General features: G+C 37.2%; 2 protein-coding genes across 2 annotated transcripts; both read left to right on the forward strand.

Moving 5' to 3' along the window:
• The first annotated feature begins 309 nt into the window (after positions 1 to 309).
• On the forward strand, positions 310 to 12,661 carry LOC135799253 (homeobox protein orthopedia B-like). The gene is given in 6 exon segments (XM_065312279.1): positions 310 to 590; positions 1,228 to 1,520; positions 8,709 to 8,895; positions 9,187 to 9,342; positions 10,982 to 11,040; positions 11,043 to 12,661. Coding segments are annotated over 6 exon segments (1,182 nt in total). The 5' UTR covers positions 310 to 334; the 3' UTR covers positions 11,274 to 12,661.
• Positions 12,662 to 37,033: 24,372 nt separating this feature from the next.
• On the forward strand, positions 37,034 to 43,679 carry LOC135799079 (glucose dehydrogenase [FAD, quinone]-like). Its single transcript, XM_065312095.1, has 2 exons — positions 37,034 to 37,486; positions 41,720 to 43,679. The coding sequence occupies exons 1-2, from the start codon at positions 37,208 to 37,210 to the stop codon at positions 43,367 to 43,369; spliced, it is 1,929 nt and encodes a 642-aa protein (XP_065168167.1). The 5' UTR covers positions 37,034 to 37,207; the 3' UTR covers positions 43,370 to 43,679.
• The last annotated feature ends 27,485 nt before the right edge of the window (positions 43,680 to 71,164 follow it).

A 71,164-nucleotide genomic window follows, 5' to 3' on the forward strand; every position in this document is an offset into this window, starting at 1 on the left:
AGACGTTTAGCGTTGAATTGGCGAATCAATAAAAGATTGCCCTTTTCTCGGTACCGGTACCATCGGTCTGCGTATAAATTGGTAATATTTGTTTGTTATAAAATGCTTTAGAAAATTACACCACCGTGTGTGTCCATATGACTATACCCGTATGCGTGACGAGTTGTTGGCGCAGGAGGAAAAGCAAAACGCGGTAAAGTTTTTTGCCGTCACCACGCCGCTGCACATTCGAGCGTGGGCTCCCGTACGTTGCGTTCACTTCGCCGCGAAGGGGGCATCGTAGGATTTGCTCGGCGGGCTGGCCGCGTGGGACGCGTGCGCGTGTCTCTTCGGCATGCAGGAGTGCGGCGCGCGCTCGCCGCCGCGAACCGAAACGCCTTCCAACGCGTGGAACCACTCCCAATTATCGGATCATCCTCCTTTCGCGTCCCCACCCACGCAGCATCCCGGGCATGAGAAACATATTCACAATTCAGTATCAAATCAGTACTCATTAAATAAACAGTGCAGTGCGTCAGTCTGGGAGAGGAATCGGCACGGACGATTTTCACCAACGCTCAACATGCTCAACAATCTCGGCGCCGTTGTCGGTAAGTTAGTGGGGGCCACTAATTGCCCGGTAAAGTCTTTAGTGATTCAGGCGCGTACTAACGATAGGCTAGTTAAATGGGCTAAATTGACGCTGCCTCGCCCTCATTAGGCCAATACTCCTGGCTCGCTCCGGTAGGCTATGCAATTAAGGACCACGCATCCCAGACTCCGACACCGCACTCTTAATACTTTCAGTTGACTACCAAGCGACGTGTGCACCACGAGCTCGCGGCCGCGACGACCACCCGCTCAAATTTATCGGTTTAAACTGAGAATTAATTTTCTTATTAGCGCGCACGCATGATTGATATTAATTGTGATTAATTTCAAATGGATTGCAATAACTAGTTACAAACTTTTAATAATTTAGTGTAGTGATAAATGTATTATCTTAATTATTATGATGATGGTAGGTAGGTATCTTAATTTGTTCATTTGGTTTCATTTCTCGCAACACGCTCCTGTATGTGTATAGAAAACGTTGATCTGGTAGCGTTTGATCTTTGCGGCATCTTTTCGGTTTGCCGTCGGGCGGGCTGCGGGTTTTACTACATGCTTTTTGAGGTGCGCGGCGCCGAAAGTGTTATACGACACGCCAACTTTAAAACGGGCACGTCTCGTGTGCTTTTATTGCAGGCATAAAAGAGATGTGCGGAGAAGACATCAAACGGCATCCAGGTGAATTGAAAGTACTGGATCAGCCGCGATTGAGCGGCCTCTGCGACTCTGCCGGCCTGCCGCCGCTCGGATCGCTCGGCGGCAGCTCCAGTGATGGCGATAAGCCTACCAAACAGAAGCGGCATCGCACCCGCTTCACGCCCGCACAACTCAACGAATTAGAACGGTGCTTCTCGAAAACGCATTATCCCGACATTTTTATGCGAGAGGAGATTGCCATGCGGATTGGTCTTACAGAATCGCGAGTTCAAGTAAGTAAAATCTGCTTTTTATTTGCTACTAAACTCTTTTATTCAACATAAACATTCAGCTATGTGGTCATTTGCAGTTTATGATAAAGAATCAATTGTAAAATTTGAAATGCCTAAGCCCAGAAAGAGAAAAAAATGTTAAAAACGCCTAGCTTATCATATTTATCTTCAAAAAATGCGTAAAGTTTCATAATACCTACGTTAAGCAAGAACAAAAGTTTATTAATATTGTATACCACAATAGAAGTTGTCTCCTACGTGGAATAATACCCTTAGTATTTGGCAAGGAGCGAAAGCTTCATGTCACCAGAAGCTTCACGTACGATGAACTTTTGATCTAGCGACATCATCGCACACTCCAGAACACGACTGGAATCACAAATATCAATTATTCGATGTTCGTACTGTGATATTTATTCCAAATTCCAATAAAATCTTTTATTTTACAAATGTATAACATAATGTAGGTACAATACGTAGATGTGGTCATCCGTAAACACTTTGTTGTTCCAATAGGTATGACCATGGGGAAAAATGATCAGGCGCACAATGTGCCCAGTTCAGTAATAATTAATAAAGCATAGAGCAATATTAATAAATAGCAAATATACGCGGCGTGGAATGTTCCACATGAATTACGAAATTCCATACTGTTCAATTGCCAATGCTCACGAGTCTCGCTTGGAAATTTCAAAATATTATGTAATATGCGCGCGCATTTTTGTCGCTAATTTTTGCGCATCTGTCGTGTAACTGATATTGCAATATGCAATATCAATCAATAACAACGGATATATTGCATTTTTATTTGCAGATGCATTTTTATTTTGCCAGCGACAATAAATTCGTGACACAATATTCGCGCACAATGAATTTAATAAATTGAAATTGATGAAACTGCAAGCTATACTAAAATATATTTTTATGCTTTGAAATAGATAAACGTAAGTTTAATAAACTCGCGATAGATATAATATTTCACTTTAGTTGTGCGCATGCCAACTTTTAGTGCCAAGTAGGTATATTAGAAATTCCATGCAGTGGTATATTCAATTCATATTAATTACAATGCGAGTTGTTTGCAAGTTCCGAATCCCGTTGGGGTGTTCCTGGAGATTACTGCAAAGGTTTTAGACAACATCAGACTGCGTTATTATATTCGCGGTTGCCGCCAAACAATACACCTATCTAGTTAAAGCCGTAGATTGTCAGACGGGGGTGCAAATTGCGACAACGCACATTTTGCGTATACAAATTGAGTTTCGCTGCTGTGGTGTGTGGTATTCGGATTGCATAATGCAACAATATTAATTAAATATAAATTCAAATTAATAATTTAGATACTGCTAGATACTGCTAGATAGGGGAGAGTAACCGAAGTTGGACCTTTGCTTTGATTAGATCATCATCACATCTTGAAAACTATAAAGTACCTAATATAATTTTTGTTTGCTTCTAAGCGGAACAAAGCCAAAAATTGGAATTTAGTGTTTACAAACTTGTACAAATTTACGTGACATCCATAGGGTGTTAACAGAGTAAAAAAGTTAGTAATCAATCTAATTATTATACCATTGGATAGAGAATTTATTTTTTATACCTGGTTGTGTCTCAATCAGATAAACGTTGTAATTTCTAGCGTCACAAGTAGCAAAACTTAAGGGAAATTATTATTTCATTCATGCCTTGCCCTTTGTCAATGATAAGCAAGTGCAAACAAAGTAAAACTGAAAATACAAACATAAGGTCAATGCCAAAAGGTGCAATAAACACTGGTAATTCAACTTTTTTTTTACCTAACTTGCTTAATACGCATGAACCCTTTTCCGGACTTATCGTTTGTCGGTTGTAAAATTTTATTTCTATTACAGGGGCAATGAGAAATTTCCGTTTTTTCATAGGTTGTGGTTGAAAGTCAGATCGATACACTGATAAAACAAAAATTGAACAACAAGAAATGTAAATTCAAACAAAAATCGATTTTTTAAAATATTTATTATGAAAGCTTTCATAAAACAATTTTTACATGCTTTTTCCATATCGGTCTAGACGTTCATTTTTGGGCAAACTTTTTTGATATTCAATGTGACATCACATTGCAACAAAAACTGTCCGTCGTTTGCATATCAAACACCACATCTGAATTATTTAACTGTTAATGATGGGGCAAGTGCTTGGCAAAATAAAAACGTTTCGCCTATATAGCTAGGATATAAAATCCTGAAAACCGTCACACTTCGTCAAAAAAATCGGGATCGTTGAATGCGCTCCTATTTTCTCATTAAGAGCAAAAATTCGCACCTATTGCAGCACGTAGATACGTTTCGAAACAAATACGAGCACGATGACACATTGGATAATGAAAAATGGCATGCGCGGACTCGTCCCCGCACGATGAGTTGAAAATTTCGATATATGCAATGTCCGGATGTATGTTGGATGACATCGAAACAAAGAGCAGTTGCACAAGTACACGTTAGAAGGCAAAGAGCGAAACTATGTTCTCCGCGGCGTCCTGGGGCGCGCTAAAGTCCGGCACAACAATCAAAAACTAACGAAGGGCATAGATAAATGGACACGATGGTAGAAATCACGCTGCACTCGGACGAAGAATTGAAATTGATGTGGACTTTCCAAACGCGTTACTGGAAGGCTGCAACTGGAAGAAATTAACGCCGCAAATGGATATTTGAAGTTGTGGAAAGAAAGGATTTATGTGTTTTGTATCAATTCACAGACACAGTATTCCAGTGGAATATTATCAGACTGTGGCTGGGAATGTGTGGGTGAGAGAGTGCAACAAATGCAACGCGATGCATGTCGGGATATATTACAAATGGATTAGTGTAAATGCGCCATTTCGCACCCTATGCTGGAGGGACGCCGTCGAAACCGAAAGCAATAAGTATATCATCGGACTATACCGGACGACCCGCTGGGGAATGAATCACAATCACGTGGCAAATTAATCGTGCAGATGAAAATGCAAACGTCCAGGTGTTTAAATATCATCTGCCTTCTATATTCATTGCGTTATAAATACACAAACATTCTAATTATAATGATTGACAACTAAGAACAAAAAATACCTGATGCAGCGTTTTTTTTGGCGGCGCATGACATTTTAGATGGTCCTGTGCTGCGCCGTATGCAAATGCGCAGGCGCTCGCGTCGTTCTGTGAATAACACCCGTGAGTAAAGTACTTTTCTCGGTCTTAGCCATCCGTATTTAAAATCTCACTTTTTGTGTCTAAAAACCATGGAGAAACTGGCGCTTTAAAAATGGAAATAGAAAATTATGTTAATACCATAAATTATATTCGAGACCCAACACAACAATACTTATATTTGTACAAAACTCTATCAAATTTCTTTGTTGTGCATTAAACTGCTACCTTAAAAACAACAAATAAAATGCGCTGTTTTTGGTTTGACGCATCCAAACAATCACAGTAGGTACAGAAGTTGTTGGAATAAATTTCGGTTTTAATATGTATACAAGTGAGCGCAGCGTGTGTTGGAGGCGGCGTTCGTCGTGTTATTAGACGTCTTTTACGTTTCTTTTTTATAGCACCCCCAGGGGTGGCGCCCCCACGTCGCAGCACAGACGCACCCCATCCAATAAAAAAGAAGGCGCACGCTTCATTATGCAGTCAAATGTTTGTATAAATGCTTAATGAAGAGTGATGATTTGATTTGTATTTTTCGTTTTAATGCACTTTTTATTTGCCATCACTACGCGACATAAAAAAGTCCATACCTATATACAAAAACATAAAATTAAAAACAAAAATACCTACTTGGTAGCTGTTGGAATACCGTAATAAAATCTTGAGGTTGCAACATAATAAACTAAAAACAGGTAATTCATTGTGTGTCATCAGCTGGTTCGTCATTCGTGAGTGCGAACTACACTTCATCATGAAGACAACAATGAAAAACGCTCATTACACAAGGAAATTCACAGATTCACAGTAAACATTCACAAAAAAGCTGCTGTACAATCACGTCAAACAAATTTTTATTTATTGTTTATTGTTTTGTCTGGCATATGAATTTATTCGGTTGTTGTTGCACTGGTGGTGCGTAATGCTGGTGGTTATGAGGCGACTTGTAATTGACTTTTGATTTACCTTCACCTCTATTCATAAAGCCGCGCCGAAAAGCACGCCGATGTTTATGTTACGGGCATACAGGCAGACGATTTGCGACCGCAATGCATGTATAATAATATTTGTGTATTCGCAGCAAGGCAAACCTTGCGCCCTTAATGCTGGGGTTGTCTGGACGGTCGGCGTCGCAGAGCAAATTACACCGAGGACCGAGGGAAGTGAACCACTGATCATACATCAACCGCGCCCCATTAGGGATTAATGATGCCAACACCGCCGAAATTAACTCCCCGCAGGCTTACGCCGGGCAATAACGTTAACATATTAACCATTTGTTAGAATAGCAATATCTCGACCCGACAGATCTTATAGGTACTGTTTATTATATTTTTCGCATAGTAGGTAAATCAAAAGTCAATTAAAATTACTAAAAATTGCTTTAATACACGAGTAAAAATTACGATTGTTTTAAAAATGTCGTTGTTGACTCAGTAAATTTAATTTTACATTAAATTTGAATGTTTGGTAAATGCTTGTTTAACACATTACGTGTGCAAGTGGTAAATGTTAAAGTTAAATGTTATCATCCTTGGTACAATCTCGAATTGCTGTGCACATTCGGCAGGAATTTCTATAGCAGATTACCACTTTACGACTTTCGATTACCTTTACGACACATTTCTAACCCCAGATCACGCAGCGCGTTATGCCCGTAAAATATTACGATAGTTTTAACCTTCCTCTCTCTCGCAGCCTCTTTCTCTCTCTATGCGTTTTTATATTTCAAGGGGGAGCTTCGGTTTAATGGTGAATTATTAGATTTCGCCGATTTTTTACCACCAGCTCCAACCGCGATATGAAATTTGGGCATCGTGCAAGCCGGATGTGCACAATGCACCATTTAGTATTAACCGTGACAACGTAATCTTCATTATTCTTCTTGAATAGCATACGCCACAGTGTCTCGGATAGGCACAAAGAAACTGAAAACATTGTAGAGATAATGGCATTTTAAATCAGTTTCGGATCTAGAATATTCCTAAACTTTGGGATATCAGATATTTTGGAAACGAATTGAATTTATTTTCCAATAAACAATTTAAATCCAATTGAGCAATTTACAAGTTGGTGCAGATTGATCTCTAAGAATATTGCCGTCGCTGAAATAGAAATTGAAATGGCTGGTATAGTGGTGGAAAGCCTCGTCATGAACGGGGGTGGCATTCAATATTAAAACGCTGGAACGCATGCGTCTTCATGCCCCCGGAGTTGGATTCGTGCGCGACCGGAACCGTAGAAACTCGGATTATATAACATGGCTTCCTTTAAAAGCAACATTGGCTGCAACTATATTTTGTTAAAATTAAAAACAAAAGCATTGCATCATGTACCAAAATCTCAAAAAAAAACAGCGCTTATATTTTAAGTAAATTTGTGTGCTATTTGTTTTAAGTATTGTTCTTTGTGTCTATAGAAACATAATAAACTTTTTTTTGTTTCGAGACGTGATCACCAAGTCTGCTTGGAAATTTCTGTGCGAGCATTTAACATTTTTTCACATACATCTGTGGAATGTCAGCCCGTCTACAAAATTGCCCTTCCGTTTGTTTGGTTCTGACTGGTTTTTATCGTACCACAAGTTCAGTCCCATTGTATTTGGTTTCCATGCGTGGACCAGTGTCCGTCGCCATTACTTTTTCACGTATGAGTGAACCTCGCCGTAAACAAAATCCTCTTTTACTGTCCTTATGGTGATTTTATGATCTTCAAATATTGTCCGGTGGTCAGCGAGAGTGCGTGCGTGCAAAACTCGTATTAGGTTAACTAAATCGGCTTGCTTCTAATAATGCGCTGCATAAAGGAGCCTAATGGCTAACAAAATATGAGCACAGTGGGTGATAACACTAATAGGTAATATAAAGTTGCTACGCTTATAATGGTACACTATCAACTAAATAGAAGTCGTGTGGAAATTGCCGCCAATTGGTGACCTCTGACGTGCGATGGCAGACGTAACAGACATTCGCACTTTGCGTTTTAACATTTCAAATATTTCCTTTTGTTCTTTGATACCCCTAGAGTTACTTTTCCTCTCGGATTCTTGTTCCCTGCACAGTTGTTTTAGAGATCGGTGGCGGGTTATATGGTTGGTGCACAGGGAGCGCATATCCCGGGGGATAGCTTGACAGTGGTTATCCATCGCCGCGCCGAGAGATCTATGGCTGTTAAATAATCCAACACCATTAGCACCCCCTAGCAGTCGGACTTCTCCGGGATGCAACGCACTGTCCGCTGAGATTTACACCGTTCAAACTGACGGATGTGTTATAGTGGCAAAATAAGTTCAGCTCGACCCAAAGCATTCACTCACTATACATCTAAGAACTTTCGATATTATATTCTTTTTTAGGTAAAGGCATTTCAGTTCATATTACTTTACTCAGTCAACTGGGTATATTTTGGCAGCGTTTAACCGATGAATGTTTTTTTGATGCGTTGCCCAAATCAGCGAGTCGACATCAAGAGTGCGTATGATAGTCGAATCAATTGAGTGCTCATAAAGTGAATCGTTGAGGTAGATGGCGGAGGTGGGGACGGCGGGAGTCTCGCTTACCGTTGGGTTGTCTGGGGGACGCACGGGCGGGCGCTCCGCGCGGTGGCAGTCGAGGGCGAGGTCGCTCAATAATGCGGCCTTTGTATTGTGGGTGCACCACGCAATCCTACCTTCGCCTTCCGCGTACCAACCGCCCCCATTGGTTCGTAGCGCTTCGTGAACAAGTGCGGCAGAATCGGAATGTCCATAATTATTTATAATTATGCTTGTTCGCCGGCTCGAAGCTTCGAGAACATTAATTAATGAAAATTGTATTAATGGTAGAAAGGGGTCGGATTGCTTTTCGAATCTCTCAGCTCACGGCACTTATAACATTGAATTGGCATCTCATTGTAAACAGGTCATTTTCCAACAGATACGCATTTTGGCTACCTATGTAATACTTGATATATGGCGTACTTAAATTCTAATAAAAAAAATTTTTATGCTGTTAGAACTTCATGGTCTGTGTTGTGTGTACAGGTATGGTTTCAAAATAGACGTGCCAAGTGGAAGAAACGAAAGAAGACCACAAACGTATTCCGCACGCCAGGCGCTCTGCTTCCATCACACGGTCTTCCGCCTTTTGGTGCCATGGGCGATGGCCTCTGCGGCTCCAGTATGTTCAGCACGTCAGAGTCGAGATGGGGTGTTGCGGGCATGGCCACAGGTTAGTACCGTTCCAACACTTTCAATCGGCATAGATGTTTACATAATCATTTAGATCATGTGGCCTTACATGATGTTACCACCCACACACAGAGCCACATACTATACACCCACTCGTAAAGACAAATCTTCCAAAAGAGTGAAATGTGCGTTCAGCCTTGAAAACACTTTACCACACGTTTGACGCGTTTATGGTTAACCATGGGAATGCGGCGGCACGTGATCGGGGTGCAGTGCCACCGCGACGTAGGTTCATAAATTATTCATAACCACGAAAGTGTTACCTTTGCAGGGTTAGGACAGCTGAGCCAGAGCGGAGTATCGATGGGTGGCTTCGGGCAGTCGCTGGGACAACTAAATCAAACCTCGGGATTAAGTCCTGCCCTACCAATAAGCACGACAGCCGCAAGTACGGTTTATCAGGCGCACTACGGATTAAACTCTTTAGGTGAGTACCAGTTGTATCTATTAATATACATTCCTACAATGTATACAACTAGTTATTACTGGAAATATGCATATGATTTTAAGTCGCTTATTTTTATTTTACTTTATAAATTCGTACATGGCGTTGGTTGAGTAATGAGTACTCACCAACTAAAACGGGGCATGTGAAACAGTGAGATTTACTTTTGACACCTCTCGTCGAAAGTAACAAGTCATGCGTGTGTAAAGAAACAAGTTTACATATGCATATATGGCAAGCGAGTTTGCGCGACATCGCGCGGAGGGCTGGTCTACATGTAATTAGCAGTAATTAGAAACATCCTTGTTATCCGCTACCGAAATACGCCTCAATGGTTCTAATTGCATGGGCATACACAATCCTAGTAGACACTGAGGCAAAATTTGCCATTAACATCATGGTTGTATGCCATTCGCCATAAAAACATTATCAATTAGCAAAAATCGGAACAGACAACGTTTTGGTCTCGGAATTTTCCGTAATTCAAGGTACACGTGGTTGCTAGGAGTAGCAGAATAAGCAGCGAGAAAAATTACACTTTACAAAAAAGTTGTAGGTATAACAGTTGCTGTCGTGTAGCGTTAACAAATATTACAAACCTGTGAAATGCTCATTCGTTTTCCAGCAGATACACACTTTTATTGCGTGTTTAATTTTTGATTCACACTTGAGCGAAACTGATATCATTGTGAATTGTAACAGTCAATAGTGAATATTGCAAGTAGCAGCAGAGCAAACAATCCGTGCATGTAGGTAGATATTCATCACAACAAAAAAAGATGATTCATAACGACGAAAAACGGAAAATTTCACAAAATGTAAAAACAGTTCAACAAAAATTATGCTTAACCCCGAATAGTTCTCTAAAACAAAGATATTAGCTGATTCCATGAAGCAAACTACCCAATCGATGAATAATAAAAACTATGCAGTACTGGTCATTGTTAAATCATAGTCGGCAATGTCAATATTAAAAATTTAAGCAAATAATTAAAATATAATAGCTACAAATTATACTAATGCTTTGCTAAATATTAATAACCAATTTGATGCCTCTGTAAACATGCAGTGCGCAATTTCAACAAAGGTTATTAATTTCCATTATTAAATATACACCGTTCGCGGAGTTATTACCAGTGATAAACACACAGTTTCGATTGTACATCAATGATCAAACAATGACTATACCATTCGCTTCTGATGGCAGGTTGACGACAGCGTCGGAAACGTTCCGAACGCTAAATGTGTGCGACCTTTACGTTGGCCAAACATTGCGTGACTTGGAATTAAAAAGTCCCGAAGCGCAAGTGACGATTGAATGGAAGCAAATTACACGCCTATTTTTTCAGGTCAATATCGCATTTTAGGCGCACAACGGTTCTGTGTACACTTCATATAATTACATACCCTAGTGTGTGTAATATGTCTTGTTGCCTCTAACGTTGTCGCGTTCGTTCAATATCTTTTTGTTTGCAAACGGGCAAACAACGAATAATTTAGCACTTTTTATTACTATTGTAGTTGCGATCGTCAGACCATAAAACATGTTGGTTTTGGAAATGTGTTTTTGTTCGTTTATAAATATTGCAGAGTTAAAATCTTATGTTTGTTATATTTTTAGGTGATACGATGATGACGTACTGCAATAACAATAATACAGGTGGCGGGGGCGGTGGAGGTGTAACGGGAGGGGCGGTGGCGGTACGGGTAGTTCGCCGCCGCCGCAGATACCTTGTTCGAGCGCTGCTAGTCCACCAGGGACGGCGGGCGGCTCGCCTAACGATCAGGAGGACGACGTCTGGCGCGGCCACAGCATAGCCGCCCTGCGGCGGCGAGCGTCTGAACTGAACGCCGCCATACCATCCTATCTGCAGATCAACTACGACACACACAATAACGCATCAGTGTATTAATTTTCTTTGAGCGCGTGATCTCCGTGTTGGATTTTACAAGGTAAAATAAATGAAGGACTTTACTTAAATTGTCAATCAAATAATTTATAATTCAACATTTCATTTCGCGGATACATCTGCTGTATGATATACATATTATTATATGAATTTATTACTTATAGATAGGTATTTAGATGAGACTCACTTGACTCATGCGGTTTTACGATAAATTTTTAAATTGTATAATAAAAATTTGATGTTATAATTTATAAAAGACCCGCATTGACACAATTAAAAACACATAAGACATTATTTATTTACAACTAAAAGTATGACCTTATTCTTGAAATATTTCTGATGAGAATAAGACCAATTTAACGAAAAACTTTCTAATCATAATTAATTTCAAACATTGCATAGTACCATCTAGTCGTCCAAAAGGTAAAGATTATTTTAACGAGAAGAAATGCAGCCGTTTTGGTTAATGATTTTTATTAGCAAGTACTTATACAAAATTTACTACATTATTATAAATAAAAAAGAAATATTAGTCTTAATACAATTTCAATTTTATCTGTGGCGTCTGTATACGATGATAACGATAACAATATGTAATGTAAACTGTAAAATAATTTATTGTACAAAGTATTTTATCAATAATTATGATAGTACTAAAATATAGTTAAGTTATAAGAATGAATGAATACCAAACATATACGCTGTGTACAATGCGTTCACACTTCTACTTTTAATAATATAAATACATATATTAAATGAAAAGAATACTTTAATAAACGTATGTTTAGTGTGATGTGTTAATTATAATACTACATAGTTGTAAACGATTAAACTATAAATCTTTACTATTAACATATAGTATAACGATACAAAAATAAGATGAACATAAAATGCCATTTAATCACTCAATGAATATGTAATTTTAAAAAACATGCTATGATTTTGATGATTTTAAATTGGCATATTGGCATTTTTCAGTGATTCAAAATACTCAGAGACGACGCAGCTGTATACGTTTATAATTATTGGTATTTATCAAATACCAATATTATTTATAAAAACATACAAATTGATGGAACAAATCATAGCAACAGTATACGAAAAACACACAAATTTATAGCATAAACAATGATGATTAAAAACAGCATTAAAGAATATCTAGATTAATTTTTATTTTTCTAACAATGCATTTAAAATATATCATGTTCCTATGATTTATTTAATTTCAAACTGCATTAAAAATGTAAAAGAGGTTATTCGCCAAAGTAAATTAAGTGGCATTAGTTGAGTTTTAGTTGTCGTTTTATCAGTTCTCTGTGGACATGCATTTTTGTTGTATACTGTAATATTATGTGTAATAAAGGAGCGATCAATGTATTACAAACTTTAAACCGATACTTTACTATATTAGGATGCATTCATCATTAAATTATTTATTTAGACACACTACAAGTACTAAAAAGAAAGACTAGTTATAGGGGAAAGTAGCCATATTTGGACCATTTTTATATTTTTTGATTTATAGAGCCACATATAAACTGTCAATAAAAATTAAGTAGCGGAAAAGTAACTCACAAGGCTTACCAACAAAATGATATTTTTGGTTTAAGTAAAAATTATATTTACACCCCTCAAATTTCAATTTAAAAAAATTGTGTTTTTGGTCCAAATTAAGAAACCGGTTTCCTAAATTGGACCGCGCGGTTTCCTAAATTGGACCATGCTTTTTTAACGGCAATTGACACAATAGTAAATTTTAGTTTTAGCCCTAACACAAGCACATTTTGTATAAACCAAAGTGCGGCATTTCATACAGTGGATCATTTCGAAGATTTGTGCTCGTCCACAAGCTTTTCTAGGATGTCGAAAAAATGATATACGTTTTCCCTGTTAAAACCCCGGTGCCTGTCTTCGGTCCAACTTGGGCAACTTGAAGAATTTATATTTAATGATCAACGACAATCTTAATATAACATAACCTCTCAAAATTAATACTATAAATTATAGATATATAAAGAAGCTTTCTGATGATAAAATAATAATCAGTAAAACTAACGTTTAATCGGCTTGACAGCTCTTGCACTTACGTCGTTATAATAGATTTGATAATCAATGATACACGAAGTTGTTGCCACGACGAAAGCACGCGGCAAGTTTTAACCCAAATAGTTGCATTAATTGTTTATAAATACGAGTAAAACGAGGGGCCAGTCTATTTTTGCACAAACTTCCACAGTCCGCGGATATCGTGGTGGTCCAACTTAGGCGCTGGTCCAAATTAGGCTACCTTCCCCTATTAGTCATAACATAATAATATAACTAGGATACTGCTAAAAAGTTATAAATTGAATGATTATTGATAATATTTAATACTGATTATTGTGTTATTCACACGGAATGCATTTTCAAAATGAGAATGATAGAAATACTGTAAATACGTACGAAACAATAACATTAAGTATCACGTGGTAAACGAGGGTTTTACTCACGAGATTGATTGAGGGCGAGGGTTTAATCAATCGAGTGTTTATCAACGATTTTCGTCCTAATGGCGCAACCACCTAGGTCGGACTTGAACTCTCAATTTTTTCCAAGGTTCGCGCCGTGATTGAAATGAGCAGGGTCGGCTTTATTTTGTAGTGTCAGTTATCAAGGTCGTATTTTTATATGGGATAATTTTTTTTAAATTTGATTAATATCAGCAAATATAATTATATATTTTTTAGAGCCCAACCGAAATTTCAGTTTCGGTTTCGGCCAAAAATTGTTCAAAAAGTTCAAATTTCAGTATTCGTGAATTTTATTATAGTTTTATTTTGAAGTGACACATAATTGAGGTTTGAGGAAATCCTCTACCAAACATATGTTCTAAAAATTACAAAACCAAAACTTTCCAATCTGTCTTCAATTACTTCACTTTATTGCTTAATACTGTTGAAAATAATTTTATTGCACCATTCCTTAAATCGTTAAATTTTGAAACTTAAATTAAACATATTTTTATGTAAGTTACAGTTTCCGTTTTAGTTTCGGCCAAAACTGAGTCCAGGGCCAAAATTTCGGTTTCGGCTGAAAAGTCAGTTTCGGTCGGACTCGACTTCTAATATTTGTTGAGATTGCTGTTCATTTCCTGATATCACACGTGTTTATTGATTAATTAACAATTAATAACAACGCTTCGGACTTTTGAAAACGTTAGAAGATATGAATGTGTATTTGGGCGTGAGTTTCCACTATTTAGTTGTTGGCGTATGTTGGAATCGACTTTACTCGTCTAGTAAGTTTTTACGTAATTTATTTCCATTACTTAATATAATTCCCTCAAAAACTCTACCGTATATTTATCATTATGTATTGTGTAAAGTGTAGTATTCGTCGTGAATACTGCTAAGTATATTTGTTTATACTTTTTATTGCATTGAAAACTAGATCACGGTATTAGGCATTATCCAGTCTATACCTGCACGACCATACTGGCCGTGGGGAGCCGGAGAGAGGATAGTTTAGCGGACCGATTGCCAGCTGATACGGTGGCTGATCCGCGTTCTTCACTCGCGTGTCTGCAGATACATTTGTTTTTATTTCGATAGTTGTATAGGTATGTCATAATTTTTAATATCAATTAAAGAGTAGCCGTTTCAAGACGCGTTATAAAAACATGGTGTGGATGACGCCCAGTATCTCGTAAATTGTCTCACTTTTTATCGTTTTTTTACCGTCATGTTAAAGCGGGAGAGTTCCTCTACAAGATGCATACCCCTTCTACCTACCAGCCTTTTTTGGAAGTGCCCCAAAATGCCCTTCAAAAATTAACAATTTTAGTAAAATTTGAAAACATGGTGTGGAAAACATTCCGTATCTAGTGAACTAATTGACTTGCTTAAAGTTTCTCCGCGTTAGAATATAGTTAGAAAGTTCCTCTACAAGATGTGTACCTATTAACCTCTCAACCCTTCTGAAAGTGCCTTAAAATGATCTTTAAAAATGAGCAATTTTAGGAAAATTTGAGAACATGGTGTGGAAAACACTCTCCATCTAGTGGCCTAATTGAATTTCTTAGAGTTTCTCCACGCCAAAATAGAGCTAGAGAGTTCCTCTACACGATGAATACACTTTCAACCTTCCAGCCCTTCGGGAAGTGCCTTAAAATGCCATTTGAAAAATCTGAATTTTTAGGAAAATTTTAAAACATGGTGTGAAAAACACTCTGTATCTAGTGTACTAATTGACTTTCTTAGAGTTTCTCTACGCCAAAATAGAGTCGGGAAGTTTGTCTGCACGATGCATACCTTTTCAACCATTCAGCTCTTTCAAAATTGCCCTAAAATGCCCTTCAAAACTTAGCAATTTTAGAAAAATTTAAAAACATAGTGTGGAAAACACTCTGTATCTCGTAAAAAAATTGACTATTTTCTAGTTTCTCCATGCCAAAAGGGAGTCAGGGAGTCTATCTTCACGATGCATATTCTTTGTACCTTCCAGCCCTTTTGGAAGTGCCCTAAAATGCTCGATGAAAATGAGCAATTTTAGCAAAATTTGCAAACATGGTGTGCAAAACACCTTGTATCATGTGAACTAATTGATTTAATTGATGTTTCTTAACGTCATGTTAAAGTTCGGGAGCCCCTTTACACTATGCATATATTTTTGATGCTATAAACCTTTTGGAAGTGTCTTAAAATTTCATTCGAATATTGCTCTTTTTATCCAATAAATTTCATTTTTGGTCGAATAACAGGGTCGAACTTTGTTTAATAAATATTTTTCGGTCAAAGAACAGGGTTGAATTTTTTTACTTAAAATTTTTTCGGTCGAATATTTTTGTTAAAATATTTTCGGTTGAAAAACAGGATCGAATTTTTTTTCATAAAATTTTTTCGGTCGAATTTTTTTGTTCAAATTTTTTCGGTCGAATTTTTTTTGTTAAAAATTTTTCGGTCGAATTTTTTTAATAAAATTTTTTCTGTAGAATTTTTTTCTTAATACTTGTTCGCTCAAAAAAAAGAGTCAAACTTTTTACTTAAAATTTTTCGGTCGAATCTTTTTTTTTTAATTTTTTGGTCGAACAACAGGGTCAAACTTTTTTAGTTAAAACTTTTTCGGTCTAGTTTTTTTGTTAAAATATTTTTGGTCGAAAAACAGGATCGAACTTTATTTAAATTTTTTGGTCCATGAACAGGGTCGAACTATTGTGTTAAAATATTTTTCGGTCGAAGAACAGGGTCGAATTTTTTGGCGATTATGTTAAGAACAAAAAGGTCGCGAAAAACGAATGTATTTTTCTCGAAATTTGGAAATAGGGTCTAAACGGTTAATGTTAGTTACTAAAATAAACGATGTAGAATTAAATTATCTATCAGAATCCGATTAAGAATTTAATAAAAATTAATAGTTCCATGCATAGTACGAGTACAAATCTTCTCATATTCTGCACTACCAGTACTACCACACTGAAAGTATCAGTGTTTACAAACAAACAAGTTTCTTTATCTCCTACAGTGTGCGGTCGCCACGCGGTTGGCGTGCGTACCACGTTAGTCACATTTTTGTCGTCAGGTAATCTGGACGCACAATTTCTTTACAATATTTTGAGTTCCTTAATCTTTTGTCCCGTTATTGCGTACAGTTTCAAAATGCTCTTTCGATTGTGCGCGAGTGATGGTGGCGTTCGTTAAGCGCGGATTGTTTATACGCAGAGGTAAAATGTGAGTGATGTTCCGTCGGCCGTCGGATACTCTTTTGTATCATACGCGTATTTCATATTTATTTCGTATTTTCTTTGAATAAGCCAAACGGTCAAAAATTTATTTTGCATCAAGGTATTATTATTGACTTAACTTGTTTTTACTTCCACCGCGTGGTCTTTAACCACTCAAATAATTTTTGGCTCCGTTTCAATACACACCGATCATTTGCAATACATATTCGATACATTGTTTTGTTTTCGTTTAAGGTACAAATTAAAAAGATTAAGATTGTCATGTGCCGTCGGTTGCGTTCTTAATTCTTTGGCGGCTTTTTCCGGCTAAACCCATTACCCACCACGATTAGATACAATATAAGATAATAAGAAAAAGAATATTTTTGCATTTTTTATGATGAAATCTTTTTTCAGCTAGTGCAGCTTTTGAAACAATTGGAATTTTTAAATTCTGTTTTTGGATTTTGAAAGATAATTTAATTTTTAATTGATTAATTAAGTACTTATTATGACGTGTTTGTCAGTTCCCTTCGATGTCATTATAAACGGACTCTACTGTAATTATTTTTCTATCATTGACGGTTTAGACCCAATATGCAATTTTAATAAAAAAAAAGGTTATTTTTACTTGCCAAAATGGCTTTAATCTACAATTGTGTTACATGTTCGGATTTAGAATTTAATATACCTTCTCTCAAAAACCAAAATCAGAACTCAAAAATTCTAATTATTACAGAATCTGTATTTGTTAAAATAAAATATAAAAAAGGCAAAAGATTTCTCTTTTTAATGGCGAATACAGACTAAAATTATAAATAGAGCCTAAACGGTTAATGTTAGCAAAGTTTTTAAATCCTATTTTCAGGTTTTGAAAGATATTTTAAATCTTAATTGACTATTTGCAATTTTAATAAAAAATTGTTTATACATGCCAATAAGGCCTTAATCTGCAATTGTGTTACTGGTTTCCGATTCAGAATTTAATCGGAGTTAAAAGGTCCACGCATAGTACGAGTACAATTCTTTTCATGTTCTGCTTTACCACACTGGAAGTATCAGTATTTACAAACAAACAAGTTTTCTTATCATGTGCAATTTTTGTGCGGTTGCCACGCGGTTGGCTTAGTCTCATTTTTGTCGTCGGGTGATCTGCACGTACATTTTCTTTAGAATCATTTGAGTTCCTTTATTGCTCTTCGCGTAATTACGTAATATTTCTAACAATTCTTTTTGTTCCACTGTGCGCGAGTGATGTGTGGTATATGTTAAACGCGGATTGAACATACGGAGAGGTAAATCATTTGATTTTTCGTTGACCGTCGGATACTCTTTTAGAATTGTACGCATATTTCATCGTTGCTACAATGTGCATAATTAAGGTCCTTATTGGGTAATTTATTGGATATCACGAAAGCCTAAAAGTAATTTTGCAGGTATGTTCTCGCATTACTTCACCCATATAAAATAGTAAATCCGTTGTGGACTCTACTTGTGTTTACTTCAACCGCGTGCTCTTTACGCATGCCATTACTTATTGAATCATCAGTGGCGGATTATGCTTCAGTGGGGCCCTAGGCGCAAATCAAGTTTGGGGCCCCTAAATCCGAAAATTTTCAAAAACGGTTATTAGCCCAGTAAAATTAATAGTTTTAGCGTACGGGCGCCGCAAAGTCTACTTCAACATTCGTTTGTGTCAAAAACTCATTTCCACACCACCATGAGGTAGAGTACGTGGCGCGTTTTTTTATCGTGGTATCCCCAGTAGGCCTAATCCACACGCACTATTCCAAAATTTAATGGATTATCTTCCGATTCGCTCTTCGCGATGGACCAGGTGTTGTGCGTTAATTGTTTTCAGGACCGATCGAAATATCACAGGTAAAATTTTCTGCCATACTATCCGCGATGGGATTATCGTTTTCAATGCTATCTTGGTTCTCGAGTTCATCGTACGTGTGCTCAAAAACGGTAATCGTATTTAAATACAAATTACAAATTTACTTTTCTTGCCTTCTCTTGGGCAAAGATTTCAATAATTTTGTCGTACTCTAGTTTTTTTAAAAATATCATTTTCTATGAACATTAATGCGAAGTCATTTAAGTGTTCTTGTGAAAGACTATTGCGCAGATAGTTTTTGACTCGTTTTAAAACTGAAAATGTCCTTTCTCCACTTGCATTAGAAACGGGCAAGGTCAAAAAAATTTGCAGTATTGTGTGTATATTTGGAAAAGTTGATTTTAGACCATTACTTAATGTTGCATACATTTCATGTGGATCTCTAATATTTTCTTCTTGTATGTATTTTAGAAAATGAGTTAACTCATCAGTGAAATATTCTGACTCAATATCTTTTTCATACTTAGACAATAATCGCTCTACACAATTATTAGTCTCAACACGGCTTAATTTTAAATCACAGAAAATTTTAAAATCGTTAAGAACATTGATATAGACATCGCCCCTTCGAGTAATTTCTGATGTTAATACATCACATACAATATAAAAAATGTTGACAATAAAAAAATTTCTTGACGAAAATGCTGTATCATTTTTGTTCGTTTCATCATATGGATATTTGCGTTTTCTTTGTCTCATCTCTTTATAAGAATGATGAGCTGTTAGGGCTTTAGCCTCCTCTTCAACAGTTTCGAAATTATTTCTGACCTCTGTTATAAATTCGTTTAATGATTTTAATAAACTAACACTATTAAGAATATTTGTCTTTGGTTCCTGTAAGTATTTGCTGGTAATTTCGATTCTCTGTAGGAGTTTGTTCCAGAAAATTGTTAACAGTGCCGTCTCAAATTGATCGAACTCTTTTGATAATTTTTTTGCTTCTAATTTTGAAATTGGTTTTTCATTGGGATCTGTGGTTACCTTTATCAAGGATTGGTAAATGTCATGATAATTGAGTCTTAGGGCTAAAACAGCGTCAGCTCTTGCGGACCATCGTGTATCAATTATTCTCTTGATACTTTTAGAATTCTTATCTTTCATGCATTCAGTTAAAATATTCCACCGTCTTGTTGATGCAGCAAAGAAAATATATATATTTTGCATAAACATAAAATACTGTAATGCTCCAGAACAAGATTCCGCTGCAGTATTCCCAGCCAAATTTAAAGAAAGACTTCCACATGGTATGAATTCAGCTGATTTGGAATGTTGTTTTATGCGTGCCTGTAATCCTCTGTACTTGCCAGACATGTTAGCAGCGTTATCATAAGATTGGCCCCTACAGTTTGTGATATCTAAGCCATAATCATGTAACTTTCTAAGGACAATTTCTTGTAACGACTCACTGACCACTCTCTGTTTTTTTTAATCCAACTACCACCCCAAAAATCTATATAAAAATTGTAGGAGACTAAACGTTGGTACAACGTGTTCCGCAGATGTGAAAAAATTATAGAAAGACGAAATAATTAATATTCCAAAAAAGAGAGTTACCCGCTATTTTACAACCTCAATGGAATATTCCTCAACTCATCTCCTCCACAGATGTTCGAAATTTAAAAAAATTGGCAATATACTACTCGCATTATAGCTACAACTTTCTAATGCAATATTCAAGAAAAGGTCACAAAAATTCGTGGCAGAAAACATCCAAATTTTATTTTAAACAGTTTGCCATAAAGAAATAAAATCGGAGATAAAAAGTTTTAAGTCAGCTATATATCCGTGACGGTTGCTTTGCGGACACGTGTGAAATGCCGTTTTGGGCGCCAAGTGAAAACCAATACGCTATTCATAAAGGCTGAGGTCAAAACCAACTGATGAAGTATTTGTGGAATTACTATGTCTATATGGGACATATAAGTGCCAGGGGCCCCTCAGGCAGCCGGGGCCCCCCAGGCAGCCGGGGCCCTAGGCGCGCGCCTAGTGCGCCTAGGCCGTAATCCGCCACTGTAGATTATATGCTAGTGTTCTGTGTTATCTTTTATGATTTTTATTTCTATTTATTTTAGTGTATATTTATATGTTAGTGTTTTGTTTTATCCTTTGTGACTTTCTTTTTCTTTAGTATTTGTCGTATTTGCAGTATTTGTAGTATTTGCAGGTCGTAAGTCCTGTTTCAATATGGTGGCCTGTATTTTTTTGACTTGTAAAATCTATACTTGTATTATATTACACTAGCTTTAACCCGCGGCTTCGCTCGCGTTGAATCCATCAAATAAATATTAGAAATCATTATACATAGTTGAAACGGATTGATAGAAAGAATGTACCTATATTTCATTGCTTGGCTAGGATTCCAGATGCAGAGGTATTGGCTAAACAATTTCTTTATTTTATTTTAAAAATATTTTTTTTATTAAATAAAAAGTAGCGAATAACCATTCGGGGACCACTAAGAATATGTGTACAAATTTTCATGATGATCGGTTAAGTAGTTTTTGCGTGAAAGTGTAACAAACATCCGGACTTTCGCATTTATAATATTAGTAGGGATTGAGTTTATTAATAAAGAAATGTTGAGAAATATTATGCCTTATACTTTGAATGTACCCCTTCTATAATTTCAAGAAGAGTTCCCTCTCTCAGGGGATGATCCCCTCTATAAAAATTGTTAATGTAACCTGTATGATTTGTGTACTCCATCTTTCATTTCAGGATACAGGTCAGAACTTGTAAGAATATTTCTTAGTGTCACTTCTCCTGAGACGACTTAAAACTTAGAAATATTTGAACAAGACCTTATAAGGATTGTCCTTATAAGGAGTTCCCTCTCTCTGGGGTGATCCCCCACCATAAAAATTGTTAATATGCCTGAGAATCCTGGGGATGAAGCGAAGAGACATCGTAGCTGTAGGATGGGCCGGGAGCAATGGACGCATCGAAGCAGTGTGACTGTCTAACGATACGCGCCAAAAAATTTAAAAAGCTGATGATCCTCCCCTGCTCTCTTTCTTCTATCTCCTCCTCCTCTTCTCCCTCTACTCTCTGTTCTCTTCCTTCTATCTTCTCCTATTCTTTACTACTCTTTTCTATTCTTCTATTTCCCTGTTCTCGTTTCTCCACTTACTTTCTTAATTCTCTTATTGCCTTCACTTGTATTTCAATTTCTCTTATATTTCGTTGCAATTCATATATGCAACCCAAATTACACCTGATATTTTTATATTTGAGAAAAATGCCTTCTATAACTGAGATTCGATCCGTGTCTGCTAGCATGCCAGCAGGTGCACGTCTCCACTCGACCACCGAGTGTTTTTATCATTAATATTTGATTCATCTATTTATGTTTCTACTTTATTCAACTTTTTAAAAACAACAACACATGCCTTAACTATGTTGCACTCACATAAGCTTCATATGAAATATGATGTTTTGAGAATTCAAAAATAAATAAAAATTGAAAAAGTTCAAAATTTTAAATTCCAGCAGGTGATGAAGTGGGAGGTTCCAAAAAATTGGCACGTGACCGTACCCATGATTTTAGCCCTCCAAGTGATCTGAATTAATCTAGAATAATTAATTATTAATCTAGAATAATGTCGCAATCATATGAACTACGGACAAGTGAAAAAAAAAGTTTTTCACAAAATGGCGACTGTTTGAAAAAATAGTGATTTTTTTACCCTTATTTTTTGATATTCTAGATTTTTTTTGGAATATTTAAAATCGGAATTTGGGGATAAGCGTAGTTCATTTTAAAGAAAAGTCTATAAAGAAGACTCTGTAAAAATTTCAAGTAAATCGGTTCAGTAGAAGTTGAGAAATCGTGGGTACCGTCTCGAAAAATACAGTTTCGAGAAAAACACGTTTAAAGTTTCGCGTCAATGCGAACCAGTATGGATGCCGCGTCACCAAAACGGCTATATCTTGGAAAATAATTTAAATTTTGAAAAATCCTCTTGTACACGTATTCTTGAATAGTTAAACTTTGAAAATATCAAAAAAATCGATTTTTGAAACCTCTAGAGTAGAATACCTTAAGACGCATATCCTGAAAACGACAAAGAGGATATTACAAAGAAGTAGGAATAAGATTTTAATTTTAAAGTTTTATTAATTGTATTTACCAATTCTTCTTTCTTTTTTAATAAAACGAACGTACGTACGATCCAAGGCATATCCTAAGTACCATCGAGCCACAACGCTCTGTTATCAAACGTTACACACAACGTAGAATTGTTAGTAGAACTGATGTTACTACTCACTGTAGTAACATTTTGGTAGCATTAGAAAGATACGGAAAATGCCTCATGGATCAAACATGTTTAGTTTACAGAAAATAGTTTCACCACACATTATAACAAACCAAATTAATATAAAATTTAATGAATACGTTCAAAATTGCATCATAAAATCCTTCAACCTCAGTTCGGAACACCACAAATGAGAAGCACAAGCCAACAACCGGGCGGTATTCGACAGTAGACACAAATGTTCGGATAAAGTCACTCAATAGCAGATATCACGAGCAATAATTCTTAACGTTCAGCCGCGCTCGCTGAAATCGTCGTTCATGCCACTACTAAATGAAAATCACCAGAAACGCGATTAATAGCTACGAAAACAGACTGACGAACAAAACACATGCTCACGACACCACCGCGCACGACCGACTAAGCAGGAAAGAGAATTGTCAGCTAGACGTTGTCTAGTTGGGGACACCAGGGAGATAATTGTAGTATTGCATACTTTTATTATTTAAGTATTGGTATATCATTTTACATTTTTAATACAAAAATTGGTTTTTACATGTCAATAGGGCCTTAATCTATAATTGTTTTACTGCATTCAGAATTTAATTTACTTTCGGAATCCAACAAAAACAAAACCAAATTTAAAAATTAAATCACAAATCAGAATTTTATTTTGAATCATGTAAAACAATTGGAAAAGCGGAAACAAGTAAAGTCAATAATGAATTTGATTTTCAAATGGCTGAAGAAATGCGAGAACATACCTTGATGCAAAATAAATTTTTGTTTTGGTATATCCAATAAGTTGTATGGACCTTAATTATGCACATTGATGAAATACGCGTATAATACAAAAAAATACGACGGCCGACGGAACATCACTCACGTTTTACCTCTGAGTATGTACAAACCGCGTGGTACGAACCCCGCACATCAATCGCGCACAATCGAAGAAACATTACGCACATCACCTGACGACAAAAATGAGACTAACGTGGTACACAAGCCAACCGCGTGGCGATCGCACAAAAATTGCACGACATAAGAAAACATGTTTGTTTGTTAACACTGACACTTTCAATGTGGTAGTGCAGAACATGAATAGAACTGTACTCGCACTATCCATGGAACTATTAATTTCGATTATATTTTAAATCGGAAACCTGATAGATAATTTAATCCTAAATCGATTATTTTAGTAACTTTTTTTGATAATATTAACCGTTTAAACCATATTTACAATTTTAGAGAAAAATGCATTCGATTTACGAAGACCTTTTTGTTCTTGACATAATCGCCAAAAAATTCGACTCTGTTCTTCGACCTCAAAAACATTTTAACAAAATAGTTCGACCCTGTTCTTTGACCGAAAAATGTTCATGTAAAAAAAAATCGATCCTGCTTTTCGACCGAAATAATTTTTACAAAAAAATTCGACCGAAAAACTTTAAAGAAAAAAATTTCACCGCAAAAATTAAAAAAAAAACTACCGAAAAAATTTTAACAAAAAAATTCGACCCAAAAAATTTTAACAAAAACATTCGACCAAACATTTTTTTCCAAAAAAATTCGATCGAAAATTATTTACAAAAAATAATCGTTGAAGAAATTATAACAAAAAAATTCGACCAAAAAAAATTTAACAAAAAAATTCGGCCGACAAATTTTACTTACAAAAGTTTGCCCGTTTTACGACCGAAAAAATTTTAACAAAAAATTTCGAATAATGAAGAATTTTAATACTTACAATTTGGCGAAAGAATCGCTGTCCTAGGATATTTCGTTCGCCCGCTAGACACCTAAATCAACCAAAAATTAGCACATCGAAACACAAAAATGACATTTTTGCAGGTTTCCCGTGTGCTAATCACACAAACTAATTATGAAAATGATAAACAAATTTAATACTTACAACCTTCTGAAAGAATCGTTGTCCTAGGATATTTCGTTCGCCTGCTAGACACCTAAAACAAACAAATATTAGCGCATCGAAGCACAAAAATAACATTTTTGCATGTTTCTCGTTTGCTAATCACACAAACTAATAATGAAATGATAAACAAATTCCATACTTACAATCTAATGAAAGAATCGCTCCCCTAGGACATTTCATTCGCCCGCTAGACACCTAAAACAGCAAAAAATTAGCACATCGAAGCACAAAAATGACATTTTTGCAGGTTTCCCGGGTGCTAATCACACAAACTAATTATGAAAATAATAAACAAATTTAATACTTACAATCTTCTGAAAGAATCGCTGCCCTAGGATATTTCGTTCGCCCGCTAGACAACAAAAACAACCAAATATTAGCGCATCGAAGAACAAAAATAACATGTATGCATGTTTCCCCTGTGTTAATCACACAAACTAATAATGAAAATGATAAACAAATTCAATACTTACAATCTGATGAAAGAATCGCTGTCCTAGGACATTTCATTCGCCTGCTAGACACCTAAAACCGCCAAAAATTAGCACACCGAAGCACAAAAATAACATTTTTGCAGGTTTCCCGTGTGCTTATCACACAAACTAATTATGAAAATGATAAACAAATTCAATATTTACAATCTGATGAAATAATCGCTGTCCTAGGATATTTCGTTCGCCCGCTAGACACCTAAATCAACCAAAAATTAGCACATCGAAACACAAAAATGACATTTTTGCAGGTTTCCCGTGTGCTTATCAAACAAACTAATTATGAAAATGATAAACAAATTCAATATTTACAATCTGATGAAATAATCGCTGTCCTAGGACATTTCATTTGCCCGCTAGACACCTAAAACCGCCAAAAATTAGCACACCGAAGCACAAAAATTACATTTTTGCATGTTTCCCGTGTGCTAATCACACAAACTAATTATGAAAATGATAAACAAATTTAATACTTACAATCTTCTGAAAGAATCGTTATCCTAGGATATTTCGTTCGCCTGCTAGACACCTAAAACAAACAAATATTAGCGCATCGAAGCATAAAAATAACATTTTTGCATGTTTCCCGTCTGCTAATCACACAAACTAATTATGAAAATCATAAAAAAGTTTAATACTTACAATCTTCTGAAAGAATCGTGGTCCTAGGATATTTCGTTCGCCTGCTAGACACCTAAAACAAACAAATATTAGCGCATCGAAGCACAAAAATAACATTTTTGCATGTTTCCCGTGTGCTAATCACACAAACTAATAATGAAATGATAAACAAATTCAATACTTACAATCTAATGAAAGAATCGCTGCCCTAAGACATTTCATTCGCCCGCTAGACACCTAAAACCGCCAAAAATTAGCACACCGAAGCACAAAAATAAAAATTTTGCAGGTTTCCCGTGCGCTAATCGCACAAATTAATTATGAAAATGATAAACAAATTCAATACATACAATCTGATGAAAGAATCGCTGTCCTAGAATATTTCGTTCGCCCGCTAGACACCTAAAACAACCAAAAATTAGCTCATCGAAACACAAAAATGACATTTTTGCAGGTTTCCCGTGTGCTAATACCACAAATTAATTATGAAAATGATAAACAAATTCAATACTTACAATATGATGAAAGAATCACTGTTTTTGGATATTTCGTTCGCGCGGTAGACACCTAAAACAACCAAATATTAGCGCATCGAAGCAGAAAAATAACATTTTCGCATGCTTCCCGTGTGCTAATCACATAAACTAATTATGAAAATGATAAAAAAATTTAATACTTACAACCTTCTGAAAGAATCGTTGTCCTAGGATATTTCGTTCGCCTGCTAGACACCTAAAACAACCAAATATTAGCGCATCGAAGCACAAAAATAAAATTTTTGCATGTTTCCCGTGTGCTAATCACACAAACTAATAATGAAATGATAAACAAATTCAATACTTACAATCTAATGAAAGAATCGCTGCCCTAAGACATTTCATTCGCCCGCTAGACACCTAAAACCGCCAAAAATTAACACACCGAAGCACAAAAATAAAAATTTTGCAGGTTTCCCGTGTGCTAATCACACAAATTAATTATGAAAATGATAAAGAAATTCAATACTTACAATCTAATGAAAGAATCGCTGCCCTAGGACATTTCATTCGCCCGCTAGACACCTAAAACCGCCAAAAATTAGCACACCGAAGCACAAAAATAACATGTTTGCAGGTTTCCCGTGCGCTAATCACACAAATTAATTATGAAAATGATAAACAAATTCAATACATACAATCTGATGAAAGAATCGCTGTCCTACAATATTTCGTTCGCCCGCTAGACACCTAAAACAACCAAAAATTAGCTTATCGAAACACAAAAATGACATTTTTGCAGGTTTCCCGTGTGCTAATACCACAAATTAATTATGAAAATGATAAACAAATTCAATACTTACAATATGATGAAAGAATCACTGTTTTTGGATATTTCGTTCGCGCGGTAGGCACCTAAAACAACCAAATATTAGCGCATCGAAGCAGAAAAATAACATTTTCGCATGCTTCCCGTGTGCTAATCACACAAACTAATTATGAAAATGATAAAAAAATTTAATACTTACAACCTTCTGAAAGAATCGTTGTCCTAGGATATTTCGTTCGCCTGCTAGACACCTAAAACAACCAAATATTAGCGCATCGAAGCACAAAAATAAAATTTTTGCATGTTTCCCGTGTGCTAATCACACAAACTAATAATGAAAATAATAAACAAATTCAATACTTACAATCTGATGAAAGAATCGCTGTCCTAGGACATTTCATTTGCCCGCTAGACACCTAAAACCGCCAAAAATTAGCACACCGAAGCACAAAAATAACATTTTTGCAGGTTTCCCGTGTGCTAATCACACAAATTAATGATGAAAATGATAAACAAATTCAATACTTACAATATGATGAAAGAATCACTGTTCTTGGATATTTCGTTCGCCCGATAGATACCTAAAACAATCAAAAATTAGCACATCGAAGCACAAAAATGACATTTTTGCAGGTTTCCCGTGTGCTTATCACACAAACTAATTATGAAAAAGATAAACAAATTCAAAACTTACAATCTGATGAAAGAATCACTGTCCTAGGATATTTTCTTCGCCCGCTAGACATCTAATACAACCAAAAATTAGCACATCGAAGCCCAAAATGACATTTTTGCATGTTTCCCTTACGCCAATCATACAAACTATAGATGAAAATGATAAGCAAATTTAATGCTTACAATCTGATGATAGAATTGCTGTCCTAGAGTATTTCGTTCGCCCGCTAGACACCTAAAATAACCCAAAATTTGCACATCGAAGCCCAAAAATGAAATTTTTGCATGTTTCCCGTGTGCTAATCACACAAATTAATTATGAAAATGATAAACAAATTCAATACTTACAATCTGATAAAAGAATCGCTGTCCTAGGATATTTCGTTCGCCCGCTAGACACCTAAAACAATCAGAAATTAGTACATGGAAGCACAGAAATGACATTTTTGCATGTTTCCCGTGTGCTAATCACACTAATTATAAATGTAAACGATATACAAATTCAATACTTACAATCTGATAAAAGAATCATTGTCCTAGGACATTTCGTTCGCCCGTTAGACACCTAAAACTCTTTTGGCAGGGTTCCCGTGTGCTAATCATACACATTGTTATCATATCAAAAGTAATGAAATTATATTATAAAAAATTTATCGACGGACTATTCGAATGCGTTGCGTTGACAGTTATAAATAATAATTCTACTTAGATAACATAAAGAACTCAAAGAAAAAGAAAAACAAACAAATGCAACAAGCTAATACAACCCAATGGAGAATTTAATTTGACTTTTCTAGAGATGCCCCCTTCTCGAGTTAAAGCTAGACAACTACCAAATACTAGAGACCGACCAAAATTTCGGTTTCGGCTGTTTGATTGTTCCTCATGCCTTAGGTATTAGCTCATTCATTCTGCTCTGCTTCATTCCCCTGTTATCCCCATATGGCTAAATTAGATCCTATTATAAATGCTAATATGTTCTAATCACTACAATTAACGTCGACACTCTCCTACATGTGGTTGGATTTTTTGCATGGTTCTGGCTGGTCATATGAGAGGTATTCAGACTCAATTATAAAATGCATTGTTATAACTCATTAGTGACTGTAAATCTAACAATGATCAGATAAAGAGGATTGAACCAAACCTTGACAATTGCTTTTGCTTTGCTTTATTTTCTATGGGCAAGTGTTAGAACAATAATGTCACAACATTGTAAGGAAGTAGGTATGTTACCATTGTAAATTAATTATATATTCAAATAGTTCCTTAACTCTGTGGTTAATGTTATTGCTTCTTCATTACTAGGATATGCATTGGCATTATATCCCAGGATTTTTAAGATCCCCCTGCATTCCTCTTGGTAACTGACTGGTCATATAAAGTATTGATAGTCACCAGTTTCTCAGCTATAAGGTCTCGGGAACATAAAGGCCATAGTGATATTAGAACACGATTACGCCAATGGGGCATATATCTGCCAGAATTTTCTATCCCTTACATCTATTACTTAAATTCACTGAAACGACGACACTTTCACAGTTATAGAATATAAAAGCACAGACGAAAACTAAAAGTGTTTCTACCTAACATGCGGCAAACAATGCATTTTGTTTTGTAGGTTAGTAAAATATTTGAAAATAATAAAGACTTGGTTTACAGTGGGTTTACAGACCAGCTTATTACTAGGCAGACAAAGTACACGCGTTCAATCGAAGAGGGCACTGCTAGTCCTTTATTATAAATACGAAGCCAAGGAAATATTGGAAATATTTAAAATACAACACTAGTACAAATAATCTACATATGCAGTATTACACCAAGAAAACTATAATTTTTTCCATTTGTGAAAAAAATGATTACTAGCATTATATTCTGATTTATACTCTGATTCAAATGCATGTTAAGTCGGTTGAAATTAATCAGAACTGGATGGATACATTAAATATTAAATCCAATCAATCAGTATATATCAGCTCATCAACATAATAAGGAGATTTTTATCATGTATATTCACTCGGAAATATGTTATAATTATCATAACTTCACGAGTTAGTCGCACAGTTTCAATACAACTACTGCTAAATCTTCGTAAATTTACTGTTTATAAAAGAATTTCGAATACTTACCTCCACATCGCAAAATTGCAAAATTGCTTCTCTTCATTGATATTCATTGATGGCAGTTGTTTCATCAGCTGAAGGCCATAAATCGATAAAATATTAATTAATAATGAGTTTGGAGGAAGTGGTAATACCTTTGAGTTACTTGCAGAGAGCATTTCTCATCGTATCGCTAGAATACGACACGAAACGTCATAGATTTCACTTAGGCAAATGGCAATGGCTATTCGCAATTCCGCAGGCGTGCATTTCCATAAGTCTGCTCTGGACCGCAGTCGATGAAACTGTTCGCACGACGAACCTCATAAGCGTAATACGCAACGCCAACGTTTGGATGGAGGCCCTCCTTTCAATAATTTATAACGTTCATAACACTTACCTCGAGTGGAAGCTGGGTGGCCGCGTACTACGCGATTTATTAAGTTTTAATGATGAGCGGCGCGCGATGCGCATCTCAAGATCCAGTATTTGCACTGCTAACGTAGCCACAAGTAACATCAAAAAGGTGACAAGATGCGCCCTCGCAATTTGCTTCGTTACAAATGCCATTGGTATGCTACAGTGGTTGTTTATCGGCGAGACACTCGTTGACACTGTTAAACATCTTGTCATGGAAGTGCCCAGTGTAATTGATAACATTTTAGTCACCAAATGGTGTATTTATATGAGCATTGTTGCCGAATTCAACCAATGCTTTCTGGAAGACATAGAAAGATGCAGTTTGAATTTTGATAAAAATCTCTGGTATCAAATATGTCGGAATTACAGCCGCCTGCATTTTATCTATCGGGACATTGTTGATTGCTTCGCCACATTTTTGGTTGTATTTGTCGTGTGTCAATATATGCGCTTGTTGTGGATTCTGTATGTTTTGTCGGAAGGTTTCATCATTGGCAGGTCCGCTGAGTTTCATGCGGTTTACGGCGCGCTCGTGCAGATTTTTTCATTATGCAGTGTTGTCGTACCCTGCTTATGGATTCGGCAGGCCGCGAATGATGTAGGTCGCGCCTGCAGCCGAATACACACCGGCAGTGCGGGCCACGCAGAAGTTTTAAATTTCCAATTTCAAATTCTAGTGCAAGATTATAACGTGCGCCCACATGGCGCGATGGAGTTAAATGGGACTTTAATTACATCAGTGAGTTATTAAAAATTCTTTATCTCTAATGAAAAAAGTATTTTATATTAAAAATTATTTAAACTTCATCACTACACACGTGAAAACCAATTCCGCGAATGTTAATAGAGAATATTTTGCTTTTGCAGGTTTTCAGTACAATGATGGTATATTTGGTTTTATTGATACAAATAGCGCGACTTTAAACCGCACAAATCATTGTAATAACGTAATATTGATGTTTTTCATTACCTTTAAGCAAGGTAGTGACTTTGTAGTTTACAGTGAAAGTAAACATCACCTTATGTTACGTAAACGACGCTTTCTTCAAGTTCTTATTCTCGTTGCTGTTTTCGAGCTGCAATTACTGCTACCTGCAACAGCGAATGTTAGTAACGTAACGAAGCGATAAAAAGCATAGAGTAAAATGTCTAAATGGAGATCGAGTTTAGTGTTTGGAAATAGGTAAAGTATCACTTGTGCTGGCATGCGGCATTACAATTTTTGTTCTAATTTCATGGTTATTTGGCGTTAAATTGATTTTCTTCGGATATAATCGATAATTTTATATAATACGTATCAACCTAGTTAGACACATATTATTTACCTACAAATTTTGAAAGTAAAATTAATGAATGAACAAGCTAATTTCGCTGGCTTCTGCAGTGTGATTAAAAACATATGCTAGTACTTATGGCTGCGTTAAGAGATTCGAATTAACGTCACACGCGAATAATGCAAAGTTGGCATGAGGGACGTAAGACGCTTAGCGAATTTCTATTACAGGGCTGCACAAGGTATAAGTCCATTTGTACTAATTGTGCCGTAATGCCCCAGTAGCAGTACTTTATTATTAAACGAGTAACAAGCGCTAATTAAACGGGATTAAAGTCAACCTCCTGGTAGTGTAGGCGAGCGCAGCGTACGAATCGACGAGTGCTTCCGCAGCGAGGAGCCAAGTACGTGCTTAGGCTGGTACGTGCACCAGCCGCGCGAAGAAAGGACACATGCGAACGCGATTTTCTGCACGACATGGAACGGCACAACGTCGATAGACTCGATTGGTTTTCGATCCGAATATAATGATGTTGCTCGCCGTGACGACGACCAAGATCACCATGATGATGGAGTCGTGTGCCTGGTGGAGCAATTAGATATATCATCCAATCACTTATAAGAAATCAGTAATGGAAGCTCTCTGCTGAAAATGTAGTCCAAATATTGCGTTGTATAAGTAACCTATAATATAAAAATGAATTACAAAATCAGTTGATAAGCGCATAACTCAACAACGCTTGGACCAATTGGGCCAATTCTTTTTTTAAATATTTGTTAAATTCCAAGGATGCTTTTTACGGCCAGAAAAATTTGAATAATTGCCGGGAAAACCCTAAAGACAGCCCTTTTCTATAGGATAAAAGTGGGCATTGAGATTCAATCATAGTAATAGTTAAATAGTTAAATCCAAGATGGCGCGCTGAAGTGCATTATTAGCAATTCTGTTAAATAAAATTGCAAATCATATTGATAGAATTGACACATACTATGTCTAGAACAAAAGAGTAAAAACAAATAACATTTTTATTACACACTACCAGGACAAAGTCGCGGGCAAAAGCTAGTATTTAATACAAAATAATTAATATTAGAAAAAACAGTATGACTACAATGTGTCCATACACCTCATTCAGATGTTGATGTTTTAGTTAGTACCCCGTTGTTCGAGCAGTAGTTCAAAACATCAAAAACATACAAACATCAAAGCGCGACTCATTTTTTTTTCTAAAGGCCCCGAAGCTTTTAGGTGTAGGCGCACGGTTTTAATTAAGTCGCATTAATTAGCGAAACGGAATTAACACGAGCGAGAATTGCCATCGATGCAGTACTACTCTGCGGGTGGACCACATGCCATTTGATTGTTTAGTTGTTAGTTGTGCCCACACAGTACATAATATTGATGTATGTGCGGTGCGTTGATCCAACCGCGGATCGCAGCTCACACCCATTGACAGAAACTGGAATGTGTTGGCGCTCGTATAGGTGTATATGTGCTCTAATTATTTCGTTTCGATGATTGCATACAAATTCGTCTTCATTCCAGCAGCGTAGCACGTCGCTTTGTGCGCGTTGGGGAGGTTTGTTGTTTAACCGTAGGCGAAATCCTCGCTGTGCTGCCCGGTTTTGTTCATATGTAAATTATTAATTTGAATAGGTATATCGGAGTCGATAATTATTATTTACCGTGGCTGTATGCAGATTCGCGGAATATTCGCGTCGTGGACTAAACGGCGGATACGTATGAATATTTGTTCAGTTGAGCCATTTATAGGATGGCATATACTAGTATGTAATGTTATGATCAATGCAGTCAATTATTATCAGCCTAGGTTAACACTTATTATGCAAAGGCCAAGTATTTGAAAAAATATTGCCTTGCTCTAGAAACATTTACTTCCTTAGGTACGCAGTTTCTACGTATTTGCATAATACTTGAACCTGTACTGGAAAGTACAAAAATATATAAAATAATGAAAAATTTATGCTTATACTCGCGGAATGCCAGGAAATTTAATTTGCTAATTGCATTCTGCCTCGAGAGTTGTGAATTAACCGCACGTAAAAACAATACAAAACTACTCTTTGCGTTACTGCTAATTACAAATGAATATTAAATCATAAAGCGTGTATAAACATAATCAATTTGTTGTGTGATAATGAGGAGTAAGAAATGAAGCAACGATAAACTGCACGCAAATAATAAAAGTAAAAGTATTCGGATAAAACAGTTGTGGCGTTTTGGTTTGTCACGCTTTCGATGAGAAACGGAAACGGTTGTGGGAAATGCTTGCGTTCACCAACGACCAGCTGCAGTTTCTTACCTGCACAGCGGATGTTAATTATATCTAATTATGCATTTATTCGTATTAATTGTAAACTGTTACCTCTTTCAATTGCCCAACTATAGTTAATCGCTTATTGCAAGTTTAAAATTTTTAATTATAACCTCTTATAAAAATTCACGTTTTTATCAAATATAATCAAGTCACGTAAAATAAACTTCAATGTAGTGTTTTTCAAACAAATGCATTTTTAAAATTAAACCCATTTCGAATGCTCTTTAAACTCATTGAAATAACAATCGAAATTTTGTTACTCTGCAACAGATAGTATTTCATTGTTTATTGAATTCGCTACTATAGTAGATGACTTTGCTATTGATTTGGTCGATTTTTTCCATTTTTGCAATGCGCTACGCTTTTTTGCGCTCACCGTAGGTTTTAACTAATTTGTACGCGAATTTGGGTCGAAGCACATCAGTTTTGGTTTTTTACCACACCGGCAACACCGAGTTGTCGATATGGGTGTCGATTTGTACCCGTCGAATTTAATTATCTTGTTGCGGTGGACGGTTTAACCGACTTACTCAAACCGGCCAGATTTCATCGTTAAATCACTTGACACAATAAGAACGAAATACATTGTGATCGTATTATTTATTAATTACAGCGTCGATGTTTTCTCAACTTAATCGAAGAATATATATTTACTCTGTCGACACCGTCGGCTTCGGTTGGTAGTAGTAGGTACTTACTAAAATGGCGTCTGTGTGCGATTGTGTTTAAGTGTAAATGTGTACACGGCGCGCATTGAAAATATTGACATAAAGGTTTAAATTCTCGATTTCGTTTCGATTTCAACGATTTTCCGACGACGATTTGACGATTCCGAGTGGTGGGTCTGCAAGGGAATCGTCTCCTGTGCGAATGTATGCGACGTCCGCTTTCGAGCTCGTTGCCACCCATTGCTCCCGCCACCGGAGAGCTGGTTACAGGCATCGAGCGATTTATTTTTACTCGTTTCCGCATTTTTCTTTTTTCCACCGCCGTCGCGTTCTTCTTCGGATTTCTACCAGCACTCGCTCGTCCTCGTCTTTCCGCCCTGCTTTCTTTCAGACTTTTTCCTCGTTTTCTTCCACTTATAAGCTTTTACTGGAAACGAGAGCACACACGCGTACGAACAGATACGTACACGCCGATGGAGTATGTATGCGCATTTCTATTTCTTTAAGTTCAAGCCAGTTCGAGGCCCGTACTTTTCATTTTGCTTGTTGTTTCGTGTTCTCTAGGCACGCTGCTCCCTGTTGCTTTCGTTGTGCGCTTCGTTTTTCGTATTTATTTCGACACTCAGCGCGAGACGTCAACCTCTTAAACTGCTACTCGACTCGGGATAGTAGACGCTGCGCCAAATTGATATTATAGTGCAAATTGAAACTAAAGACGACAAAGTTTTCATTCGACGACGCTCTGGCTCTCGATGTTGGGCGACTTTAGGGACCATGCACTGCCACACGAACACAAACTTTACATATTTGTTTGGATCGTCATCAACATCAGAAGTCAATTATTTTCGTCGCATAAGCTATTTCATAGCTTTTCATTTGCATTAAAAGAAAAACTGCACTAGTTTTACATTAAAAACTCTGTTTGCAAATTTAGAAGCTTTGCGTTCTTTTCACTAGTGCTGCGGAATGCGGCAAGTTATTAAGATAACTTGATAAAGTAAATCAATTCAAAGGCAATTTCCTGTCTACTGCCGTCTCTGGGCGCAAGTGCAGCCTGCACTTGGAATCAGTTGAAACTGAACTCGAAGCGCTGATAGTGAATTTCATAAATTTTTGCCAAGAAAACTATACATAAATTAAAGTCAAACAACTTTATTTCCTATCAAAATGCAAATGTGCAGTGATACTTCCGTTATAGCTAGTGCAAGCAAACCATTACAAAAATGTCAATATGCTAACGTTTTTCTTTGCTGTTTACTATGCGACCAGAATTACTAGTTTGGTTATTTTATTATCTAGTTGTAAGATTTCCGTACTTATTCCGCAATCTACAATTAAAATTTTATTACGCAAAATAGGAATATATTTCACTCATTTTACTCTTTTTATTTAATAAATAATACGTTCTGAAAATAAAACTTTTATTATTATTATTTTCGATCATGTTTTAATCCAGCATAATCAAAATGATTTATTTACAACATTTTTTTACAAACAAACTGAAAAAACTCTAGTTGAAAAAAACTATAAAGCACATAAAACATACAGAAAATAAATGCGTCGAAAAAGTTTGAATTAAAACGACGAACGAGAGCAACGTAGCCATTTTTCACTATTTAACCAATACAAAACTCGTTTAATTACTTAACTTCCTGGACTGAAACTTCGCCGTAAACGCCAACTTTTTATTTGTGTTTTTTTGTCAAAAAGTTTTTGTTTGGAGGTTTGGCGCACCAAGTACGGTTTTTAAAGCAAAATTAAATGACGAAAACCTTAAAACTCAAAAGGAAGAAGTTTTCAGTCTGAACCTACCTAGATAGTGATTTGCGCCAAGCGCCAAGGACTATGCATGCAATGATTAAAAGAAACAATTAATTAATTCGCAATTAAAGTGGCGTGTCAATCTCGTGAAGTAATCGTTAGACGGCGTTGTTTGCGGTGCGTGCGTGAAGTATGCATTATTTGCGCATATTTTTGCATTAGTGGTGTGGGCACAATGGCTTAGCCTTAGATATGGTCATAGGCCAATCGAAAGGGAAGTGGTGCGCGCGCGTGAATGCTTTTACGCTCAAGCACGAAAAGTTGCAATTGCACTTTTGGGATTCGCATTGTACAGTGCGGTCGCGTTGTGAGGCAAATGCCGTATTAGATTTAAGTTAAATTAAAAGTGATCATAATTGGGAATTTAACTGGTGCAAACATAGAAACATCCAATAAAATTTTTGCAATTGATCGTTCTATCAGATCGTCGTAATCATGTCGTGGATGCCGCGCGATCTGTCATCCCTGTGTGCGGTCCACACGACGGTGACGAATTGCGCACCGTCGACGTTCCTCTTCCTGCAGCTCATCACCGCGTTATTCGGCGGATCGCGTGACAACAAACTGAATCCGAATCCGTTTTACAATTTCGGTCATAACAATCATGCGTTTGGTGGGCACGCCAGTGAGCTGGAGTACGACTTCATCGTCGTCGGCGCAGGAAGCGCCGGCTGTGTCGTCGCGAACAGATTAACGGAAATCCATCATTGGCGAGTGAGTATATTTATTGCTACCTACTGTTATGAGAGAACGATGATAAATTAGATCAATACACACCTGCCCGGTAATAATTCACGATGGGTGTTTTCGAAGAAGAAGTAAAGAGGCAAATTATAAACATCGAAATATAAATATTGAAACAACTAATTACTGTTTTTAATTAATTATATATCAAATGACCATGCCCACGATAGAATAATAGAAATTGCTACAAATTACAAATTAATTACGTAGTGTTGCATGGTAGTTAGAGTAAAAAGCTGATAAATATTCTATTGCGCAATAATCATAAAGTATAACCGCATCCAGCGCTCTAGGATGCTGTAGGTTATTTATTACGCAAATAATTATTTTACTCCAAAGTAAAACAATTAAAATATAAAATATTATTTTTGTTCTCACTGAAACACAATTCGACTATATTAAATATTTTTATTTATTTCGAATATTTCATTTAATCTTTTTATTGTCTATTTATGTTTTTGTAAAATGTATTGTATCAGCATTGCTATGTCCGTAAAAATTTGAACTGGGTACATAATAAAATTTTGCACTAAACTTTTATTCAGTCATTTTATTAAATCAGGTTATGTTGCATAAAGCGTTGAGCGTTGCACTTTCAATTCTGCACGCACACTTCTGCCCGCAATCGATATGATATTTATGATTGTCAGCCACGCTTAAGTTTGCCAATCCCTTTTTAAACGAACTGCATCCAAAGATTTCATAATGCGCTAACAATGACTGTTTAGGAGAAACAGCGAATTGTCAAGTCCAATCAAATATTTCAAACCCACCGTCAAATAAGAGATAATGGCATTTACAATTATATAAAATCATATAAAAGAGGTCTGCAATAACGGAAGGAAGTGCAAAAAGGAAACGGCGATTGTTGATCGTGTGTGTAATTGGCAAACGCACCTTAAAACCTAGCATTAGCCGGGCTAGGTGCTCGATAATCGGATTATAATTTATAATTGAATTTCAACGCCGGCAGGCGTTTTGCGGTTTCAATAAGTGCGCACAGGTTACTATCGCGTAGTCGACTAGGTATTTATTAATATTTGCAAGTGTTGGATACACGTGCCCCACTGAATGTAGAACTGTGCTTGCTGATATGTAGGTATTGATTTCGAGAATGTACAAGATGCTAACATATTATTACATACACCGTAGACACATTTATGACTTAATCATTTAAACCTAAATAAAAATAATAATTATTACTTTAAAATAGGGTAAAATGAAATATAGAATAATGCAGTTACGTTTAGTATTGTAAATTAACCGATAACGGCAATGGTACATGCAATTTAAACGCTAGAGCAATTTACGCTCAGGATAAAAGTAATTAAGCTTGAAACTTCAGACATATGTAAGTTGTAATTAAAAAAAAGACAAAATTTTTTGCATTTTGCATTAAAATTAAAATTAAATCAAAATAATTACTTGCATCTCTATATAGATGGCTTTATTATTCTTTTAATTTTATTATTATTTGATTTTTCGAATGATGTCCGATATCGAGAGACAAATTCTGAATCGACATGGAATATCAAGCGTGTGCAGCCAGTTGTACAACATACCTATTTGTAAACCGGTTCAACTTCCAGGTTTAGCCGAGTAATAACAAGAACAAAATTGCACTGTTGGGAAATATTGTAATATTGCCTTGATAAGCATCGGTATATGTATAGTGGGTTGTATATTTGCCAACCGCATATTTTTCTACAATATATATTACCGTATCATCAGATTAGATTTTAATGTGCAGAGCATTTATTAAAGGATTCACTAAAAACAACGTCGAAATATTGATTAATGTTTTTGCAAATTATTAGAGTTTACCCATATCTGGTAAGCCGCAGTGTTATGTAAACGACGCATTAGAATGCGAATTCGACCGGACTGCACACAACTGTAACACAGCCAGTGAATAAAATGCAAATAGAAAGTGCATTTACTTATTTATATTTATGGTTTGGTGGAGCTGGGCTGTTAAACATTACTTACGTAGAACAACATATTTAATAGGCTGTTTAAATGAGATTGAAAAAATAAGTCGACTTAAATTAGAATGTATTTGTGTACCATTGTCAGATTTAATATAAAAATATCCTGCGTGTAACTCGTGATATATTTTTGGATTCCATTGCTAGTGCTTTAATTAGAAATCATGTATGTATGTGGCATATTTATTACCCTTATACGCAAATTTATAGCTAGCATATTTTTGCTAAATATTTCAAATAACTACATTGTTCACAGGGGAATTGAAATTAATTTCACAACAATACGTTTTTAATTTAAAGCTTTTTTAAAAAAATATATGTCTGCGATTGGAATATTATCTTGCTTTTGCCCGCGACTTCGTTCCGGTAGTGTTTAATAAAAATGAAATTTGTTTATATTCTCTTGTTCAAGACATAGTATGTGTCAATTCAATCAATAAGATGCGCAGTTTTATTTTAAAGAAATTAATTATATAAAGAATTCCTAATAATGCACTTCAGCGCGCCATCTCGAATTCAACTATTTAACTATAACTATAATTCCTATAGAAAAAGGTTGTCTTTAGGGGTTTTCCGTCAATTGCTCAAATTTTTCTCGCCGTAAAAACCATCCTTGGACTTTAACGAACATTTAAAAAAGAATTGGCCAAATTGGTTCAGGCGTTGTGAAGTTATGCGCTTACCAACAGATTTTGCGATTTATTTTTATATTATAGATTTGCATTAATATTACGTACACATCGATTTGACCGCTACATGTATTCAAAGCAAATATTAAATAAACAGATCATAGATGCCCCATAGTTACAGATCATAGAATAACTCTATATGGTTAGTATATTTGCCGATTAAAGTACCTATATGATGATAAACCAACATTGGTGTTGGTAAAGGGTAAACGTTGCAGACTCACATATGTATTGCAGATACGGCAATGATAAAAAGATTTACTCGGGTCCATAATACGGTTTCATTCATCTTCGTGATGACAGTGATTGCACCCCATCATTTACGACGCTGGCCCTCGAAGGAAGCAGGAAGAAGACGATGCATAGGAGCAAGCGAAATGAAGAGCGTCGGATAAAAACGAGTGCCATGCGGTGGAAGGCCTCCCAATGCGAGCGCGGAGCTTTATTATTTCAATGTGGGTATCCTTTCCTTCCGCAAATGTGCGTTTATGGGTTTGAGATATGGCCGCAAATATGACGCATGCCCAACCCGCCTACGCGAATTCCCCATGTGCATCACATCGTTTTACGACTGTAAAATAAAAATTGAAAACCACCTGTGTACGGCCTAAAAATATAATTATGCTCATACTATTGTTTCATGCCTGGCTGTAATGTCGTCGTCAAAGACCCGAACGCGTTTAACATGGCTAGCGTTAATTAGTAATTAGTATCGATTGTGCTCTTCACGTAATGTTTTTACACGTTACTCGTTACGATCCGCTGATGGGTACGTTTATGATGTTCGGGGCCCGTTAATGTTGTCAAAGTTCGTTTGTACCAATTTGGGTTACAGTTTAGCCGGTGGCGAATTATAACGAGTCGGAACCTAAAGTAATATCGTTCGGGAATAATGCTTCACACCTTATCACCTGAAACGAATGGCGATGGCAATTATATATAGAAACAGATTAGCGTAATATGTTTATACAATGATGTAAGTAAAAGTATGCCGAACTAGTTTGGTAATTCGCGTGTAACGAATTTTGAACGACAAAAAGCTTGCAGTTGAATAATTAAAGCGTCAGTGAGACGATTGGAATTTCTATGAGCTAATGAAGTGGTGTTCAGATATCCTTAAAGTTGAACTCAGGCAAATTGGATCGAGCAATGAACGGTCGGACCATTCGTTTGCCTTTCACAAGTCACCTTGTTTTTATTTTCTTGTCGCCAATCATTGGCGTTTATTTGTAATGCTTTTGCTGAACGCACTTTTTTTCTTTTCTTATGCAAGGTCGAAGAATGTTCTTAGATAACTATTTTATAGTTCTCAGGTGTGTATAAATAACTATAAGTAATATAAACGTACAATTAATTTTAATTCTGTTATGTTTAATGTTTGTTACATGTAATTGTTTAATTCTTGAATTGTGAGAGTTGCTAATTGAGGTCAAACGTGTTGGGACAATTGCGTGGGAATCAGCATGACCCCTTGCTGCCCACCCAGGCAAACAAAGTGATGACGGTTATTTTCTTTTTGTTCCCAGGTCCTGCTGCTGGAAGCAGGTGATGAAGAGCCCGAGGTGGCCGAAGTGCCGGCGTTCGCGCCGGTCGGATTACGATCGAGTATAGATTGGGGTTACGAGACTCAGCCGTCACCTCGTAGTTGTCTGGCGCGGGACGGCGGAAGATGCCCGTGGGCGCGCGGCAAAGTGATGGGCGGATCGTCGACCCTAAATTACATGATCTACAATCGAGGACATCCCCTAGATTACGACGAATGGGCTGCCGCTGGAAATCCCGGATGGAAATTCCGCGACGTTCTTCCCTATTTTCGCAAATCCGAAGATAACCGGAACTACGATAGAATCGATCCGTATTACCATGGCTTCGGCGGATATCAGACGGTCGAGATATTTCCCTATCAGGATTCGAACGTGTACTCACTCATCGACGCCTACAAGGAGTTGGGCCTAGAGGAGTTTGATCAAAACACCGACCGACAGATTGGCACCAGCCTCTTGCAACACACCACGCGCGACGGCGAACGATTAAGTACGAACGGTGCGTTCATTAGACCGATACGGAATAAACGAGACAATCTGGACGTGCGCACGAACGCGCAGGTAACTAAGGTACTGATTGACCCTCATAACAAGATTGCTATTGGTGTGCAGTTCCGCCAGAATGGCAAGGTAGTGGAGGCCTACGCTCGAAAAGAAGTCATTCTATCCGCCGGTGCACTGAACTCCCCACAAATTCTCATGCTGAGTGGAGTTGGGCCGGCTGATGAACTGCAGAAGTTCAACATCGATGTCATCCAAGAACTTGCCGTCGGCTACAACTTGCAGGATCACGCCACCATGGACGGTGTCCTCTTTGGGCTCAATAAAACCGCGACTACTGTAACAGACGAGGAACGCGAAGAGGATATTCGATACTATCAACGTACTAGACGAGGGCCGCTGTCATCAACAGGTCCATTGCAAGTCAATGCGTTTGTTCAAACGTTATTTGCCACCGGCGATCGTGCCGACATCCAGTATTCCTTGGACGCGACTGATGTGCGTAACTTTATCACCGACCCTGTGCTGACGGCGGCGACTGCCGTCACTCCGCTTGCATACTATGACGGTATTATGGTTCGACCCATTCTACTCAACCCAAAGAGTCGCGGTGTCGTACGGCTCAACTACAGCGACCCGGAGGGTGCTCCGTTACTGTTCGCTAACACCTTCCAAGAGCAGCAAGATCTGCTGACGATGGTGGAAGGCGTCAAGCAAAGTCTCAATCTGCTGCGGACGCACAGCCTTGGCAAATTGGGTTATCAATTAGTCGACGTGCCACTGCCGGACTGCACGCGTGATCCTTTCGGCAGCGACGAGTACTGGCAGTGTTGCGCTATGTCCTACACGACTACCATCTACCATCCTGTCGGCACGTGCAAGATGGGGCCGAAGAACGACAAATCGGCCGTCGTCGACGCCAAACTGCGGGTGTACGGTATTAAGAATTTGCGCGTTATTGACGCGTCCATAATGCCAACAATCATTCGCGGAAATACCAACGCGCCTGTTATAATGATCGCAGAAAAGGGTAGCGATCTCATTAAACACGCCTGGTTGAAGGAGAATATAGACCTGCATTCACTTCCACCGCCTTCTTCCTATCAAGTCTCGGAAAATGAGTATCACTGAGCTTGCAAATTCCTGTACATAACCACTTTATTTACAAAATGTATTTTATGATGCCCAAAACCTACAAAGATCTGTTCCTCCGCTTCATGTATTCCTTTCTCGCTTAAATTGAGATGTGCATCGATTAAGTCAAAATAATTATATTATTATTACTTAAATTATCAACATTTAATTCCACAGTTACCATATTATTCCATAATGTTGTGTAATAATCGTAAGCATAAGTTGATTAATAGTTAAAAGTAAAATTATGTAATTCCAAATTAAAATCTATACTAACATATTTTATGGTAATAATTTAAAAAATATTTTGTAGACATAATTAAATATTAAATAGATAATTTTGTTAAATAAATATATTAAATATATAATTTACAGATTCTTTAGGTGCTTGCAGATGATGCAACATCATTGCATTTTAATATTCATAAGATTTATGTATACTTTATGAATAATTAATCCAATTTGTATTCATTAGCTTTAACTAGGCCTACGTAATTACAGTTAGGTGCAACTTGAATGTGAGAATCAATTGTTTTACTTGTTGCAGTGACTTCGGTCACGAGATGGGAAACAAACCTAGTCAGCCTTTTTTTTTACTTTACATCCATGAATTTCTACGCATCACCAGAAAATCAAGTATCGATAAAATTCTGTAAATAAAACTCATGCGAGCATGACAAATACCTTTCTTCCTCATAATGCCTGAAATGCATATTTATGAATACAAACTGATGTGGTAATCCAATAACCGTAAATAAAACTTAACGGGATGCAAACATGAGAATAGAAATTTCTGCCAACTCGTTGTACAGGCAATAAAAATTCATTTGCACAACATTGTCATCGAATGCGTTTATTTGTAAAAGCAACGCTCGGTGCCTTGGTAAACTGCATGGCTAGTATATTTTCGGCCAATATTTTTACCAGCACATGCTGTAAATTTGACGTAACGTTGGTTTCGGGAAGCAATGAAAAATTCCAATGTTATTTACTGGTCCACCAGCTTTCATTCCATATTGTGGTACATTTTTGTTCAGCATTTTTTATTGTTTTGGTATTTGTTCAATACACATTGAGACAAAATAAAAGGCGTTACATTGAAGGGCAAATCGATGAGCGGATTAAAAATAATAAAACTTGTTGGATATAAAGCTAGATATAAACGCGATAAAAATAAAAGCGGAGTAGAGCCCGAGCATTGGAATCGGTGTAAAACGAGGAAGACAACAAACTGTTTTGTTGCAGAAATGTAGACGAACTGACCTCCTAATGGCGGAGGTTGGATATCGGCCTACCAATAAACGTAAATCGCCGCTGGTTGCCATCGGACCATTATCCATCTACAGAATGGGCTCAGGATAAACCAGGAGAGGAAGTCGGAAGTTTTATTATAAGATTTTTCTCTCCAAGTTTCAAAACTTTTGATATGCTTTTAAGATTGTTATCGCCCGAACAAGCAAAAAATATTCAAACGTCTCTGTTGGTCAACAAATAAAGCCATTAAAATTTTGTACATGCATAAAATTCCTATTTCTATACTTCTATTCCATCTATTTCATCTTTTTAGTACTGGGCTAAAATTTATTTATTCCAAACTAGCTTTTGCCCACGACTTCGTCATGATGGTATTTAATAAAATTGTAATTCGTTTTTATTCTCTTGTTCTAGACATAGTATATGTCAATTCTATTAATAAGATTTACAATTATATTTTAAAGAAATTAATTATATAAAGAAGCTTCAGCGCGCCATCTCGGATTCAACAATTTAACTATATCTATGAGTGAATCTCAATGTCAATTTTTATCCTATAGAAAAGAGCTGTCTTTAGGGGTCTCCCCGCAATTATTCAAAATTTTCTTGCCGTAAAATCCATCATTAGACATTAACGAACATTTAAAAAAAGAATTGGTCATATTGATTGAGGCGTTGTTGAGATATGCGCTTACCAACAGATTTTGCGATTCATTGTTATATTAAAGATGTATTAACACATATACTCTTTGCAGAATTTAGTTTCTAATGACTTTATACTATTAATCATTATATCAGTTCGCATATAATCCCAAAATTTCAATTAAATATTTAACAGTAGATTAATTTTTTATGAGTTACATCTGCATTGGTGCAAATAAACGGCTCTAATAAAAGTGTAATAAATAAACTCACGCGCGAGCTTGTTCATAAAAGAATATTTGTAATATTTGCATTTGGTGAAATTGCCGTGCTATAATTAACGCATAACTTGGCTGCTAATAAATCCTAGATTAATTTACTAGCCGTAAACCGAGTTTCATAAAATCCGCAGGCCTGCAGCTTATATACGAGTAGACTTGAAATTGCGCATCTGCAGCGGCGGCTGTAGTGGTATTTAATTTACGAAGTTCCAACAGGCGCAAGCATCTAAACCTAACTTTACATGCAGTCAACGATCCTACAAGACAGCGTAGCGTACAAATGTGTGCTGCACTATCGTATTTTTGACGATAGTTCATATAATTTTAATTGATTATCCGTCATACTAACCTTCGCAAACGAGCATAATTAACATATTTTAGCATTAGTCTTAAATTGACGACTTGGATAACTCACTTCAACAATTTTTGCATCTTCCTTGAATACCTCTATTTTTGCAGGATCATGAGTTGTAGGTACCTATATATCAGAATGCCGAATAATTTAAACTAACAAATTAAAGTTTTCACATAAAGTTTTCTTTGGGTTAGAACAATATTAGAGCACTGTTGTTCCAACGCCCGAAAGCGAAAGTTTCAAGGATTCTGTCGCTTAGGCGTTTCGTAAACGGCGCAATAAAGTGTTACAAAAACGAATAGCAAAAGGAATGAAATAAAATAGTTCGAAGCCTGTTTAATCGAAAAAGCGCCGACACAATCATAAAATATCCGTTTTTGTATCCTTAATATCCCACGCGTTTTTTTCCTCCTTTCGCTTATTTTTTGCCCAACATAAGCTGCGGACCAGCGTGCCAAAAACATAAAGAAAAGCAAAGTTCACAAACCTGCAGATATACGCAGGTTAGAGCGGCTTTTCATTTCCTACAGTTCTACAGCGACTTTGACTTTATGTCATTTTGGTACATTGGGTGGCGGTGTGCGATATAATGTCAGTGAATGCGTGTGCGTAGTGTGGGCTGACACGGTTATGTGTTGTTGAATTGAACAATGGCATTTAGGTACCATTAGGGAGTACAATGCGATATTAAAGCGCGCTAAGTTTTAATTCTGTGAATGAACGCGAAGCGTTTTGAGGGGAACAATGCTTTAGTTACACGAGCTACTAAAAACCAGTATAGTGCATTGATAAAAGCCAAGTAGCATTGAAAGCACATGAAAAAGTGCTTATATTATTTGGATTATATTTGAGCTTTGGCCCAAAGTACAGCGCTATTCAGACAAAACATTTTTTGCTAGAGTTTTTAGAAATATAACTGGTATTAGTTGTGACATTATCAAAAGTTTGCAAACTGAGTGTAATGATTTTCTAGTGCTTTAATTGCACGCATTACCTATTTCCGTGAACTTTTCGAAAATGACATTCTTGATTCTCTGAGCATTTTCCGCTATTATGTAAAACTCGAACGCGCATCCTTGCATGACGCGAGTGCTATTCACTTAAAGTGTGTTGTAACCTGTTTGCCCCGAATGGGTAGAGCACGCATGTGCCCCGTAATGCCACCAGGATACTAGACCGACCTAAGCGTTCCAAAAGTCCCGCGGGAACACTTGGTCGATAGGTGCATGTTGCGCAGGACGGACATGTGTATAAACACGCCGGCTCGGCGAAATTTGCATAGTCCCGTATGAATAACGAACATGGTTAGCATAACTGTACACGATAAAAACCTAATACATATTAATTTATGTATAGGAAAACTGAGTACAATTGTAGATATTTTACAAATATTCAAATAGTGAAAATAAATAATTATTATTTTATATAATACTATAAAGGCAAATGTGAGATTGTTTGTTTGTTTCTGTTCGTATCTACAAAATAAAAATAAAATGCAAAATATGTTGGTAAGCGTATAACTCAAAAACGCCTAGACCAATTTAGCCAATTCTTTTTTAATGTTTGTTTAAGTCCAAGGATGGTTTTATGGCGGAAAAATTTCGAATAATTGTCGGAAAACCCTAAAGACAGCCCTTTTCTAAAGGATAAAAGTTAGCATTGAGATTCAATCATAGTTAAATAGTTGAATCCGAGATGGCGTGCTGAAGTTTATTATTAGCAAGTCTTTATATAATTAATTTCTTTAAAATAAAATTGCGAAGCTTATTGGTAGAATTGACACATACTATATCTAGAACAAGAGAGAAAAAACAAATTACATTTTTATTTAAAACTACCGGGACTAAGCCGCGCAAAAAAGTTAGTTTTTTATAAATTAAAAATGAAAATATCAACATTGACTTTTCTCTCCAAAGTTCCTAAAAACGTCAGTGAAAAACGTTTGTGTTTAACGCGTCAATCGATGGCAATCGTAAAACAAACGTCAATGGAAGGTGCTTATGGCCGGACGGCGAACTTTTACTTGTACTAAAAGATATTATCTAATACACAAATACCTACATCGAGAGCTGTTAAACGTGCGCAAGGTGTACGTACTTACATGCGGCCGCAATGTTTTCAAATGTATACTTGTTGTTTAAGTTGTTTGCAGCTTTGACAACAATACCTATCCGGCACGTTCGTATTGCAGATAAGACGCGGAAATGTTGCAAACTTACGAGCGCTAGTAAATGCGGTAGCTCGTTTTATGGTTCCATATGCGCGCCACCTATTTTGCACGAAGCTCATTCTGTTAATCCGACAAATTCTATGTTTGTTGCAACATCTATTTGATAACAGTATCGTTGTTTTCTTTTGCAAATCCAAAGTAGGTATAACAAATAAAACTCGAAAAGAGAGAAAATATTAATTTATCCTCTGTTTCATTATGTATGTAAGTATATATCTATAGGTATATTCATCTATATATTATAATGGCGTCGAAGGGCAGCCACGCTGTTCGGTTAATTTAATCGGAATTGAATCTTTTCTTGTTTGAGGTTCCCAAAAGTGAAGTTTTTCGACACGGTCGCATGAGCTTTTTTCTTTGGCCCAGCGGACTCGTTGGCTTCGTCGCCGACCTCGTGTGTAACAACGCAGAATGTCAAATTGAAAAAGTTTAGTAATTATGTAGGCACCTCGGCGCGGAGGACCGGTGTCGATTGCAAACGAGCAAGACGTTTGGCGCACGCTGTTCTGGTCTTGAGACGCTTCAAGGAAAACTTACTTTTCCGGCGTGTGCGCGAGGAAAGGTGACTTGGAGAATGCTGCATGCGCTCGGCACTTACAGCTGAACCACGGTCGGAAAATCGTAAGCGGCGACACGCACACTGCGTGCGCCCCGCGCTCCACCTGACATGCCAGAAACTCAATTTATTATGCAGACGGGCGTAAAACCGGTGCGGAGTGAGGACTAATATAATGTTAAGGATAACTTAATCTACTCATCTTTGCGCGCTTTATTGTATTCGTCGAATTTTATACGCCTCATTTCGCCAGCCAACACAAGCGCAAATCTTGTCGTGTTTGCGAAAATACACCCACGCACACATCAACATATTCACACACAACATGTCGACACCTGCACATGATATTATCTATAAAGTCTAAACCCATTCCATTATCGTTTAATCTTATTACATCTTCATGTTCATGTTCAAAGCATGCAGAATAATTTTGAAATGTTCAAATAATCAAAATTATATCAATATAACTATAAAAAACGCATTTTTAAAGATTTCCTATTGAAATATCAGAAATAAAAACTCTACTGGCTCTTGTTTAATATTAAAAGTTTGCAGAGCTTCTAGCACTTCCGCCACAGATTAAATTTAAGAGACACTCGACGAGTTTATAGCACTCTTGAGAGATTTTAAACTATTATTATGGACGGCGAGATGAATATGCGCAATTAAAAAGTTTTCTGCTTCACTGCGAACATAAGTATTAAGAGGAAGTGTGAAGCTTTCTTTTACTTTCCGTTGATTTAACCAGCGTTCATTTTTCCTCAGCTTTTAACTTTCAAGCAATCGTTAAATCTGCCAACTCAAAGACAAGCTTTAATGATTTTATTTCTTCTATTCACCAGGAAGTGCATCCTTCCTTGGTATTATCCTCTAAAAAATAATTGAAGTAAATCCTTTTTACCGTGTGTTACTAGTACGAAATTAATATTCACGAAAATGCTTCAAAAATAAATTCGTATCTAAAATCAATTTCGAAGCGGAGACTATGTCATTGCATTAGTAACCCCTCGTTTAACGGAAATTTATGTATACTGTTGTGTTAAATAATTGCGAGGTTTATATCGACGGCATTAAAACTTTTCCAATATTCCGCGGAGCGCGCTGAAATAAATTTCGTGTGTGCTTGTACAGCGCTGCTTGCTTTCCTTCGAAAGCCTTTTCCCCTGATTGCCAAAGGGACGATACTTGTCGGTTCTTGGGATTCGAGAAGCGATACTACAGTTGCCAAACTACATTTAGTACGAGTTGATGCCCGCGAATGGAGGCCACTTCTTAACGCCTTTTAAGTTTATGTAGTTGAAGCAGTTACATCATCTGCAATGTACGATCATCTTTTCGATTTATGTCGGGACCTAAAAACACATAAAAATATTGGTACGTTTCAGTTCAAGTAATATAATTCCAGAACATATAATCTAATGTCCCAATTACTAAGAGTATTTATTATTACCTTGCGGAGATAAAATTTTTACATATTTATAGAAACAAACATGTAGATGTTAAAAGCATGAAATTCTAAAAATGTGGCAAAATTCATGCCATATCAAAAGAACAAACATCACATTGATATTTTATCGCAACTTTCCGACGCGTCTACTGCACGCTTAGAGCAATCTATCACTCACTCCCTGGAGGGCTTTGCGAAGCTCCAAGCGCTCGCCGGCATCCGGCCACCCTGCACCACAACGGAGGACCTAACCCAAGCAGAAACCTAACGACCGCTCCGCACTCTCGCCATACTCCCAGCGCGTATCCTAGTTGCACAACGTGTGTGATTGTATTTGGGTTTGCTGGAGGCAGTTGTTCGCTCCGACGTGGGGAAAGCGTTACTTGCTCCGTCTTCACCTATTATGTTATATTGGTGCATAGGCCAATGCGGCTGTATGATCGATCCAATATCACTACCAATATATCAAACTGATACTTACTACAATAAGTGATTTTATTACCAAGAATACTATCACATGCAAAACTCGGAAAATGTGGAGCATGATTAAGTGGACTCTAATTGGATTTGGTATCATCAACTCAGATCATAAATCGAAAAAGTACTGTCGTTTGAAATAGAGTGGTATTTATTGCAACGCGCCCAATATTCAAGTACACGGGCTGTGAGCTGTCGGATGAAGAATATCCAGTGCTCGAACGAGCGCGTTATTGGCAAAAAAACTGAAGAGTTGCACCAGCGTAACATTGCACTGCTCCAACAACTTTCAATGCTACTTCAATCACGACTAGCACATAATCAAAATTTCAACCTATACTTTTTCAAATAAAATTGCGTTACACCGTGATGAATTAACTTTGATATTTCTTGAACGATGAATATGTCATCACTAAAATCTGTTTTAACAGAGTCATAAAAACTGACTGACAAAGGAACCAGAATTATTACCATTTTATGATATTACCTCTGCTAGCCAAGCACAATTATCACTTCTAACGAGGTGGAAAGCAGATTGATTGTAAAATATTCACGCCACTCAGCACATTTCATGAGCACACCACCGCTGTAAATCATGCAAGAATTCATTTCCCAAGAAGCACTTAACAAGATATGAAACCTTAACCTTTAGTGTTTCCAATATGAAACCAGTAGCTGCATGATTAGTTGTCAAGAATAGCTTAAAATTTTCATTCGCCGTGTTTCTGATTAATTGCAGCCGGCGAAAAAGATGCACTATCAAATTAGTATTGAAGCAAAACGCGATGGGGCTATTGTACATAAAGGTACTCGCAGGCACATCGAAAATTCTATAGACGTACACCGAGCAACCTACTAATTGATATTACATGTGTACGAGACAAACACAAAAGGCCTAAAGCTGAGAAATTGCCTTATATTTCCTTTCTTCGTGCTAGCAACATTTCTCATTTGTCCCCTGCTCAGTCTTCCCCTTTATAAATCGGGCAGAGAAAAGCGTTCGAATAGAAATCTAATATAAAATGATATTTGCTGTTTGTTTGCTTGCACACTAATACAAGCACCTTGAAACACTTGGTATCACATTGACATTTGAGTTATACGCCTATCGTTGAAATTGAGAAAAATTAAATGCTTTGTTCAATGTGCCGAAAGCCATAAACAGTTATTTATTATTATTATTGAAAAATAATTATTGCTCCTGAGGGTGCTCTAATTTGTTCCTGCGTTGCCATTTGGCGTTTGGCATTTTCGGTAGAATGAGCAGTGTAATTCGAAAGCACGAGGTCTTTAATTAATTAAAGAAATGATTTTTTGGGGAACTAACGTGATCCAAAGCGACGCGCACCAAAAGCCAATGTTACCTATACCGAAAAAAACCTTTCAGCTCCAAAATAAAACCAACAGCGATAATTAACTCACTGAATTTATTCCACCCTCACGGCGCGTAATTTCGTTTGCTCGTAAGTCATAAAAATAAACGTAATCGAAATAATAAGCGAGTAGCGCCCGCCGGGGTCGCAATACGTACCTACCTATGCGTTTTCAAATAAATACACCACCTAATGCGTGACTCAGTGGTGTTTGTGACCCCCGGAATCACCGCAAGCACCAAGTGGTGGTTTTGTTTCGAAGCAATGTTTATCAATCACGCGTTGAATTTCATGCTATGTGCGCCCTGCATCGGGTCAATAATGCATTTTATGCGTGTTTTACTAATCGTTGGCTTCTATCATCAAATGTAGAAAAGTAATTAGGTTTGAGTGTTTGTTTTTGTTAAAGTTAATGTTGTGTAGAAAAATTGATTTTTAAGGTAGATAAGCTTTACTATGCAGAGTTTTCTTAGAACGGCTTCTCGTTTCGCCAAATTTCCTCAATCCAGATTGCACAGTAATCCTCCGTGAGTCTCTCGCCCTAGAACCCTTAGTATCTCACGGGCACGCGCTTTGCTGCTCCTATGGGGCCGCTGGACTTTGTAGGGAAATTCCGGAAGGTACTGCGAGAGTGGCTCATCAGTCACAGTCAGTTCTAGCAAATTATTGTGGCCATCCCTTCCTGTCTGCGAGATTTACACCTCGTATATACTCCACGCAGATGAGCAAACACGCAGGACCGCTGCGCCTGTTCGTCAGACAATAAGGCCGACTTTGACTGGAGCAGTGCAAGAAGGCCATTATCATTTTATACCAAGTGTATAAAGCCCTTGTGTATAAATTCTAAATGATGTATTTGTTTGGCTTAATGTAGGTACAACTAGTAGCTTATGCAGAATTATAAAAAAAAATTAATTTCTACAAAATGTAAAACACTTTTTATCTTGTAGAGAACCATTGTAACTCGAAGGTTGAAGTGTGGTACTTCGCTCCGAGTTCCCACTTACATATGTACTCGACGAGCACGCCAAAGAAACAAAGCCGGCCATGTCATCATCATTCATTTAGATTGTCAAAAGACCGCGAACAAAGCTGCCACGAAACGGTTTACAAAGCCACGTCCATGCAGTCGCTAATGATTACGCTAATCTTTTTCAGGATTTGTGTGTTTAAAATAAAATAAAAGCGATTACAAAAACCTTGCAAAATTCTATAGTAGACTTACCAAAAATTTCAAAAAACACAGAATTGTATGGAATGATATTTAATATTTCTTTTAAATTGATTCTGACCAATAACTTATAATTTTTATGAAAAAAATAAAATTTGAAAAAAAATGCTTTTGAAAATCAGCAAAGAATATTTTGAAAAAAAGTTGATGGTAGAAATCTGAATGTCGCATGTTTGCGGTTGTTTTGCCTTGTGTGCCAATGGTGGCAGCGAGGGCGCGCACGGCCGCACCGGCTGTGCGGATTTGCACACCGAAAAGCATTCCTTTGGCCGCCTCCACTGAAAACCGAGGAGGCAATGCCGCACCGCTTTTGTGCTTGTTACGCAGCGTCGTAGCGTCGTCACTGCGTGGCGTACGTCCGTGAATAAATCTAATCCAAAACAGCGAGGTTTGTTTGGCGTCCCAGTCGACACATCTCGAGGGAAATCCGTGAAATTTTAATTCATTCTTTTTTTCATCGCCCGTTAGGCAAATACAGCGCGTGCCAACACTTTATAGCTTCATTAAAACCGAAAATTAAAGTACGCAACATTTGGTAGCGCTACAAATGTACGTTCCACAGCGACCTATAAACCAATATGTTATTGACCGATGTTCTTTCGGGCATAAATAGTTGATTTGTGAAATGTCATGTTTTTTTAGTTCGCAATCCATTGAAATAAAAATAATTTTAAAAAAATACGTTTTTCATTTTATTAAATAATTGGTTTGTTTGTCGACAGTTAACAAAATAAAAATTGTATTTTTTCTAAAACAAAAATAATTCAAATTATTCACAATTTGAATAAAAATAAAGGCTTTATACTCACATATTGTTTCATTGAAACAGTTAGGATAGCGCATATTTTATACCTACTTGTATTCCAACTGCACTCAAGATATCTTATTCAATGTTTGAACTAAATTGATTTACGTTTGAAGTTCCCTTATAAGTGCTCTACGCCGATGATAGGGTATAGCAATAAATGAATTCGAAACCAAATATATGCGTAGGTTGCAGACACGCAACGTAACGCTCTCCAAGCGCCACAACTCGTGTAAAGACATTTGTGCTGTATTTTATTCACAAACGCAGAATAAAAATGTTACATTTCTTTGCCTCTCGCCATTGTATGTGATGTGATATAAAAGCCACATTGGCATACCGGCATACGATTCGTCTTGGATATCGTGGGCGTGAGCGAATTCAATATCGTAGACCTAGTGCTTTGCTGGTGCATTTGTTACAATGACAGATATCGTACATCTACGATGCAGAAACTGGCAACGCTTTCAATTTCGAAAGATATTTCTGCAATGTTGCATAGAATTGAGATGTTCCTAATTAATAATGTCATGTTCAAGGACAGCTTCAAACGAAAACGTGTTCTATCTCATCTATCTCAACACAAACTTGACAATGTATCACTATCATTGAAATAACGATTGAAAATCATAAAATGAAAAATGCCATCCTTATTGGTTTATCTCAGGGTGGGTGATGATAGAAGTTGGTAGTACTTTGATATATTGAGATAGAGCACATCCAGGGGTACTCTAGGTAAAGCTAATTACACCTTGAAAAATACTGTGCATTTGTTCGACGCGCTCGATCAGTTCTGGCCTGGTTGAGCGCGGGAGCAAGAGCTACCCCAGGGCGGGGGTGATGGAAGCGCCGCGCTCTGCAGTAACTTTTTCCGCTAGTTACACCTTCAACGTTTGGATGATTGCGCGCTACACACGTTGCCTAACGACCCCCTTCAACTTAGAATGACGCACCGTCATATTTCAACATGTACGTAAATTACACATAGCCACAACATTATCCAACACAGTTAAATTTTATTCTCGGTTAGGATACTAGACTTCTTCAATAGTATTTTTTTTAATAATTTCACTTTTACTAAAGAGTTTTAAAGTAAAGAAATGTCTAACAAATGGTTATATTTTGCTTGTCTTTGACTTTTTCACTTTGTTGATTTTAACATTTGCAAAAACAAATACAAACGAGTCTTTTTGAGTGACGATGCGACGCGCTCAAAAGAGAGCGACGGTTATAACATAATTACGTCGTGTTCGATGTTTGCTCGTATCGCCACACAAAATATGCAAATCAAAGATACATGAATCTCTACACTGACAAACGGTTTTGTTGCATACATCCATTTGCAGGCATCAAATACGCGACGCTGATAAAGATATTTGCGTATGCGAAATAAAAAATGGCAATTGATGTTACAGCGTCGAGCGTATTGCAAATTGCGCGTGATTTAAGCTTTTTTGCAAGCGAATACTAACGGCACAAATATTCTACATATCCACTAACACATTTATAATATATTCCATGCTATGACATCATTGACTTAATACTTATCCTACTCAATAAATCTTAGCGAACGACTATTCTCGTCGTGCCGGTTTGCTTTGTTCTGATTAAACCATACATGCACTTAAATTCCATTGTCAAATTACAGATTAACATCAATTTCTGTTTGGAATCGGCGCATTCCCCGACCAGCCTACACCAAATCTCTCATATATCAACGGAATCTACTATTGGTTATTGAATGCATTATTGAAGGCAGTAAGCATCACTTATAATTCACCGATAATTCGCAACCACCATCCGGCATCCAGCGCGCGGTTCTGTTGTGTCGAGATCCGGTCCCGTTCGTCGTACATGCGAGTAATTCATGCGCGATATACGAACGTCGGGTGTGTGTATGCACTGGAACACCAGCCAGGGTGCAAAGCGACGGCACGACCATCGTTATTCTTGTCGGATATGGCAATATAAGGCAACATCGCGACGCGTGTCAAGCGTCTTTGATATAGCTCGAAATGTATGTTAACTTGGCGTTGTAATTAAATTGGGTGTGGAGGTGTCATCTATTATCTAACTATCTAACATGCACGATGGAAACTAAATTTATCATATTAGAAATATGGAAAAATTTATTTCAAAACGCAGAGCTCAAAATCTTTTTTGACTTTTTTGTTTTTTAGTGTTTTTCCTTGAATGACAGTTTTTTGATATGATAACTGTAGTATTTTTTATAACCTTTAAAAGTTACGAAGTTCGTAAATCTGCTCGAGGTACACATAGTAATTGAATAAAAAGTCACTTACTTTGAGGATACATCACGTCGTTGCACTCACAAACACATCTTACATTGCTGTTCTACGATGCGCGAAGTGAAATATAAAAAAGTAAGAACATTATAACGTTATTTTTGACCAAAATGTTTATGGAGTACTAGCGCAGCATTATGTTTCATTAAGAGTAAAAAGTAAAGATCCTGCATGAACCAAAACGTATTTTTTGGCGTTTGGGTTTACTAAAAACTTTTAAGGATAAATCATGCGCACATATTGCACAAACTGCTCATCCCGGAACAAAATTTGAATGGACAAAAGTGCAACGCCATAAAACGCTAAGTTCTCAAGGTATTCGTTGCATCGGCGCGATGTTTTGCGTAACGTGTCGCAATTAAGGATAATAGGTACAAAAAAAGAGGACGCAGGCGATGCGCGCATTTACGGCCAAGCGTGCAGTAATGTAACGACGGCGTTGAAATGACAAAGGGCTCTAATGTGCCCCCAACCCGGTGCGAGGAATTCAAATACTTCTAGCGCGTCGTCGACCTGCTAAACGCGTAATTCCACCCGCATCGAGAAGGCAACGTGCGCGTCGTGCCCATCACATTTATAATTATATGCAATTAAAAGGGAATTATGTAAATTCAATTAAAAGCGAAGCGCGCATCACGGCAAATAGAATAAATGATTGTACGTTAATATTTATTTACTTATTTATTCATAACGCGCTGTTTTGATCTGCCTGCCAACATGCATGTAACATTCAACTGACGCTTAATGTTTCGTTGTCAATTTCCCTTGCGGGTAATAAAATTACACCCGCACCGCTAACGAGTTGTTGTAATATTAATTTGAAATGACTTATATTGTTAGCAGCGTATTACTATTGTTCTCCATGGTTTATCAATATTCTTAATCATACTTCGTCTGAAGATATATTTTTAGTAGAGTCCGACCGAAACTGGTTTTTCAGCGAAAACCGAAACCGAAATTTCGGTCCTGGCCTCGGTTTTTCAATAAAGTGAAATAATTGAAGATAGATTGCAAATTTTTGGTTTTGGAAATTTTTAGAACATATGTTTGGTCGAGAATTCCATCAAACCTCTATCGTGTGTCACTTGAAAATAAAACTACCATAAAATTCACAAACACTGAGTTTCGATAAGGGAACAAGTTTCAGCCAATTTTTGGCCAAAATCGAAACTGAGGCCGAAACTAGATTTTTTGGCCAAAACTGGCCAAAACCGAAATTTTGGTAGGCCTCTAATTTTTAGATAACACATTTGATTGGATATTTTCATGCGGTATAAACTTTAAATAGGTAAACCACAATCTGAGATTACATTCTGTGAGCATCCGATACGTCTTTAATAGCAACAATAAATCATGCGAAGGAGATGTACGTGCAGGTGACCCGTTCTTACTATGCGAAACAGCGTGTCCGGCTGCGGTCTTAAGACCCCGGGCCTTCGATCAATAGCGGATCCCTAGCAAACGCCAAGAATCACCGGTTCGTCGCGTCGCTTCGATCGTGAGCATACCCCGCAAACCGGCGTTTCCAATAAACAATCATCCAGACCCCTGTCATCGGCTTATTGTCCAACAGGTATTAATATAGGAAGCCACTAATGAAACTTGAATTATAGCGTTTCGGTTTTCGCCACACACCGCAATCTAGGTTCGCAACATTCGAGAGACATTCCGATAGGCAGCAAAATTTTTCCGTCGGGATATGAGTTATATCGTTGGTTTGTAAGCGGGTTTGGGCGAGCACATGAAGAAGGTGGATATTGGCAGGAATAACCTAAGAAATAAATCTACAGGATGAGCAATTATTTGTGCCATTGCGTTGCACAATAGGTCCGCACTGGTGCAGCCCCTCAATAAGCGATAACTTTCCAACGGCAAATAATAACATTACAAATGACCCTTGAAGTTTCTAAAATAATTTTGGTGTATGCGAGGGGAAGACTTCGACAGGCAAAAGTGATAAATTGCTTTGGGTACGGCGATGCAAGACATCCTGTAGCATTGCGGCCACACCGTCCTGTCGCCCAACCCTCTGCTCACGCCACTCGCCGCCTCGAGCACAAGTGCAACCACGCGGAATTCTTATGAGTTCTGCGGATTCGACTTCTGCTTTAAATTATTACCACTTCTGCTCTTCGTTTTTTTCTTCCTCGGCGAATGGAGGCACTTTCGCACCCGGCCAGCATCGACGAAGCGTGCACCTTTATACCCTATTACACCAGCTTGCCTTGTGTACATTAACCAAAATTGAATTCTTCATTTCGCAAATTAGAATGCAAACACATTCCATTTGCCAAGGTCGCCTGCGTCTAGTCTTGTTATAATTAATATTGAATTTTTATGCAAATGCCACTTTGAAATGCAAGACTCAAGAGGGTTGATTGAAATGATGATGATTTTACACACACATTTCATTGGTATCTATGTGTTTTCGACATGTATCAGAATTGAAATGCATCGACAAGCGTGCATTGCGCCCCGAAGTAACAAGTACATTGAATTGAAGCCAATGCTGTGTATCCCTAGACGAACCATGACATTTTGAATCTGTGAAAAGGATAGATAGATAGTATTTGCTTAACTAGCGTACAATCTTCTGCAAAACTTTTACCAATTTTGGATTTTTCATTCATTTACCAAAATACCAAAACCCTAATATTAATCAATTCATTATCTAAAATAAATACAATTTCCTAAATAAAAATAATCCAAGTCATTTGTCCAAACAGAAGCAAATGGTTCGTCAGTCGTAAAACTTTTACTATTGTGTGTAAGTGGGTGCACCAAGCAGACCTAGTAGTGGTACAATAATGCATTTGGGGTATTGGAGGAACGTGTATACTCTATATATGTCATATAGTGCAGAGAACCATGCATAAAAGAGGAAGACTTACAACGACTCTGACAACATCCACATCAATATAAATCCAGAGAGTCTTGCATTTGCAATAAATGCATAGTAGGGTTGTAACAAGTGCAAGAAACCCAGATTTAGCATGCAACCGCAGAAAACACAATAATCTACCATCTGCTCAAAATATATAAATCAATTTTCTTACATTAATAGTAAGAGTTTTGGGATTTCAGAGGTTTTAAAACAGTAATGTAAGTTTGGTGTACGCTGAAGACGCTCTATTCCGCTGAGGACGGCGGCCCTCTTGCAAGAGACTGAGTGCACCCAAACCGTGATTCCCAAAGGATTACTTAGATTCTATGCTCTGTGTCAGAATTCAATCAGGCTGGCGCCGACTCTGCCCTCTGCCCTTAGCTCGGCCGCTGCACGTGTTATATTATTTCTACTGGTTGTTGTAGAAAATACCTTCAAACTATACGAGAGTTTAGTGTACCAGAGCGGGAATAGTAATAGTACCTATAGCTAGGGTTTGTGATTGCTGCTGTATTATTGCAGGTGGGCAGTGACGAGAGAAGTGGGAGACAGTGTCAGTGGCACGTGGCATCTACGACGCTTTCATTTGGGCCGTCACGACTTCACTCAACCGCATGTTTCTAATGTGGGTAACAGCCACATCTCATGTCGTATGTGACGCCTGTTCTCCATTTATGGTTGTCAATGTATGCCACGTGGAAGCACGTCTGTGGTGTATAACATGGACATCATGACGTAATGACGAACATGAAATGTTACAATGTATAAGTACGATAAATAAATATGTAGCTATATAATATGCGATTGTTATTAAAATATTAATCTATAATATAAAAATGAATTGCAAAATCTGTTGGTAAGCGTATAACTCAACAACGCCTAAATCAATTTGGCCAATTCTGTATTTTTAATGTTCGTTATAGCCCAAGGATGGTTTTTACGGCGAGAAAAATTTGATTAATTACCGGAAACCTCCTAAAGACAGCCCTTTTCTATAGGATAAAAGTAGGCATTGAGATTCAATCATAGTTATAGTTAAATAGTTGAACCCGAGATGCCGCGCTGAAATGCATTATTTGCAATTCATTATATAATTAATTTCTTTAAAATAAAATTGCGAATCTTATTGATAGAATTGACACATACTATGCCTGGAACAAGGGAGTAAAAACAAATTTCATTTTTATTAAACACTACCGGGAGGAAGTCGCAGGGAAAAGCTAGTACTTGAATAAAATAATAACTTGTATATTCATGAATTGAAGATACATGGTATTATTTACTCCAAATTGCAGCACGTTGGTCTTCCTTTGGCAGTTGAAGCAATAGTAATAAAAACTAACAAAAGACACTTTGTATTTCTTTGCAATATATGCAAACAAGTGTCGCATAAAGTGAAAATTAAATTCCAACTTTTGTGATGTCAATGTATTTAGTTTAATTACATCGCATAGTACGCGTCGCGACACCTAAAAACTTGAAGCGCCTGGCAGCGCCTGCAGGAAACAAGACTTTATGTGATAGTTTTACTCGTTGCCTGCATAGTACCCGTACAACCGGCAGTAAATGGGACAAAAGTTTCCGTCTCTCTAGCTTCCTGACCGTGCAAAGGTTGACTGTTGACCGTATCCGCAGTTCTAGATGACTTTCTGCTTTTGAACATTACGCTTCCCCTTTCAGAGTACTCGAGTAGTAATTTCAAATTTGTTGCGTCTTTTTTGCCGTTATTGTTTGCCGAATTGTATTTTCGAAAGGTGTCAGTGGTTTGTATAATTTCACAAAGCGACAAGAAGTTGGCCACACCACAACCGGCTCAATCCCTTGCAAAATCAAGCCAGGCTCCGTCGTCCTTTATCTCTGTGTCGGCCCCGCGTGCACGTTTTTGCGCTCGTCGTGCACGCGTTTGTGGAAGTCTCGCACGTACTTGCGGCAGGATGTGGCGGGGGCAAAGTTGCGCGCGGACGGCCAGGGAATATCGCCATAACCTGTGTCTTTGTTGCGCGCCTGGTTTGTCGGCCCGCGCACTCTTATTTCCCGAACCCGACCGCTCCGACGGACCTCAATTCCCTTCGAGCTTACCGTCAACATCTGTACGTACACATGTTTCAAATGCTTATACGCTCGACGAATGCGGTGAACGCCAATGGCGAATCTGGTAAATGTTTTCATATTCGCTCATATAAGTTCCGTAACAGTGCAAAGCTACAAAGAGGAAAGAGGGCGCAACATCCTTGCGAGTTCGTTAAACTTCGTAAACGTTTTAAGTGCGCTCGAAAAGTTTGTGCATGCAATCGGCAAAATTTTGCAACATCACGCGAAAAATATTCCAAATTAGAGTTTCGTTTGTAGCTTTGCACATTGCACCACCAATCCGAAATGATATTTTTAATAAAACAGAACCCAAATAAAAAATGTTATTCCGCGTAAATGTTAAATCGAAAATTCAACAATTCATGTTTGCATATTTGGGTTAACTCAAAAAGGCATGCGTAAACAATGTTCGCGATCAGCGATATTTTTTTAAACTTTAGTAATAATATCGTGAAAAATATTGGAAATATTTGAATGCCTATTTGGTATTGTTTGCAAAGAATAGATCCAATATAAGATAATAACCCAAATGCAAATGCTATTCCTATACATCTGTAATTCCCTCAGCTATTTCACTCTTTTAGAATGGTTTCGCAAACGTTTAATATTGAACAATGCACTGCAATGCAATATTACAAACAAAATGATGATTTCTATTGTTTCTATTGTCTTCTCAATATTAGCATTTGATGCGCATCACGAGAACTCATTAAGCAAATTCTATACTTCCTGCCTGTAAAGCAAGAATATTTTGGTTGCAAAAGAAATATATTTAAACTTTGTGGTGCTAAGCTAAGATGCTATTTAAAAAGAAGGAAAAGACTATGATAAGGCTTAAGACTCCCAGTTAGACGGGAGGATGGTTTAGAATCGTGTGAAGTACGAGATGGTGTATAAAGGTTAAGAGACAAGAGCGGCAGCAACATCAGGAAATAAAAATCTGCGATTAGGATGCGAAGCCAACAGAAGCGGTATGGTACGATGATAACGGTCGAGCAGCCCCAATGGTTTTCCGTCGCGCTTGTCATCCTCGTCTGCTCTCACAAAACAGAATTCAAGACTTGGCTTATACCTAATTGTGATAGTAAACTTGAAGAACGAAGGCGTGCACATTTCTTTTTGATCCGCAAAGCCAAAGGATATAATGAAAAACAAACCAGTCGCAATTTCATTTTCGTTCCTTTATGCCGCCGTATCCTGATGATACTTAAAGTTCTGCTGCTTCTGTCCCCGGAGTGGAAAATGTAAAAATGTATAAACAAGTAATACAAGTAATGTAAAAATTTAGTTTATAGCAAAGTTTTTATTTACCCCTCGGAAATAAATGTGTTTTCCGCATGCACGTTAGGAATACAATTACGGCCGCGAAACAACAACAACAACATGTTGAAATGTGAGCAAATTTAATTTTTAAATTATGACCGCGATTAAATTATCGGACGCATGCAATTTGTTTTAATGTCGCTTTGCGCACAGTGCCGATGCTGAATAATACAAGCGCAGTGTGTCCACCATGCGGATAGCTTATCGATCAACAGCTATGGTGCTATAGCGACAAACGCAAACCGCTTTGGTTATTCTGCGTTATGCCAACACGAGAGCGAATTGCTAAACATTGACCAGCGACAAATTATTTTCTATATCGAATATACGTCCAAAAATGACGCTTGACTAAATTCGAATTTTTAATAAACATTGTAGCATATTTTGATAGAAATTGCACGAAAACAGAATGCGTTTGAATATATAAAAACAATGTTGATCTAAAAATGCCTAAGGTGCTTCTAGATGCAACTGTTTGCTAGTACTTCAGAAAGAATTCTGAAGAACAACGCAAGAACCAAAAACAGTGGATTACAACCATGTAGCATCCGGCGCAACGTTCAAGAATACAAGTAATAATGAACGTCATGATGTAACCTGCAGCTGTTTTGTATTTGCTGCAGCACGAAAAATACAACGCAAGAAAATATATGAATTATTTTCGCCTCGGTAAAATCTCGTTTTTATTTTCGTCTACAAAATGAATACATAATTCCACGGTGGATTAAATGCAACGTTCGTCGATTATACTTCAACAAACAAGGCTTTTTTATAATATTTCTCTAAAAGAGTACCTATCGATTTTAGTGATATTTTATGAATTTTGTTTTTTCATTAAATTACAATAATAGATACATCTTTGAAAAAAACTGTAATCTAATAAAAGAGGGAATTGATGAGCTAATACTTTGATGTAGAGCAAATTCTTGAAATTTGCTTAAAACAAATCTATACTCGTAGATACAAAACCAATAACCCCGTAGTCGTGTTCCTGGTCGAGTTCCGAAGTACCTAATCTACAGGTATCCAAGATTAAACAGAAATGCAAACGCGAATATAAGCTATCCTTGATGGAAACGAAACGCAAAAGCTACTATAACTGGCCATTTTGACACAAACATCTCACAATCAAACACTTTCAAAGAGCTACTTCAAATTTAAAATTTAAAGTTTATAACTTCATGTTAGTTTCTGTCAATCACTGAGAAAATTAGTACACAAAAAAGCATTAAAATAATTATTTGTTATGAAACATTTATGGGAACTAACTGTATGCACATGGTGGATATAGGATGTAGCTGGAATAGGGATTTAAACGCAGCGGTGTTGGGCGCAGGTTTAATTTATGCGCATTGGAAATTGAAGGCAAAAAGGGAAAAAAGGTGAAGCTGGCAAACTGAACTTTGAAGTATCGAATTTGCAAGATAAATTGCATCGTTCGTTTTCGCGCTATGCTTATCCAACACGTGTACATTCCTGTAGTCGGAGTAGCACCAGTGGCTAAAATCTGGATGGGTTGGATGAATGAGGAAAGCAGGAAATGAAGGTGTCATTGGTCTACGCTCAAATCAAAAATTGGATATTTTAACATTTTAATCAAAATACGTTTATTCAATTTCTATTCTTATTGATTTTACCATTTTTGTTCTTCATAATTTTGCTACGTGCATATTTGATTGGCAATTTAGGAAAACTTTGCAGACAAACATGTTTCTCCTCCTACTATTTTAGCATATCATATCACACATGCGACGTCCCGACGGTGAAACCACCCTAACGACATTGCCAATGCAAAAGCTTTGAGAGACGGTACAATGGTAAAAAAGAGCAACTTTAGAAATATGTTTACCGACATACAGCACGCAATGCTTGTTGAATGGCATTTTTGTTGTTCGTTGAGTCTGCACATGGTTTTTTTCTGCGTTTTTTGGTCTTTGCAAGTAGGCACATAATTTAGCGCAGCATTCTGAATATTTAATGGGCATGCATTATATCTCAGTGAAATGGCTGCTTACCTGTCTGACAAAACGCACAAAAACGCGGTTAATCTATTAGTAAACTCATAATGTTGTGCTTCAGATTAGATGATATGTAACAGGCGAAACACAAATTTTCTACTCGAAAAAATCATACTGGTACTTATTTCTCATACTTAGTAACTTGAGCAATTGCTAACGGATTATGACATGATTCGAAAGGACCGCGACAAACCGACACCGGCAAACACTTCCTAATTAGATCAAGTTGCTTGTTCGGTCTCATTATCAAATGTGTGCGGCATTGTGTACATATCCCAAGTACGAACCTCAATTTGACCGGTAAACAAGCAAACATTTATCTCTACCAGAATAATCGAGCGTGGAGCGCGTGTTTGTCGACCGACTTAATATATTTGAAATTACCGTTGTTGCGCACGTATAGCCAAAGGTGGCTGTCGCCACCGCTACCGCTCCTCGAGTGCGCCTCATTTCCAAGTTTGTGTTGCACGAATCTATCGAGTAGCGCGCTCGACATCCGCCAGGCACTTTTCGTGTAGCGCGGTGTGGCGCACTGGGGAGCATTTAAGGTTGAGTGCACTAAGGTTGTTTACTTTGCCAATGTACTAAGTAACCTAATATTCAAATGCAACACAAAGCGAGAGGGAAATTGAGCTGTTGGTAATCATTGTTTACCATTTGGATAGGAATGTAATCAACATTGTTGCTGTAATATACCACCGATGTGAACTTAAGTTTACCGGAGCTATAATGATACTATAAAGAAGTTAAGTCGTGTAAAGTATGCTCTTGAAACTAACACTCACTTGACTTGTGCCCAAAAATGTTCACTTACTGAAAAAATAGTTTTTAACAGAAAAGGTTATTTATCGTGATAAATCTTGACTGGACGCTGATTTAGCACTTTGAATCTTGAACGGATGGCTGTGCACACGTCGTGGTTAATTATAAGAGGTCAGCAAAGGTGCGCTGCGTCTCCGAGTGCAACTCCTACCGGACCAAGTTTGGCTAGTTCGCTGTAAACTCACGATGATCAATCTCATTCGATCAATTAAACGATGCCGTGTAGATGGGAGCAACGTCGAAACATTTATTAACAAAAAATTACGCCTCGCCAAATGGGCTAACTTTGGTTTGCTTGCCAAGACATTGATAACGACATGACATAGTGCATATTCTATGTTTTCTAGCGTCGCATATTTCCAAGTTATTGATTTTAAAAGTTTTGAATTTCCCTGATGATGAAAAAGCTTACTTACATGATTTCAACTTGGAACTTTAAAGTTTTAAGTTTAAAAGATTTGACAAGCTGGCACATAAGTGACCGTAGTGTACCTATTAATAACTCAGTTCACCAATGTCAATAATAATTTTGTTTCATTTCTGTTTTCCATAACAGAAATGTAGGAATATTTCTTATTTTAATTTAATTAACAACGTCTCAAATTGATGTCGTCGAATATTTAAATGAGGCAAAAGATTGATGACATATCTAAGTTCCAACTCGTCGCAAGTTGTAACATAAAACGTACGCGTCGCGCTTTGCATTGTACGCTCGAATAACGAAATCAACACCGAATCATTCCCCAAAAAACAACCGACGGTGACGACGCCGCCGAAAGTCGTAAATAAATTGCCATGTAAACTTGCGCAAGCATTATATAATTTCCCTTAGGGCTCGGCTTGGCCTACCCCACGCGCGCTGCTCTACATTCTTGCGCAAATCCTGAACGTAACGATGCAAAGCGGGCCAGAATGTGCCGAAAAAGAGCAATAAATGTAACTTTCGAAGCGTGTTGGCAAATGCAAAAAGTTGAAGCCACTGAAAGTCACCGACAGTCGTTCCAGTAAATCGGACAGGGATAAAACGCTCGAAACACGTATTTGAAAAGTAGATAAACTTGCAACTTGCATGCATCGAGGGAAAAGCATACATTTACTACATTTTTTTGCGTCAGAGATTAATTAATTAACGCCGAGTCCGCACAGGTTAGCACAATTTTCATTAGACATGATTTATCGAAGAGTTGTGTAGGTATAGTGCATTCATTCCGGAATTCTGGACTAAATCAGCCCGGCTGGTAGTGCCATTTCAGGCTTTTTAGATAGGAATTGAGCGCACCTTTGCGACGGAATGTGTTTGATGTGCAATGCTTGAGTTAATATACAGGGTGTGCCATATTAAACGTATACTACATTCAATTCTCAAATATCAAGCTAAGTAAAACTGGAAGCACGCATTTATTAATTTAATTTATTTATTGACATTTTTAAAGGTTAGCATGTTTGGCAGTGAAATTGAATACAATTTGTCGATTTCGCAATTTTCTCCATACCACCTCTGTGGAGACATCCGTATGCATGAAATGTATGAACGAAAATGTGGGTGCTGCAATGAATACGAATTTCTCATGTTCATCTAATATCATCGCTTGGGGCACCCATGTCGCACCAACTGAATTTGGCATAATACACATATGACACGCATAATTTACGAGCACCTTCGTTATATTTTTATTCAATTGTCCTACAACTCCAAAATATAAATTATGTAGAAAAAATAATAAAACGTTTTTCTTAGATGCGTAAAAAATTTATATTTAACAGCGTTAAAGCTGGAATTGTAAAAAATAAAGACAACATCTTTATTTTATTTAATCTCTACGTAACATACATTTTTTATAATTTTAATATATTTTTGATAGGCAAAGTGGAGGTGATAAACGTAATTGCGATATTCCAAGAAACAATTAAAGAATGAACTCAATAAAGTTGAGTTGAATTATTTTTCAGGAAAATTATTACTTGACTATTATATATCACATTCAACACAATAAGGTGCAATACAATAAATGTAGTTGCTGGTAATCTAGCAGGACCTAATTAAGAAATGATTATGTTCAAGTTAAAAATTAAGATTATCGTATCGAAAAGCATAAAATTAAATTCCCACTAATCTTGAGTTTACTGTTTCCTGTTTTGTAGAAGGACTGCAATGGTAATTAGTCATATCTCGTAATTAAGACTCGGTCGGTGCGTTTGTCACGAACGCTTAATTTATGAGCGCTTTATCTGCAGATGTCGCGCTCGTTTCGGTGCATTTTTCTCATTTTTAAATGCTGAAATAATTGCCGACCAAAACCACCATGGAAATTATCACCGTTTAGGTTCACAATTATAGCTGGCATATTTATAGAACACACACCGGTGTAAATATTATATTAATATAATCAAAATGCTGTTATATATTTAGTATCAATTAATATTACGTCATACATTACACGTTCATGTGTAGGGTGAAACACTAGCAAACACTTATAACCGTGTAAAACACGTAATATTAAATTTAATACCCATTCCTGGTAAATTTCCAACAATTGCTTTGTCGCCGGTGGTGGCGCTCGTTATGACATGCGGTTTGTTTTGCGGTGACTAGACCTCGTGTCGTAAGTTTTATTCCGACCGCAGCCGTAGTAAAAATTAAATAATCTCCCTCCGGTTCAGGGGCGTAGCTACCGCCGTATTTGCCGTATCAATTATACGGGGCCCCCGGGCCACGGGGGCCCCCAAAGTGTGTAAGGAAAAACCTTTACCTCCATATAAGGGCCCCCAAAAAATTTTTTATACGGGGCCCCGACAAGGCACGCTACGCCACTGCTCCGGTTACAATGTGGTTATAACTGTTTGTATTTATACTATTAATTAAACTATAAATATTCACAGTTTGTAAATTCTATACAATATATGAATATTCTACCAATCAATTTAAAATGTCTAGCCACCCCGCTGCAAATTTATTAGTGTTGGTGCTGGAGCCTGTGGGTGAGTGATTGATCCCGTCTTGTATAAGCCAATACAACGTTCATCGAAGGCGCATTGAGTGACAAAATGTAGGATTGTATCTCGGCGGGCGCAAGTAAGCAAAGTAAAGAAGAAGGGTGACAAATCATCCTTGAGGGGGCTCTCGCCGTTTGCCTGCCTTCATTTCTCTCGTCCGCTTTTGGTTGCTTTTTTCCGAGTTCCCTACGACGTTTTTTCTTAATGTGAGGAAATAATTTTGAGCCATTCGGGCTAATCCGCAAGATGCCTAATGGAAATCAGCTTTTAAAGTTAACAACTTGCTTATGAAAAGCGCACCTAGACGGTCAATAGAGGAAAAGCAAAATAAGCTAATCTAGAGAAGTGACTTCCGGAATATATAATACCAACGCTTACAAAACGTTAAATTTAGAATAAATGACGTTTGTGGATGAGCGAACCAGGCACCATTATTGCAAATTCGAATTTAACAACCTGTACATGTATAGGTCGATGTTAGTTATGCGTTTTTAATAACCAGAATCAAGTTGGTCGTTAAAATAAATTGCGTTATTTATTTTTAAACCATTAGTATGCCTATTCACATCAGATTTCGCCGATATATCTCGATGCTCGAGGTGGAACAATGCACGACGCACCAGCGCTCCCCATTTAATACCCTTGACTTTTGTCGACTTTTTTCTCTCCCCCAGCACAAATACAATATAGGAAATGCGATGGCATCGTTGTTAATGTGCTACCACACTCACCTACACCATGCGCCAACGTCTCGTGCACGCTCCCGACACGGTCGACTCTATCATCGCTAGCTATATTTTAAGGTTATGATAGTGTTAGTGAGCGGCCGGCACGCGTCGAGTTGGTTGCTAACACGTCATTATTACAACCTTCCGTATCTAGGAAGACGTTGCTGGGCAATCATATTGGAACTGTGCACTTATTATTTTTCCACATCATAAATTTGCGATTGTAGAAATCATTTTAGTTCGAGAGTACAATCGGAGATGCTTATGTTTTGAAGTGCAATAATGTTGGTGACAATTTAACGACTTCGTCCCGGTAGTGTTTAATGAAAATGTAATTCGTTTTACTCTTTTGCTCTAGACATAGTATGTGTTAATTATATCAATAAGTATCGCAATTTTATTTAAAAAAAAAAATTATATAAAGAATTGCTAATAATGCACTTCAGCGCGCCATCTCGAATTCAACTATTTAACTATAACCATGATTGAATCTTAATGCCAACTTATATCCTATAGAAAAGGGCAGTCTATAGGGTTTTCCTGGCAATTATTCGATTTTTTCTCGCAGCAAAAACCATCCTTGGACTTTAACGAACATTTCAAAAAATTGGTCTAGGCGTTGTTGAGTTATGCGCTTACCAACAGATTCATTCATTCATTCGATTCATTTTTATATTATAGATGTCCTACGTACAAGTATACTTCAATTTTACATTGCAATTACCTTATTTTGCATTTATGATGGCAAAGATGTGTTGCACTTACACTTGTTTAAAAATATTGCGGAAACAATATTTATTGTATGTTGATAGAATCAAACTTCGTAAAACCAAGTCACACATGAATCGGTAGCGCTTGAAAGTTAACGGCTCACTTGGCCTGGCCCGTCCACTTTGTCGGCTAATATTCGCCCGACACCATCGGCCATTATTGCAACCTGCGAAAGTCGAAAGGGGCAATAGAAACACCTCGTTTTCGTCGAATAAGTTCTTCGTCCCGAAGTGGCGAGTGAGTCGAGCGAGAGTTACCACACTTTCCAACACTGAGCTTTCCCTCTATCCTGGTAGTGTTAGTGCGAATGGAATTCCGCAACGGCGCGCGCGCTTGCCTGCAAATGTATTCCTAAAATGCGGACATTGGCTGATAAGTGAGCCATTATGTGCTCGAAAGGTACGGCCATAAATCATTTTATATCTTCCCTTTTAATATTATACGGAGCGAAAACGCTTCACCAGCGACAACGGTGGTGATGTTGTCGTTGGTAGCGAATATCACATAAAACGCGACGCCGAAGAACGACGGCGCAAACGTGACGATGAGATGCAGATCGTGTATTTATGCAACTTCAAGCCAATCAACGGGGATATTTTCACGGTATGTAATATTTTGTTTTTCTTGGTGGTTTTAGCTTCAGTCTACAATCGTGAAAAGCGCTGCCAATTTGTGCCCCGGCGGCTTGCTTAGTTTATTCAATAATAATTGTGTCAATATTTACTTTACACAAAGGCAATCAGCAACTGAATACCAATTATTTTCAGCTGATGGGCCCTCGACGATAAAACGTTCAGCTCAATGTTCTCACAACAAGGAGTTTCCTTTTGTAAACTAATTAAATTTGAGGTTCAATCAATATTCAATAATGTACGGTATTCTTTTTGTATGTCAACTGAAACAAACAAAAATATAAATTCATATAAGATATGCCTTCTTTAGGCTAATTCCGTTGCCAAAATCGTTACCAAAAATAATGCTATATCCTTGTTACTAGAACTTTAGTTTGCAGCATTTTTTGAAGTTTTATGCGATTATGTGAAGATACCTCGTAAAACTATTCATGAGTATATTTTTGCCACACATCTATAACATGCCTGAATAAATTTAGCGTTACTGTGCTTTCCGCCTAGTAAAAATAATATTGTAGAGAGTTTCCTATATTAAAATTGTTTCTTGAAGCGTTATCACTATTAAGTGCATA

The sequence above is a fragment of the Atheta coriaria genome, unplaced genomic scaffold (genome assembly GCF_025399875.1).
Source record: "Atheta coriaria isolate IRGN ID8LTWV9N9 unplaced genomic scaffold, Caltech_Dcor_3.1 hic_scaffold_9_pilon, whole genome shotgun sequence".
In the NCBI taxonomy this organism is placed as follows: Eukaryota; Metazoa; Arthropoda; class Insecta; order Coleoptera; family Staphylinidae; genus Dalotia; species Dalotia coriaria.

What these genes read in the sequence shown, in the direction of transcription:
- LOC135799079 (XM_065312095.1), top strand. Translation starts at nt 37,208, where the DNA reads ATGTCGTGGATGCCGCGCGATCTGTCATCCCTGTGTGCGGTCCACACG. An exon ending in CGGAAATCCATCATTGGCGA is followed by an intron (nt 37,487 to 41,719) that starts GTGAGTATATTT and finishes TTTTGTTCCCAG; the next exon opens with GTCCTGCTGCTGGAAGCAGG.